Genomic DNA, 62567 nt, shown 5'->3' with positions numbered 1-62567 from the left:
AAGACAGGGCTTCTCCCCACACTTGGTGCAGTTTTAGAGGGATACTTACTGTATGTTGGAGACTGTTCTCCCAAGAAAAACAACAGCATCAGTTGCTTTCTAGCCCTCTATGACATGAGCAAAGGAGGACGTGAGGTGACTGTCCCCTAATCTTAACAAAGTACTTATTTTAATCCAAACCTTGATCTTTCCCTAAACCAAGATCTTTTTGTGGCTAAAACTAACCAAACCTTAACCATAGCGCCATAAAACAGATGTATTTTTCAACAGTATTATGTAATGGTTTGGAATAGCACAGACTAATGATGTCATTCTGCAAATAGGGGTGGTGCATGGTTAACGCCACAAATTACATGAAAGATCGTAGCGTTCCCTGCAGCATTCCCTGCAGCCTTACCCTGCAAGATGTGCACCGACACATATCTGGTATACCTGCGTACACGCATCACTACACCTCTGGTTGGTAGAGGACGAACAAGGTGTTGGCCCTGGCTGACTTTGTTGTGTGCACAGTGATAACTGATCAGGTCTTAGTGGGATGTGTTACTGGCATTACTCATGCTGAAGAGCAGGGTGAAGTTACCGTGCTTTGCTCTGTAGAATATTTTTTTATGACGTACAGCAGTAGTTAGGCATAGCAAAATGTTTCGTTTTGGCACTGCTCCTATGATGAATGCAAAAAAGAAATGAAGCAGTCATTACATTAAGGCCTTTTGATCATTACCCCATGCTTTTGCTTTGTATCTCTGTCAGTGCAGCAGCTACTGTGGTTTTCAGCAGGATGCAGAGGTGGTTGAACTCCCACATAAATGCTTCTTAAGCCAAAGACCACTAAAACATCCAAAAAACATGGGAGTTCTTATTCAGTCACATTTGATCACACAGACAAGGCTAATACTAACACTAATACCAGCAACACTAATATTAGTAAAACTACTCATGCAATCTACTTAATTGAAATAAACAATGGATAGAATACAATAGTTGCACAGGGAATTTGGGGAATGAAACATCAGATTGTGTGCTCTAATAAGTGGATACAAGCTGACATTTAGAAATTACCATTATTTTTATTAATAAACATAAGGCCTACGATCTAAGCTCTTAGGCAGGTGAGTCTTTTAAACTTTAATTGTCAAGGGTCAGTTCACCAAAATTCTCCAAAACCATAAATTCCCACTTACACTACCACTACTGGTATCTAGCTATTAGGGCTGTACCTGAATCAGGATGCTTGGAACTTGCAGCCAATATATCGGCAAAATATATATTTTTCATTTTTATGAATACTGAAGATTATTATTACTGATGCTTTTTCTTTTTTTGACAGGTAGGTCAATTATCATGCCTGCATGTTACTTTATCAGCTTGACATAATGAGTCAGTCCATTGCCAAATGTTGCCAAATGCATAACTAGACTCTACTGTCCGTCATTACGGGTATATATATATATATATATATATATATATATATATATATAGATAGATATATATTTTAATTTGATACCAAGATGAAAAACCATTATTTTCTTCATATACCTCTCACCATGTAAATTTTCTAGACATTATAGGTGGCAGTGAGCATGTGATCATCTTTCCTTAATAGGACATACAGTGTCACGTCAGGCTGGCCAATCAGACACAGTCTTGTCTCTTAAGAGTGGAGAAAGTGTCGAGATTCTTTTCATTCAACATAAAAATTCAAACATGATGACATCTCCAAAGTATGTTTTCTATCTGGCATGCTTGTTCTTGGGGGAAATAGGTGAGTTGTGTTTTGATGGCTCCAGCAGCCCCACTTTTAGTTTATAGCAACTGTTCACGGAAATACTTCTAATATATTTTAATATAATAACTACGTTAAATCTATTCGATTTAATCAATTGTGTATTTACTTTTCTCTCATTTCACTTCAGCTCAGATGACTGATCTGAAATTTTCCTTGTCTGTTCGTCAAGAGAGACGTTTTGTATCAGCCAATGTTGGAGATAATGTGACTCTGCAATGTTTCTATGAAGGTGATGATTCAGCATGGCTTTACTGGTATAAGCAAACTCTGCAACAGAAACCAAGGCTCATCTCTAACATCTATGTGTATGATACAAGAACCACTTTTTATCATGAATTCAAGAACAATCCACGCTTCACAGTGGATACTGAAAATGGTAAAAATCGCTTGACAATCTTTGATTTGCGCATTTCAGACTCAGCTACTTACTACTGCGCAATTAGTTATACATTAGTCTTGACTTTTGCGGAGGGCACTACTGTCAGTGTAAAGGGTTCAGGTTTGAACATCCAAGCTTCGGTGCATCAGTCAGCATCTGAGACCATCCAGCCAGGAGGCTCTGTGACTCTGAACTGTACAGTACACACTGGGACCTGTGATGGAGAACACAGCGTTTACTGGTTCAGAAACTCTGAAGAATCTCATCCAGGACTCATGTACACCCATGGAGGCAGGAATGATCAGTGTGAGAGGAAACCCAACACACAAACACACACCTGTGTCTACAACTTGCCACTGACGAGTCTGAATCTTTCTCATGCTGGGACCTACTACTGTGCTGTTGCTGCATGTGGACACATACTGTTTGGAAACGGGACCAAGCTGGACTTTGAAGGTAAGTAACTTTCGAACAAAGGTTGTCCCATTTGATCAATAGATACTTAGGGTTACTTTCCAATCAAACTTTGTATGAATACAGATAAAAGCTGAAAGCTCTGTTTCTGATGTTTGGCTCTCTGCAGATGAGGTGGATTCTCTTCTCTTGGTGTATTTCTTGAGTGGAGCTTTGACATTCACTATCATCCTAGTTGTTCTGTTGCCTTTCTTAGCATACAAGTTGATCAAGAAAAACAACTGCCAATGTACAGGTAAGTGTTACTCTATCTGATAGCGTGTATTCACTAACTATAACTTTTGAATAAAAGAGTATTTTCTTTGTTTTACAACCAGAGTCTCACGCAAGATTATCAGCTCCTTCCACAATAAATGCAGAGGTGAAATATATCTTAATAATACATGAATTACTATTTAAACATCTTTTCTTTTGCCCAACAACCAATTGTTTTGTAAGTTTTTTTTTTTTTTTTTTTTCTGTCAGGATCAATATCCTAATCCAGTTCTACATATTTTGTTTCCAGGGTTACCAAGACGCAGACAACCTCCATTATGCGGCTTTAAGTGTTAACCTGCCCAACAAATCAAGAAGACAGAGAGATCAAACCATGCGTGAATGTGTGTACTCTAGTGTAAAGCATTAGAAGTGGACATTTCAACTTTTTCAATAAAATTGGATTTGGTGGTATTTCAAGTGTAATGAGGATTTAGATGTAGATTTTGAGATATATTTGTGGTCTGCAGTCAAAAGATGCAGCGCAGTATTCCCAATAATTATATTCGTATTGAATGATTGTGCTCCTCATGATTTACGCCCAATGCCAACATTCAGTACCAATGCAAGATTAAGTGCGCCCTTTATGTTGCGAGTCGGAAAGTACGGTGTGGGAGTTTGCATTGGATGTAACAACATTATCTGGACCCATGGAATTCAACCAAACTGAATCATGTACAGTGTGTGTTTTCATATGTCCATTCTATGTCATTAATGATTAAATAAAGCTAACATATTCATGGGACACTTCTTGTTGATCTTGTTGGATTGATCATGTTGCAGAGCAGGGTGAAGGATCAGGCTTTGCTACCCCACCATTACAAGAGCGTATCCTTCCTAGTTCAACCAGTTCAACCATAATAGAAAATGTTCTCTCAGACCTGTTAAATACTCTGGATATATAATACACCAGAACATAGGAACGTCTCTTGATCAGGACGCATTTGACCTGCAGTACCTAGGCCTCACTATTGTTACAGCTTCACTTGTGCATATTTTTAATTCAACTTTTACCTCTGGATAATTTCCTGTAATATGGAAAACAACTCAGGCAGTTTAATTACACAAAGGTGGTGACGCATATGACCTCAACAACTATCGACCTAAATCCAAGCTTTTCTCTCTGTCTAAAATTGCAGAATCACTGGTCAACTCACAGTAGCCTACATGCCTTTCTGGAAGAAAATACTGTCCGTCATCCACAGAGTTCAGGATACCTATTCATATTACAATAACTGCTTCAACTGCTGTTGTGGATAACATTGTTAACTTGCTTGATAAAAAGCAACATTGTGCTGCACTCTTTGCAGATCTGTCCAAGGCTTTTGATGCTGTTGATCATAATATATATGATGATTTCCATTGGTCTTGATGATTCTGCTTACACCTGGTTCAAATATCTTTCTGGTAAAGTTCAGACTTATATTGTTCTTGTACTATATTGTATTATATTTGGAAACAAAATACTGCGCCATAGTTGCTGAGATATTCAAAAATGTCTGTATAAAGTTGAACCTAACCAAAACCCTGACCACATAACCTTTCCTCTAGTGCTTCCACTACTTGCATTCACCTGAAGTATGAGTAGTGGCGGGCCCACACAAATTTTGCACGGTAACAAAGACTTTGAAATTTCTGTAGCTGTCTCTACCAACTCCGCAGGACTGTAGGTTAGAAACCACCAAGTAAATAATGCAGAATATTCAAGTTTGTCTTCTTGTTTTAATTCTCTAAAAACTAAAAACGCTAACTTTAGCACTGCAACTTAAGAAAACACATGTAAATTAAGAAAACATCTGCATTAATTTGACAACACATGCACAGCATTTAGGAAACACGCTGCAAATACACAAACTTGCTGCAAATACACACAACACAACCAAATACACAAACGTGCTACAAATACACACAACACAACCAAATACACGAATGCACTGCAAATACACAAACAATTTCCATTAGGAGAAATGTGCTGAAGCTTCAGAAACAATGCCAGTTCCAAAAGACAAACAAAAATCCAAAACAAATACAACTGAAATGTCCTTCAAATGAAAAAAAAATAAGTGCAGCAGAAAGCCAAAACAAACACATTAACAGCAAACACGCTGCAAATACAGAAACAATTCAAAATCAAAAACACACAAACCCCAAAAACAAAAGCAACAAAAAAACGCTGCATATCCAGTCTACACAACGGAAGTTCTTCAGGCCTCCAGGGGGAGCGCTAAGTGGAACAGCTTGATTTTCGACCCGAGACAGATAGACCAGATGAGAGAGTGTTTGTTTTGGAAGTGGGAAGGAAAGTTGATTAAAGAGGCGGCATAAAAAGGTAGTTTTCTTTTTTACCTTTGGCTCAAGTCTTTTGCAATATTATAAAAGAGCAACAGGTTTCTGCAGTTAGCGTTAGCGTGTTAGAGACTGACTTCTACAGGAGCTTGCTAGCAACAACATCGTGTCCAGATCTTGCATTGCTAACGATATCCGTAGTGGATACTTTATTGACCAGCAAGGGGACGTTGCATGAGAGGAAGGGGGAGAGAGGACAACTGGAAGTGTTAAAAGGGAGAGGTGCAGAGGGCAAAAAGAAGAGAAGCAGAAAGCAGATGACAAACTAAGTGCAGGTAAATAAAACAGGGAAAGTGTTTATAAGTCTCACTGCCATGTGGCAGAAACTGTTCTTATGGCGTGAGGTTTTGGTCTTGATAGACCTCAACCTCTTACCAGAGGGAAGAGGTTAAAACAGATGGTGTCCAGGGGTCCATAGTCTTTCCTGCACGCCTCCTGGTCCTCGAGGCAAACAGTACCTGAAGAGATGGCAGACTGCAGCTGAAGGTCTTCTCTGCAGACCGAATGATGTGCTGCAGCATGTCCTTGCTGAAAACGTAGTCTCTTTACCTTTTTCCCTCTTTATGTTAGTCAGGGTCAGCATCAGACAGCCCCACAGAAGAGGTTCTGATTCGAAAGTACTTCCATGATGGCTACAGCTATGATGGAATTTTGGATTTCCTGGTAATGACTCAAAATGTTAAATTGAGTCTTTACTCTCTAATGAGTTTCTCATTGTCCAGGCAAAAAAGTTACTCTCCTCTTGCTACTGTACCTGCTGCCATAAGAGAAGAGCAGAAGGGAACAGGCCACACTTCAATTTGGCCCTTTAACAGAGCCACACTCTTTAACATACATGGCCTTGCTGTCATTTTGAATTTCCTTTCTTTGTCTAATCATGCGGCTGCTGCTCAGCCGCCATTTTGAATTTGATTTCTTGCCAACCTCTTCTATGTTGAACTCCAAATCTTTCAACCTACTAACAATTAATGTTCATTTTGGTTATAGTTATTAATTCAATTATTAATCTGAGTTCCAAATTGATAGTTTAATGTATTTTATGAGACTGAATGAATTAACTAGCTATCCTTTTCCCTTGTTTAAGGGTGGTGCCCCTGAGGAGTTTATTCATTAAAGTTATTATTTATGATTATCTTTGATAAGTCTGACAGCCAATTTTAATTGATTGCACCGACACAATTTGGTGCCCCTTTAACCATTGTAAATCCCAACAATAGTGATATCACATTTTATTTTCACATTAATCACCCACTTTAGACAAATTACTAGACGCTCTGTTGGAGAAATTGGCTCTTGGTAATCTGTCCAGATCCTTGAGATACTAGGTCTGACTCTCCTCAGCTGACTGTCAAAATGCTCCCTACTGAGTCAAAAGTAGACCTGGAACCGGTCGCTGTGGAAACGAAGCTCCTTCATAAGCCTGAATTCCCTAAACTGCTCTCTGGACTGGAGGGTCTCATGGCACCCACAGCCTCTTCTCCCTTGCTGCTTCCCTTCCTCTTCCTACTAGTGATAGCGCATGTTTCTCAGCACGGGACATATGCATCTTAGTTGCTTGCAACAACAAAATGACGTAGTCCCACTCGAAGCTTTGAAAACTCTGTCTATTTTGCTTTGTCCTCTGCGACTTCCCCAAACACTTTTGAGCGCAGCGCCAACCGTGTTATGTCGGAAAGGGCCATAACTCAGAATAACTCATTGTAGAATAGTAAGGGACAGAATACTTTAACATTTTTTTTAAAAAGGTAAGCATTTTAACATTCCATTAAAACAAGTCAGTAAAAAGAAGATTATTTGTTAGCCAAAAAGCACATAATTTAAAAGTCAAAAGTATGTCCAACTTTACCCTAAATATTGCTTTTGTTTGACAGGCTTTGCCAGTCTTTTACATTGGAGGTGAATTGACTTTTGATTATGGCACTTAAAGCACCAGAAACATGTGTCCTGTTCACTCAGGGTAATGCAAAGTTAGATAGTTAAATAAAGTATTTAATTATCAAGACTACAGCTTGAAATAATATTAGTTTATATCATTATATGGTATTACTATGGATCATCTGCTCAAAATCATGTATTTGATATCTGTTTGGCATAATGGCAACTAGTCCATTGCTGAATGTTGAGCATGGATATACTCCTATTGTGCATTCATACTAGTGTTTATATTTGATATACAGATCATTTATTTTTCCAGGAAGGCCAGGATAATGTTTTCATGTAATTCTCACCATGTGAGTCTGCTCAAACACCGTGTTGCAGTGAGCATGTGAACATGTTTCCTATATGTTATGCAGTGTTACCAGGTTGGCCAATCAAACACAGTCTTGTCTGTGAAGAGTGGAGAAGCTATTAATATTCTTTCATTCAGCAGAGCAACGTTAACACGATGACATCTCCAAAGTTTGTTTTCTACCTGACATGTTTGTTCTTGGGGAAAATAGGTGAGTTGTGTTTTTATGACTCCAGTTTTTATTTTTTAATATAATGAAAGGTCACTCCTCAAATGTTTTGAATATTTCTAAAGTACTGATTACGCTGAATTCTATCACATAAACGTAACTGTGTATTAGCTTTGTCTCTCATTTCACTTCAGCTCAGATGACTGAACTGCAATTGTCTTCGTCTCAGCGTCAAGCGAGTGGTTTTTTATCAGTTAAAGCAGGAGACAAGTTGACTTTACAATGTTTTTATGAAGGTGAAATTTCAAAAAGGCTTTACTGGTACAAACAAACTCTGGGACAGAAACCAAGAATCGTCTCTACCTTCTATGTGTTTGATGAGAAAGGCACTTTTTATCATGAATTCCAGAAGAATATACGCTTCACATTGGATAGTGGAAATGGTAAGAATCACTTGAGGATCTCGGATTTACGTATTTCAGACTCAGCTACTTACTACTGTGTGAGTAGTGAATCACACACATTTGAATTTGCGGAGGTCATTACTGTCAATGTAAAGGGTTCAGGTTTGAACATCCAAGCTTCGGTCCATCAGTCAGCATCTGAGACCATCCAGCCAGGAGGCTCTGTGACTCTGAACTGTACAGTACACACTGGGACCTGTGATGGAGAACACAGCGTTTACTGGTTCAGAAACTCTGAAGAATCTCATCCAGGACTCATGTACACCCATGGAGGCAGGAATGATCAGTGTGAGAGGAAACCCAACACACAAACACACACCTGTTTCTACAACTTGCCACTGACGAGCCTGAATCTTTCTCATGCTGGGACCTACTACTGTGCTGTTGCTTCATGTGGACACATACTGTTTGGAAACGGGACCAAGCTGGACTTAAGTAACAAGCGTAAGTAACTTTCTAGCAAGGGTTGTCTCATCTGATAAATACATGTTTACTCCTTAATCAAACTTAACATGAACATATAGAAAAAAAGCTGAAAGCTCTGTTTCTGATGTCTGTCTCTCTGCAGATGAGGTGGACTGTTTTGTCGTGGTGTATTTCTTAAGTGGAGCTTTGGCATTCACCGCCATCCTGTTGGTTTTACTGGCCCACAAGATGAACAAGAGAAATATTTTACAATCTACAGGTACACTAACTAACACTGTTTAAATCTGCCTGTGTCCATTGAACATGGCTTTTGAATATAACAGCTTTTTTCTTAATTTTAACAACCAGAGTTTCACGCAAGATTTTCAGCTACCTCCACAACAAACGTTGAGGTAAGATTTTTCTCTTCAAATTACCTGGTGAATTTCCATTCAAACACATTTTTATTGCATTTATTATTAATTATTATTTATTATTATTATTATTTATTTATTATTGTTTTTGTTTTTTGGACATTGTTTTAATTTTTTTCAGGGTCCATATTATGAAATATTTATATATATTTTGTTAACAGGGTTCCAGAGAAGCCGACAACCTCCATTATGCTGCTTTAAGTATTAACCTTCCCAACAGATCAAGAAGACAGAGGAAAAACCCTGAGAATGAATGCGTGTACTCCAGTGTCAAGAAGTAGACATGTTTCATTTTCACTTTTGAAGTAAAACTGCATTTTTTTTTTACTATTCCTTTAAAGGATAATGTAGATTTAGATGTACATCTTGAGATAAATATCTTTTTATATCTTATTTGTGGTCTGCAGTCAAAGGATACGATATCTCTACGCTTCAGTAAGGTTAAGTAATGTGCACATTTAGGGCCCTCTTCTCTTGTCGTTGTTTGTCTGTGGTTTCAAGCAGGATGCCTCCCTATTCTTACCTTGTTGTCTTACTAAGAAACCATCCATCCAAAATCTTATTTTTATTACATAAAAATGTCTTTCTAATCAAACCAGTAGATAAGGTCAGATTCATTGATGCTACACAAGTGACGCATGAACTTTGAGGATCAAGTATGTCATGGACTTTTTTGTTTTGCTCATAGTGGTTTTAACTCACCTCTGTATGTACTTTTGTATATGCATTTTATGTCATTAAAGATCAAATATGTATGAAAGTTACTATGTTACTGTTAAATGTCGCAGTTGGCCCCTGTCTGCATCAATGACTTTGTCCTTGATTGGAACACCTAGAAAGGATACCTGTGACATTTTACATCTGCATCTTCACAGTATAAGTCTGAACTCTAATGCCTTCAACTATGCCTTTACCACGACAGGAGCAAACCAAATCATTGACAATACCCACATCTTCAAACCAGAATTCTCTTTCCGATGGTAGTAGCTGAAAATGGTGTTGGCTTTCTTGTGCTAACAGTGAAAATTGATGAGTTCTTAGTGGGATGTGTTATTGGAATGATCATGTTGCAGAGTAGGGGATGTAGTCAGGCATTGCTTTATAGAGCGTAGAAGGGCACAGTCTAAAACCCTGCACTGGATGAGTGTTTTTCAGTTGTCTGTCGTCTGACTTGAATTTGACACTTACATTTAAAGGTAACCTGTGGAGTTTTTAACCAGTAGTAGCTCTATGGAGCAATGTTTTTACAAGTGGGTCCCCGTTGTGTTTGTATCGTGCATGCAAATGAGAATGCACATGAACACACGAGCATGCGGGTGACGCAATACACATTCTTGAGCCTGGCATTATGCTACTCTGCTGACTGAGAGCTGGCGGTGGTAACGCTAAAAAAAACCCATAGAATTACACCAACATAGGCAAGCACGAAGAAGACTGCAAGCTAGCGACCATGGATGTAAACACTGCACAAATTTAAATATTCAATATTTGCAGATGTTTTATGAGGAAACAAATGCACTCATGTTTGTTAGACCTCAAGGACACACGCAATGCATTTTGGTGAGTAACACTGAATGTAAATAGAACTTTGTTTACAAGAAACTCTACAAGGCACCTTTAATCAATACAGCTGTCTACATGTAACGGCACTTTACATGCATAAGGCTGATACTGACGGTGGACTGCAGCTGCTGCAGACGTGCTGCTTTAGACCTGCTGGTGTAGACCAGGTGTAACAGGAGCAAAGCCTTTATGAGATACAATAGTCATGCATGCTAAATTGTTTTGCCACCATTTTTGCTATGAACATATGCAGAAAATAAATGAAGCGTTCATTACTCTCAGACATGTTAACCTTTTAACCCTTGTACTTTTTGCATTGGATCTCTTTCACTGCAGTGCATTTGTGGTTTTCAGCAGGATGTAAGGGTGTTTGCACTCTCACAAGGATATCCTTTCAGCCAAAGACCAATTAAACACTCAAACAGCAGGGTCCTTGTCAGGTCACATTTATATGATTACAGTGACTCTGTGAGATGAAAATCCTGCTATTTAAAAGTTAAAAGCATGTCCAACTTTATGCCTAGTTCTAGTTATTCATGTAGATATAACTGATTTCACTTGACTTCTGCTGCAAGTCCAGTACAATGGAGGTAAATGAAACTGAATGACTGATGATACAAACACATTCAAAAAAGTCCACTGTGTCGTGTTACTTGTTTATTTTGGATATGAAGATCTTTTTTTTTTAAACTGATATTAATCTAATGCCAAGATGGGGAGCTGCTGTGTTCTTCACATATCTCTCACCATGTGAACCATTTCTAAAAAACAAAACTTGACACTATATGTGGCAGTGAACATTTGATGTTTACTAAATGTTTATTATTCATTATATTCATTATTCATTATTTACTTTTTCAGCTGACGAAACTCATTATGGAGCTAACCAGGATTCATCTTAAATTCTCATGGCATTGTATTTTTGACTGGCCACTACATATTAACTTTCATCATGCCTTGTCCCCATGTAGACATCAGTACATTTTAGATTTCTGTGTACACATACATTGGCTTAAACTGTGTCTGCCACCAACTACCACCAAATTTGGGATTAATGGCAAACCTGCTTTTCCAGCTGAGCAACAGCCAACACCAATAGAAGGTTTCTGTCAACTTCCCAGAGTGTGGAGTGTCTATACTAAAGCCATTCCTGGCCCTCACTCTTGGGTGGACAAGACTTAGACTGTCCATGGTAAACAGTACAGGATTTTCGCCAAAATAGGCTAATTTGAAAAGATTCATCCAACAGCTGTGCTTACTAAACATCACCATGCACTGTTTACCATCTTAGTTTAGAAAACACAAAGTACAGCTGAGTCTTATGGGAATGTCATTAGTTGTGCAGTTATTTGGTCATAAACCAAAGCATTGGACAAATTAACATTTTGACCTGAATGGTGCTAGATGAAAGGTCAGGGGATACAAGTTTTAACAGTTTATACTCATCATCACCATGACTGACTGTACAAAATGTCAATCCATCAAATAGTGGAGATATTTAAATTAAAACTGAAATATCAACCTAATGGTGGCAACAGAGGGAAAGTTGGGGGATTGTTGGATTACCAAAGTCAGTAAAAATATCTAGATGTTGAGATATTTCACAGGATAAGTGGAAACTTTGACCTGCTGATGGTGCTATAGGAAAGGTCAGGGGATCACCAAGTCAATAGAATTCATCCTAAAGTAACCTTTTATATCTGTAGCAAATTTTAGGGCAATCCATCTAATAGTCAGAACCACAAATGTCAACCTCATGGTGGCAAAAGAGGAACAGTCAGAGGATTATCAAAGTAGTAGAGTTCATCCTCTGGGGAACATGAATGCATGTAGAAAAGTTCGTGGCAATCCATCCAATAGTTATCAAGTTATTTCAATCTGGACCAGTGTGGTGGATCGCCTAAACGAACAACAGACAGACATGTCATTGACCGTTTACATTTCACTTCATGCCAGTTTGACACCCACTTACACTTCAACAGATGTTTAAAACATAACAAAAGTTTAACTGGACTGGGAGACCACCAGACATTTACATAAACCTTTCTCAACAGGGGTTATGTGTTTTTATTTTTCCATCTGTTTCTTTTCCTCATCATTGTGATCTCTGTTTGGAGCCGGGAGTTGCTTTCACTTTTCACTCTATTTTCTCCCTTTTCACTGCTGCATTATCACTGAGACCTTGGCCCATAGCAATATGACTTATGGGAGCAACAGTGTTTTTTCTTGACCAACTATATTATATTCAGACTCTTTTTCAGCTGACAAAATCATGGAGCCAATCAGAATTTACATTAAATTCTCATGCCATTGTTTTTTTGACTAGCTAATGCATACTTTCCACATACCTCTGCCACATGTAGACACCAGTACAGTATATTACAGTCATTTGGCAGACGCTTTTGTCCAACATGACTTAGATTTTTGCATACACATACATTGGGAGCTATATGGATTTCAATGTCTCAAGCAGTGTCTGCCACCAGCTACCATCAATTTAGCATTAACGGCAAACCCGCTCTGCCAACTGAGCTACAGCCAAAGCCTATTGAAAGTCTGTCAACTACAAGTGTTGTAGTTGTTCACATTTCTTTCCCATTTTGGATAATATTTCTGACAGCTGTGTGTGATGGTCATCATCAGTATCAACGCACAGAAGGTTTTCAATTTACTTTCAAGCATTTGTATTCAATGTCCAAATTTGATCATGTGACTGATGAGCTGTGATAGCACCTTCCAATGGCAATGTAGTTCAGACAGTTGACATTTTTGAAATCATCTCACTATACTACTGAAGTGGTTACAGTTTGGCCTGTCGACATCCAAGTTACTCTGAGACCAGTTGGCCCTTACCCCCTTGCTTTTTGCTTTCTGTCTCTTTTATTGCAATGAGCTTTGTGGTTTTCGGCAGGATGTAAGTGTGTTTGAACTCTCAGGGCTTTGCATGTAATCAACAATATCTTAAAATCAATTCTAAAAGCAACAGGTAGCCAGTGTAAGGAAGCCAGGGTCGATGTGATGTGATCATATTTCTTCTGAGTCAAAATCTTGGCAGTAGAGTTTTGGATGAGCTGGAGATGGGAGAGGGATTTTTTACTGATGCCAGAGAGCAAGGGATTACGACAAATTATGACAGTATCTATTGATTAAATAGTTTTGATTTCACTTTACTTCTGCCAACACCCAGAGTACAATGGAAGTGAATAATTGTCTTTGGGATGCACAAAAGCATCAAAAATTACTTTAGAAAAACATAACAAAAAAGACAGCAACAAATCTTTCCAGAAAACAATGTCCTGAATATGCCAGATAATAAATATTTAGAAAGTTGAAAAGAATGCACTTAATTACTTGTATGTAAGATTGCCTTTGACTTCACAATGGCACAGATTACAGTCTTAGTTAACTGGATTTTAGCTTAGGAAGAGAGTCAATTGTATCCTCACATGTGGATAAACTACTGAAAATCATAACAATAGGGTTCATTTTAAGTATTTGACAGGTAACTAGCAAATGATCATCCCTGCTTGACTATGTCAAGTCCATTAATGTTGAGCACAATTGTTACTGTCTATGGAGTTTTTTTTCCCCCAGTGATTTCTATTGTAATGCCAAGATGAGATGCTGTTATGTTCTTCATATCTCTCTCCCCATTTGATTTTATTCAAGAAACAAATTGACACTGTAGGTGGATGTGAACATGTGATCATGTTTCCTATAGTGTCACCTCTGATTGGCCAGTCTTGTCTCTTAAGAGTGGAGAGAGCATCGAGATGTTTTTCATTCAACACAGCAGTTTGAACACGACATCTACGATGTTTGCATTCTATCTCACATGTTTGTTCTTGGGGAAAACGGGTGAGTTGTGTTTTTGTGGTTCAAATTTGTATCTTTTAGCGTGTATGGTTCTCATGAAATTGCTTCAAATCATTGTGTGTTGATTGTAATATATTTTCAATTCAAGAAATCAATTAGCAATTTGCATTTGGTTTGTCTCTCATTTCACTTCAGCTTGGACAACTGAACTGAAATTGTCCTCATCTGTGCACCAAGAGAGTGGTTTTGTATCAGCTAATGTTGGAGACAAGGTAACTTTGCGATGTTTTTATGATGGTGATGCTGCAAGGCTTTACTGGTATAAACAAACTCTGGGACAGAAACCGAACCTCATCTCTACCTTCTATAAGTATGAAAGAAATGGCTCTTTTCATGGTGAATTCAAGAAAAATCCACGCTTCACACTGGATACTGAAAATGGTAAAAACCACTTGAAGATCTCAGATTTAAATATTTCAGACTCAGCTACATACTACTGCGCAAGTAGCTATACGTTTATTTTTGAGTTTTCAGAGGGCATTACTGTCAGTGTAAAGGGTTCAGGTTTGAACATCCAAGCTTCGGTCCATCAGTCAGCATCTGAGACCATCCAGCCAGGAGGCTCTGTGACTCTGAACTGTACAGTACACACTGGGACCTGTGATGGAGAACACAGCGTTTACTGGTTCAGGAACTCTGAAGAATCTCATCCAGGACTCATGTACACCCATGGAGGCAAGAATGATCAGTGTGAGAGGAAACCCAACACACAAACACACACCTGTTTCTACAACTTGCCACTGACGAGTCTGAATCTTTCTCATGCTGGGACCTACTACTGTGCTGTTGCTTCATGTGGACACATACTGTTTGGAAACGGGACCAAGCTGGACTTTAAGCGTAAGTAACTTTCTAGCAGAGATCGTCTCATCTGATAAAATGTGATTCTGTTACACCTCATCTTCGATATAAACAGAAGAATAAAAGCTGAAAGCTCTGTAATGTCTCCTGTATCTCTGCAGATGAGGTGGACTCTCTTGTCTTTGTGTATATGTTGAGTGGCGCTTTGGCATTCACCACCATCCTGGTTGTTTTACTGGCTTTCTCAATGTACAAGATCAACAGCTCCCAATCTACAGGTGAGTAGTGCTGTTTGTATATTTAGAAAGCATGGCTTTTAAATTAAATACCATTTCCTGTGTTTTCTGGACAGAGCCTCAAGCAAGATTTTCTGCAAATGAAGAGGTGAGTCTGTTTTGACCAACTGTTGAATTACAATTGAAACACATTTTTATTGTAAAACACATCACTTCTGACAGGTCCACTATTGTGATTTATATTTGGTCAACAGGGTTACCAAGACGACCTACATTATGTTGCTTTAAGGGAAATCAAGGCCAAAGGAACAAGAAGACAGAGGAACAACACTAAGAATGAATGCGTGTATTCCAGCATAAAGCAGTAGACTGGATGTTTCATTTGTACTTTGTGAGTAAGATGAAAATGTATTTTTTTTCAAGGTGTAATGTTGATTACTATTTTATTTATATATATATATATATATACATATAGAGAGAGAGAGATTTAAATCTCCTTTTATATATTCTTTTTGGTCAGGGTTCAAAAGATGTGATCTCTTTAGCCTTTGCTCACATGCATATTTAGCCCCTGCTGTTTTTGTTGTTTCTGTCTGTGTAGTAACAGGATGTCTCCTCAATGTTACTTAGTTTTCTTTCAAATCCTTATAGTGCCTGCTAACTCCATTGTCACAGCCCAGGCTCAGTGAGCTAGACAAAGAGGGAAACCACACAAGATTTAAGACCATTTTAAAGCATCGGTATCAGTATCGTTACAACACTTAGTTGAAATACTACAAAACTTACAACAGGTACAAAAACAAGAGATGGAATAAGACGAGGTGCTATATCAAATGCAGAAAATACAATTTACAAAGAGAGAATGCAGATAATAACATTAAACTTGAGAAGAGGGTAAAATAATTTGATAGAAAAAAAACTCATCCATGAGAACAGATATCTCAAAAAACTTTGGTATGTAAAATATAAAATCTACACAATTATGAAAAAAAAAAAGAATTATGTTAAAATTACACAGACTTAAATACAGTTAGGTGAGGGAGACTACGCGACACAGGTGAAACCAATGACACAGGTGAAAACACTCAAAGCAATCAACGACAGGAAGCAAAAACGACAGGAAGCAAAACTAACCGACACAAGAAAAAAAATGATTACAAAATAACACAGGAAATAACAGGACAAAACCCCCAAACCATGGCAATTACACCTTAGTGGTAGATTTTGGTTTTACTAGATCTCTGCTGCCTCGCCAGTGTAGTGAAAGTGAAGAAAATTTAGTTTGTGGTGCCCACAGCATTAGATGGATTACTTTGACTTTTGGTATAGATATTCATGGTGCCTAGAGGATGGATTCTAATTTACTTTGGTGATTCCCTGACTTTTCTGCTAACACCAACAGCAGGTCACTTATCCAGTGAAATATCTTAACATCTATGTTCACTTTATTAGTACTTTGTGTTTGGTATTAATTAGCAAATGTTGGCAAGCTAAACTAAGATGGGCAATATGGTTGTATCAGCATGCTAGCTTTGTCACTGTGAGCATGTTTGCATGCTAATGTTAGCATTTAGTAAGGGTGCTCCGATCAGGATTTTTGGGGCGGATCACCGATCACTGGAAGCAGCAGTGTCTGTTTGAAGCCTTCTATATATTGTGTTGCATTATTTATTTATTGAACTATTCTTAACAACGTTGTATATTAAGTATCAAAATTAAGAGATGAGAAAGTATCATGAATTGACAACTGTTTATTAATTGGCAGGCAACATGTGCAATATATTCCACTGTCTCTCTTAGAGACACAACTTAAACCATAGCAGCCTACGCTTTATCGGGTGCAGCTTAGAGCTTAACAGATATACAGCTTCCCACATAATGATTATTATTTTAGTGTTTACTCACAAACTACTTTAATTGCTTGCTTTTCCCTTCACTTCTCTTTCCCCCCCCCCCCACACACACACACACGCACACACCTACACTTCTGTCTCTCTGTCTCTTACTGCACACACACCAGCTTACCCCCCCCTTCTGTTTCTCCCTTTATGTGTCTGCTCTGTTCACTTTCTTGGTCACCAATATGTTTTATAAAGTCGCCCAAAAAAAAAAACACAACTCGCATTTTGGATTTTTTCACCCGCGATTCCGTTTTCACAACAGCAGGTGAGGAGGCTTGTTGTTAATGACGTAGCCTATCGAAACGATCGAAACCAACGTGGTACCAAATTACATCTGCACCATCAGGTGTGTTCACTGTTGCTTGACCTGGTCCATGCTTGTAAAATATTCACCATGTCTGCGTCTTCTACCAGTTAACGTTTCTCTCTCTCTCTTTTTGTGTTTCTCTGCAAACACTCACTTGCTGTCCGTCATCTGATCGGCCTTAATAGAGACCACCGATCAAACTTTTTAGTACGAATATCGGCTCATTATGATTGTGGCAGATTGATCGGAGCACCCTTAGTATTTAGCTCTTATTATTATTATTTTATTATTATTGAAGAAAATGTCTTTGGAGATCCATCAACAATTCTTCTTTTAGCTTGCAGGCCCCCTGAGTGGGCAGGTTTGATTGACAGTTGAACTGGCAGGGCCAACAAGACACATTGTAAACAAACTTGTGGCAGAACTGTGGCTTACAAGCCAAAGACAGACAGCATCTTGTCAGTGGTGGTATTGAAGAATGAGGACCACTCCATTAGCATTTAAAGGAGCAGTGTGCAGGAGAAACTACCACGAAACTCTTGGAAAAAAACGTGAAAGGCCCTATCTAGAGCCATTGTTTGGTTTGTCCATTCTGGGCTACTGTAGAAACATGAAGAAACCTGTAGAAACCTCTGTGGAAGAGGACCCGCTCCCTCTGTAGATATAAAGGGCTTATTCTAAGGTAATGAAAACAATTCTTATTTTTAGGTGATTATACACTAATGAAAACATACTTATGAATATTAACCCCATATTCTGCAAATAGAGCCCTGTAAATCTTACACACTGCTCCTTTAAGCCTAATCATATTAACATTTGCAGGTCTGCTTTAGCACTTTGAACAGTCTAGGTATTTTCTCAAAAGAGAACACAGGACATATAATTTACAAAGCACATATTTTATGAGACGGTGTAGTCCCTCATTCGTCCAGGAGTGTTCTATCGTAGAAAAGGTTTCAGTCGTAGTCATCTGGACACTGTTTTCAGAATCAAGACGTTTCGGCTCCCATCCGGAAGTCATTCTCAATATTTTATGTATTATTAAATTCTGACCCTTTACAGCAACACAGATGACATTCTGGATAACATGGTCAATAGCATTGGACGATTATCGTTGATGAATTGTTCAAAATAATAGTGATAAGGTGTATTTATTGTATTCATTCAATTTGTATTCACAAAATCTAGCAAATAATCATTGACCTGTTGTATTCTTAGTGTATTTGACAGATAGTTTCAAAATAATTATAATAATCTAATAATGATCAGTTCATTGCCAAAGGTTTATCATGACTGAACTCCACTGTATGTAGTTATTAGTGTTAACATTATCATGAAACCACATAATGATTTATGAATCAATATCTTATCTCCTTAAGACTGTAACCAAACACACCATGAATTTTTACTACAGTGGCAGTGAACATGTGATCAAGTTTCCTAAATAGGACGTACAGTGTCACTTCTGGTTGGCCAATCAAACACAGTCTTGTCTCTGAAGAGAGGAGAAAAGATTGAGATTCTTTTCATTCAGCACGACAATTTGAACATGATGACATCTCCTAAGTTCGTCTTCTATCTGACATGTTTATTCTTGGGAAAAATGGGTGAGTTTTTTTGATGTGACTGCAGTTTGGATTTTTAAAAGTGTATGGCCACTCCTCATGACATTGCTTCTGATATTTCTTTGTTTTTCATATGTTCATATAGTGCATTTACTTTGTCTCTTCTATCACTTCAGCTCAGATGACTAATCTGAAATTTGTTCGTCAAGAGAGTGGTTTTGTATCGGTCAAAACAGGGGACAACTTGACTTTGCGATGTTTCTATGAAGGTGATGTTGCAGCAAGATTTTACTGGTACAAACAAACTCTGGGACAGAAACCAAGACTCATCTCTACCTTCTATAAGTACGAAAGAAATGGAACTTTTTATGATGAATTCAACAGCAATCCACGCTTCGCACTGGATACTGAAAAAGGTAAAAATCACCTGAAGATAACATATCTGCACGTTTCAGACTCAGCTACATACTACTGTGCGAGTAGTCAATTGTACAAATTCAAATTTGAGGAGGGCACTACTGTCAGTGTAAAGGGTTCAGGTTTGAACATCCAAGCTTCGGTCCATCAGTCAGCATCTGAGACCATCCAGCCAGGAGGCTCTGTGACTCTGAACTGTACAGTACACACTGGGACCTGTGATGGAGAACACAGCGTTTACTGGTTCAGGAACTCTGAAGAATCTCATCCAGGACTCATGTACACCCATGGAGGCAGGAATGATCAGTGTGAGAGGAAACCCAACACACAAACACACACCTGTTTCTACAACTTGCCACTGACGAGTCTGAATCTTTCTCATGCTGGGACCTACTACTGTGCTGTTGCCGCATGTGGACACATACTGTTTGGAAACGGGACCAAGCTGGACTTTGAACGTAAGTAACTTTCTAGCAGGGGTTGTCTTAAGTATAATATGCTCTATTAAAACTCAAGCTTTGTAATGTCTCCTGGTGTCTGTCTCTCTACAGATAAGGGGGACTCTCTTGTCATGGTGTATTTCTTGAGTGTGGCTTTGGCATTCACCACCATCCTGAGTGTTTTACTGGCCTTCTCAATGTGTGTAATCAACACGAGAAACAACTACAAATGTACAGGTACTGTAACTGCTATTCTTTGTAGTTGACGGTGTGTACTCACTAAACATGATATTATAGTAAGGGCACTTTTCATTCTTTTTCAGAGTCTCAAGCAAGATTTTCAGCTCCCTCCCCAACAAATGCAGAGGTATTTTTGGTTTAGATAAACTATCGTGTTACCATTCAAACATTTTCACAGTGCAACCGTTTTTTGGATACAGTTTTAATTTCTCTCTTCTTTTCTATCTTGTGATTTATTGTTTAATATTTTATTATCAGGGTGACCAAAATGAAGAAAACATTCATTACGCAGCTTTAAGGGAACACAAGGTCAACAGATCCAGAAGACAAAAGAACAACACCAAGACTGAATGTGTATACTCAAGTATAAAGCAGTAGAACTGTACATGTTTTGTAAAAAGTTTCCTCATGGTGATCAATAAAGTTTTTCTGATTCTGATTTGTTTGTGTGTACCAAGACTAATAAAGGCTTATTTGTCTTTGTAAGCAAGCCCATATTAGGTCATATTATCAGTATTCTTTCTTGTGACTAGGGAGAAAGAGCAGGTATAGTACTACAAAGCGGAAACATGACCTTCATAACATATGGGAAGCTTGAACGATTAGTCTTTAAGGCAAGCAAAGCTTTAATATCGTCTCAGAGGCCAAACAACCTTCAAGACAGTCACCTTTGTAATCTCGAGTCCACATGTACTGCGTTTTAGACCAACCGAATATTACAGTACATACTTTGACTTTTGCATTAAAAGCTCCTGAGAACATGTTGTCAATGAGCTTCCTGCTATGAAAAATGGGATCTTAGAAAAACAAAATTCTCTGTCTGTGCTGTTTTGTCTGCGCTCTTCTCACTGGTTTGAAGTGGACAGGGCTCTGTTGTTAAAAAAAAAAGAAAAAAAGTTAAGTATTTCTGTCCACCAATAGAAATTTTGCAATATTTGAATCTGATTGCAGTTGGGTTGTTTGCTTTTTTTGCCAAGCCACTGTCAGTCAAATCTGATCCAACCACACCCACACAGTCCTGATCCGCAGATCAGCTGAGTTTTTGAGTGTTAAACTCTTAACAAATAATACCGAATTATGTTTTTGTATGAACTTTAACTTTGATTGTTGTCTATAAATGTTACATTTTTATAAAGAAATACTTTAAATTTGAAACCACATTTCCAGGGGCAGAGTGTGGTTTAATAACTTGCATGAATTTTGGGCAGTAGTAATACATTTGCATGATGAAGGAGCAAAACTTTCTGCCTGTGAGCCTACTATATTTGCTATGCTTTATACACAAAACCTTCTAGCATGTCATGAGGTGGTGTCATCTACTGTATGTGCTGAGAAGAGATAAGGTGCACCCGCACTCCCAACCATCTGTCAGTGTCTATGAACTCAACTCTATGAGCTAAATTCTCTATATAGGTATATATCTGATGAGTTGAGCCTCTAAACTTACACAAATCATAACAGTTAAAAATCCCTATACTTTATTTTGACTTTTCTCATGAAAGTCCAGATGCCAGGGTGGTACTGTAGGAGTGTCTCTGTTAGATGCAAAAAAATCAAACGCAGACCATGGACATCGTTAAAATGACTCTACAGCCATACCATGTATATACTACTACCAAATTTAATGCCAATCAACCCAACAGTTGTTGAGACATTTCAAACAATACCAACATCAACCTCTTGGTGGTGATAGAGCAAAATACAGGGGCTCGCCAAAGTCGTTAGGAGTCATCCTCTGGGGACCGTGAGTGTGTGTACAAAACTTCATGCAAAACTGCACTTCTTGTTTCACACTGCATACATACAGTATATTTTTAGGGTCACAATTCCAGCCAAATGGACCGCCTTCTTCTGTAACAGTCATGGCACTGCACGGGAGTCAGCGAGTTGACTTCTCTCAACTCTAATTATGTAACCACACAAATCACCTGTCAATCACACAAAAAACAGGACACCTGAGGTAGAGCAGTAAACGGTGGCCCTGAGGGCTCAACGCACTGCAACTTAAGAAAACACATGCAAATAGACAAAACACAACCAAATACAGTAACGTGCTGCATGTAGCACACATGACAATGGAAACTGTTTGTGGGAGACACTTAAATTATTGAACTAAACTGACAAACTAAATGCTGCTCATGTGTGGTGAAGTTGGTGAAGATGTTTTCTTAATTTGCTTGTGTTTTGCCTATTTGCATGTGTTTTCTTAAGCTGCAGTGCATTGAGCTCTCCGGGCCACCGTAACAATATTGTATATTTGGACAGTTTTCTCTGTGTGACAAAAAACATTGCAACTGTTTTTAACTAAGCGCTTGAACCTGGAAATAAAGGACAATACAAGCATAAAAAACTACATAGGAGGAAATAAGCTATTTATGATATTTCCAAGAGCTGATGGTAAGACCACCGACACAACTAACACCTATTTTGTTTCTGTAGATTTGGAGAAAGAAAAAAGAGAGTATATAGAGTGAGTATGGCTCATCAGTGAGATCAGCATGAAGGCATGATCTTACATTAGTGATGATGACTATGTTTATTTATAATTTGGTCAGTTTAAAAGGTAATGCCATTGTTGTCAAAGTTACGGAGCATACCTGCCTCCATGTACACCCATGGAGGCAGGAATGATCAGTGTGAGAGGAAACCCAACACACAAACACACACCTGTTTCTACAAAGAGCCTGAATCTTTCTCATGCTGGGACCTACTACTGTGCTGTTGCCTCATGTGGACACATACTGTTTGGAAACGGGACCAAGCTGGACTTTGAGCGTAAGTAACTTTCTAGCAGAAGTTGTTTTATCTGATAAATAGTTATGAATAATTCCTAATCAAACAAACAAAATATGATCGCAGAGTAAAAAACACTGCTGCAAATGTCTCCTAGTTTCTGTCTCTCTGCAGATGAGGAAGAGTCTCTTGTGTTGGTGTATTTCTGGCATGGGGCTTTTGCATTCACCACCATCCTGAGTGTTTTACTGGCTTTCTTAGTGCGCATGATGAACAAGAGAAACAGCTGCCTTTGGACAGGTTAGTGGTACTGTTTCTGTCTATAGCATGTATTCGCTGAACATGGCATCGTAGTAATGGTTTCGTTCTGTTTTTCAGAGTCTCAGGCAAGACATGCAGATTCCTCCAAAACAAATAGAAAGGTATTATCTTCTTAGATGAGCTACTGTATAACCACTCAAACACATTTTTATAGCACAATAGTTTCAATGCACAATGTTTATATTTCTGCCATGTGCCTCATTGTAAAGTACTGTTTCTCATGTCCAGGGTTACCAAAAAGAAGACTATTACATTGCTTTAACAGACATAAAGATCAACAGATCAAGAAGGCAGACAGACGACACCTGGAGTGAATGTGTGTACTTTAGTGTAAAGCAATAGAGCTGGACATCTTTCTCTCTGCAAAATAAGACGTGACCACTTTAGCGTCTCTCTAAAAGTGTCATTTTGCTTTTCCTGAAACATAAACAGTTTTGTAAATATGATTTTACCTCAGAATGATTCATGTAAGGCCTCACCTCTCAGTAATTTCATTAAACAAGCTTTTTCAAAGAGAAAACATAAAGTGCAATGATTTCTGCTATCTCTGTGCCAATAGGTTGCAATAGACTTCTGTGTTTCTGGTGCCATTAGCTACAGTACTGAGGGCTTCCACAATTATAAAGTAAGAAAGTGCTGAACTGAATTCAGTTCACAGCGGAAGATGTACAACCTGTCAAAGCACATTTAACATTTTCATAAAACCAAGCTTTCATCATTGTCTTTACACAAACAGACTACACCTATCAGTAGCTGCAGTAAACATGGTGACTGCGTGTCACACACTCAGCAATACATTTTAATAGTTTCCGTGTGAAAATGGCCCATCAGTAAGATCAATATGGTGTTAAATGGCTGTGGATGTATAGTTGTTTATATTTAGGTGATTTAAAATCTAATGTCAAGTCAAGGAGCCTTTATGTTTGTCATATACATCTCACCAAGTGAGTCTTCTAAAGAACTGAAATTGACACTATATGTGGCAGTGAGCATGTGATCATGTTTCCTTAATAGGACATATAGTGTGACTTCAGGTTGGCCAATCAAACACAGTCTTGTCTGTGAAGAGTGGAGAAAAGATCAAGATTCTTTTCACTCAAGTCAGCAATTCAAACATGATAATAACTCCAACGTTTGTTTTTTATCTGGCATGTTTGTTCTTGGGGAAAATGGGTGAGTTGTGTTTTTTTGCCTCCATTTGTATCTTTTAGAGTGTATGGTCACCTAAGTGTCATTGCTTCTAATAATTTATTCAGTATAACATACTTACTGTCACATTAAATTAATTGTGTATTTGCTCTGTCTCTCCTGTCACTTCAGCTCAGATGACTAATCTGTCCTCATCAGTTCGTCAAGAGAGTGGTTTTGTATCAGCTAATGTTGGTGACAGCGTAACTTTGCGATGTTTCTATGAAGATGACATAGAAGACGTAATATTTTATTGGTATAAGCAAACTCTGGGACAGAAACCAAGACTCATCTCTACCAATGACATGTCTAAAAAAAAGGCTTTTTTTTATGATGAATTCAAGAACAATCCACGCTTCACATTGGATATTGAAAAAGGTAAAAATCACCTGAAGATCTCAGATTTACACATTTCAGACTCAGCTACATACTACTGTGCAAGTAGCTTTTCAGTCAAATTTGAAGTTGAGGGGACTATTGTCAGTGTAAAGGGTTCAGGTTTGAACATCCAAGCTTCGGTCCATCAGTCAGCATCTGAGACCATCCAGCCAGGAGGCTCTGTGACTCTGAACTGTACAGTACACACTGGGACCTGTGATGGAGAACACAGTGTTTACTGGTTCAGAAACTCTGAAGAATCTCATCCAGGACTCATATACACCCATGGAGGCAAGAATGATCAGTGTGAGAGGAAACCCAACACACAAACATACACCTGTTTCTACAACTTGCCATTGAAGAGCCTGAATCTTTCTCATGCTGGGACCTACTACTGTGCTGTTGCCTCATGTGGACACATACTGTTTGGAAACGGGACCAAGCTGGACATTAAGTGTAAGTAAATTCCCAGCAGAAGTTGTTTTATCTGATATATAGTTATGGTTACTCTCTAACTAAACATAAGATGAACACAACGTTTTAAAATATCTCCTCTGTAATGTCTCCGTCTCTGCAGATGAGAAAGACTCTCTTGTCTTGGTGTATTTCTTGATTGGCGCTTTGACATTCACCACCATCCTGAGTGTTTTACTGGCTTTCTCACTGTACATTATGAGTAAGAGAAACAGCGGCCAATGTAGAGGTAAATGGTACTGTTTGTATCTACAGTGTGTAATTGCTGAACATGTCATTATAGAATCACAGCTTTAAAATTGTTTTTCAGAATCTTGCGTGAGATTTTCAGCTTCCTCCGCAACAAATGCAGAGGTATTTTCTGTCTAGATTAACAATTCTATTACCATTTAAATATATTTTATATCCTAACAATTTCTGTTGAATTTGTTTTCATGTCGGTCGTGTACCATATCGTGATTTATTGTTTTATATTTCATTGCTAGGATTACAAAAATGAGGATAATCTCCATTACGCTGCTGTAAGGGTGAACAAGGCCAGCAGATCAAGAAGACAGAGGGACGACACAGAAGATGAATGTGTTTACTCCCGTGTAAAGCAATAAAGCTGGACATATTCCATCTTTGTCTCTGTGTAACAGGACATGAGCCCATTACTGTCTTTTAAAGTGTAATTTGTAATTTGTCTTTTTCAAAAGCAGGAACCATTTTTTCAACATTATTCACAAATTCAATGATGCTGTGTGACGAGCTACTGGGACATATTGAGCAAGAATGTGTGTGTATAATTGTGTTTGCACGCACAGACCATAAATGCTATCTACTAGGGTGGTGAGGACAACATAAACTGACCAGCCAGGATGGTTTATTCATGAATATTATGTTAATTTTCTGCTTGTATGTCTGTTAAGCACATTGTAAACTTATTTTTGAAAAGTGTTATATCACTGAAGGTTCTTCAAAATAAGACGGTGTAGTCCCTCATTCGTCCAGAGTGTTCTATCGTAGAAAAGGTTTCAGTCGTAGTCATCTGGACACTGTTTTCAGAATCAAGATGTTTCGGCTCCCATCCGGAAGTCATTCTCAATTGTGAAAAAAATGGGACCGGAACTCAGAAAACCTTTTCTACGATCACTGAAGGTTATTATATATACACATTTATAGATTAGCCTGCAAAAAATCTGAGGTTGGGTCACAACATTTTTAAAGAAATGAGCCAGTACTCATTACATTAAGGGATTAAAGAGGAGGTTAATGAAAAGTACTTAACAGTTTTAGTTCTCTTAATCACTGAGCCATCGAACCGTATAACTACTGAACATACAACTGGGCGTAACAGAGCATAGCAGAGTACACGGGACTGTGTTGCTTTTCTGAATGTATCTGTATTTATTTGGTTCATTGACTTTTATTGATGTGATGTGCTTCCCCCTGTTTGAATGTGGTAGCCACATGCTAAGCTGATGTTAGTGACGTTCACACAGACACAGGGTCTTGCATGCAACTATCCTGTTTACTAACCTGGCACCGTTTATCCTACACAGTTCACACATACACTTCAATTTGGCCCTTTAACAGAGCCACACTCTTTTCAAACATGGCCTAGCCGCCATTTTGAATTTCCTTTCTTTGTCTAACCATGCAGCTGATGCTCAGCCACCATTTTGAATTAGATTTCTTTTGTTTGATGCCATTTTGGACCCAAACAGACATTTTGGATCACAAACACACAGCCACACACACCCTTTTGTTCTTTAGCTTAGTGCATTGTTAGACTTCATAATGTGTCTTTGCTTTAATTGAATTATTAATCAGAATTCCAAATTGATTGTGTAGTGTATTTTATGAGACTGAATCAATTAATTTGCTATCCTTTTCCCTTGTTTAAGGGTGGTGCCCCCCGCAGACTTTATTCATTAAAGTTATTATTAATGATTATCTTTGATAATTCTGATAATCAAGCCATAATCAATTGATTGCACCTACACAATTCAGTCCCCCTTTAACCACTGTAAATCCCAGCAGTACATACATTGACTTCTGCATGTAAAGCTCCTGAGAACATGTTGTCAATCAGCTTGAGCAGTGAAAAATGGGATCTTAGATAAACACAATATTTTCTGTCTGTGCTGTTTTGTCTGCGCTCTTCTCACTGGTTTGAAGTGGACAGGGCTCAGGTTGGAAAAAAAATATGTTACGTATTTCTGTCTACTAATTAGAATTTTGCAATATTTGAATCTGAATCTGATGGCAGTTGGGTTGTTTGCTATTTGGCTAAGCCACTGTCAGTCAAATCTGATCAAACCACACCCACACAGTTTTTGAGAGTTAAACTCTTAACAAATTCCAATGAGCCAAACTCACATATAGAGTGAGTATGGCTCATCAGTGAGATCAGCATGAAGGCATGATCTTACATTAGTAAGGATGACTATGTTTTTTTATATGTTGGTCATTTTAAAAGGTACTGCCATTGTTGACAAAGTTGAGGAGCCATTATTTTTTTCATATACTTCTCACCATGCCACACTATATGTGGCAGTGAACATGTGATCATGTTTCCTTTTTCTGACAAATAGTGTCACTTCAGGTTGGCCAGTCAAACACAGTCTTGTCTGTGAAGAGTGGAGAAAAGATCAAGATTCTTTTCACTCAAGTCAGCAATTTGAACATGATGACATCTCCAACGTTTGTTTTCTGTCTGGCATGTTTGTTCTTGGGGAAAATGGGTGAGTTGTGTTTTTTTGCCTCCATTTGTTTCTTCTGTGTGTTTCTTCTCTTCAGTGTATGGTCACCTAAGTGTCATTACTTCTAATCATTTATTCAGTATAATATACTTACTGTCACATTAAATTAATTGTGTTTTTGCTCTGTCTCTCCTGTCACTTCAGCTCAGATGACTAATCTGTCGTCATCAGTTCGTCAAGAGAGTGGTTTTGTATCAGCTAAAGTTGGTTAGGTGACGTGGTAACAAGATATTCCTGGTATAAGGAAACTCTGGGACAGAAACCAAGACTTATCTCTACCTTCTACATGTTTGAAAAAAAAAAAATGACAATCCATGCTTCACATTTGATAGTGAAAATGGTAAAAACCACCTGAAGTTCTCAGATTTACACATTTCAGACTCAGCCGCTTACTACTGCGCAAGTAGCTTTTTTGTAACAACTGAATTGCCAGTGTAAAGGGTTCAGGTTTGCTGCTGCTCTAGTCCTCACTAAGACCAAAAAAGTGGATCACATCACTCCAGTTCTGAGGTCTTTACACTGGCTACCTGTCAAATAAGTGATTTTAATACAGCTGTTGGTATATAAAGCACTGAATGGTTTAGGGCCAAAATACATTTCTGATCTTGTGCTACATTATGAACCATCCAGACCTCTCTGGGGACTGGTCTGTCCCCAGAGTTAAAACTAAACATGGAAAAGCAGCATTCAGTATTAATGCACCTTATATCTAGAACAAACTCCCAGAAAACTGCAGGTCTGCTGCAAGTGTACTGTGCACAAACGCTGAAAATGGCGTGCACCCAAAAAACAAAACAAAAACTAATTTATAAAACTGTACGCACGCACACCTGCAGGCAACTTTTCCTTTATAAATCACAGTCCACCTGGAAATGTGCACATGTGGATCAGCCTCATATCCCACCCTCTTCACACCCACATTCAACCATAAATGTCAATTCAAAGCACTACATGAATATTGATCTATATAAATGAGCCTGCTTACGATGAATCATACCAACAACAACCAAGAGGAAGACGAAAAAATGAATTTTTCTGCCACAGAAATCGAGGTTCTTGTGAGGTGGAGGTTAGAAAGCACATATTGTTTGATGGCCACAGCAGCAGGGTCACAAACAAAAGAAAATGCAGCGAGTTGAACATAATTATAACATTCCCAAAAGGGGCTTCAGACAGAAAGTTAAAAATTATATATCGTTGATCATATGAAACACACACCTGTCGGCTAATTCTCGCTGGTAACAGACAGTTGCCAGAAACCCCAGAGTGGTTAGTAGCCTACTTGTATTTCTGGGATGGTGCGGTTCCGTCGGGTTGGTCTGTCTAATGCTGGACCCAGTTCAGCACATAGATCCAAGGGCATGGCTCTAGGGAATCTAAATTGGCATAGGCCTATTAGCCATCATCATGGGCCAGGAAATCATCTTTTTAATGTCGGTTTTGATATGCTTGGCCTGCATTATGATTACTGATAATGAGGGTACGGAGTGTAACGATTGTGCGTTAGCTGGCACTGGCTTTATTTCTAGACGTATGCTAATTTGTACAGTCCATAGGTGCAGGTGGTGAAGTTGTGCCAGGTGAGTCGAGGTAAGAAGGCAGAGTGTGTGCGCGCCACGGTGTCTCCAGTGCGCTCTGTGCGCCTGACAGCACAGTCGTTTTCACTGCTGCGATTTTACACACAAAAACTATATAACAGCTAAAATTATAAATGGTGATATATGCACAGTATTCTAATATATTAACAAAAACTACAGGAATCTTACAGGAATTCTACAACCAATGATGTCCCCCTCTAGGTGTAGGAGTTATGGGGATATGTGAGTTGCCCTACTAGAGAGGAGAGGACACTGGACCTGCTGTATGCTAATGTTAAGGACACACAGGCCAAGGCATCAGTGACCCTGGTTTCTATCCAGGGGGTCAGTGTGGATATTGTTGAGGACTACAAGTACACTACATATGGACAATAAACTGGACTGGGCTAAGAACAACCAAGCTCTTTACAGGAAGGGCCAGAGCAGAAACCAAGACCCATCTCTACCAATGACATGTCTAAGGGCATTTTTTATGATAAATATAAGAACAATCCACGCTTCACACTGGATATTGAAAAAGGTAAAAATCACCTGAAGATCTCAGATTTACACATTTCAGACTCAGCTACATACTACTGTGCAAGTAGCTTTTCAGTCAAATTTGAAGTTGAGGGGACTATTGTCAGTGTAAAGGGTTCAGGTTTGAACATCCAAGCTTCGGTCCATCAGTCAGCATCTGAGACCATCCAGCCAGGAGGCTCTGTGACTCTGAACTGTACAGTACACACTGGGACCTGTGATGGAGAACACAGTGTTTACTGGTTCAGAAACTCTGAAGAATCTCATCCAGGACTCATGTACACCCATGGAGGCAGGAATGATCAGTGTGAGAGGAAACCCAACACACAAACACACACCTGTTTCTACAACTTGCCACTGACGAGCCTGAATCTTTCTCATGCTGGGACCTACTACTGTGCTGTTGCCTCATGTGGACACATACTGTTTGGAAACGGGACCAAGCTGGACTTTAAGTGTAAGTAACTTTCCAGAAGAAGTTGTTTTATCTGATATATAGTTATGGTTACTCTCTAACTAAACTTAAGATGAACATAACGTTTAAAAAAAATCTCCTCTGTAATGTCTTCGTCTCTGCAGATGAGAAAGACTCTCTTGTCTTGGTGTCTTTCTTAATTGGCGCTTTGACATTCACCACCATCCTGAGTGTTTTACTGGCTTTCTCACTGTACATTATGAGTAAGAGAAACAGCGGCCAATGTAGAGGTAAATGGTACTGTTTGTATCTACAGTGTGTAATTACTGAACATGTCATTATAGAATCACAGCTTTAAAATTGTTTTTCAGAATCTTGCGTGAGATTTTCAGCTTCCTCCACAACAAATGCAGAGGTATTTTCTGTCTAGATTAACAATTCTATTACCATTTAAATATGTTTAATATCATAACAATTTCTGTTGAATTTGTTTTAATTTCTGTTGTGTACCATATTATTTACTGTTTTATATTTCATTGCTAGGATTACAAAAATGAGGATAATCTCCATTACGCTGCTGTAAGGGTGAACAAGGCCAGCAGATCAAGAAGACAGAGGGACGACACAGAAGATGAATGTGTTTACTCCCGTGTAAAGCAATAAAGCTGGACATATTCCATCTTTGTCTCTGTGTAACAGGACATGAGCCCATTACTGTCTTTTAATGTGTAATTTGTAATTAGTCTTTTTCAAAAGCAGGAACCGTTTTTTCAACATTATTCACAAATTCAATGATGCTGTGTGACGAGCTACTGGGACATATTGAGCAAGAATGTGTGTGTATAATTGTGTTTGCACGCACAGACCATAAATGCTATCTACTAGGGTGGTGAGGACAACATAAACTGACCAGCCAGGATGGTTTATTCATGAATATTATGTTAATTTTCTGCTTGTATGTCTGTTAAGCACATTGTAAACTTGTTTTTGAAAAGAGTTATATCACTGAAGGTTATTATATATACACATTTATAGATTAGCTTGCAAAAAATCTGAGGTGGGATCACAAAATTTTTAAAGAAATGAGCCAGTGTATTAGTCATTACATTAAGGGATTAAAGAGGAGGTCAATGAAAAGTACTTAACAGTTTGAGTTCTCTTAATCAGTGAGCCATCAAACCGTATAATTACTGAACATACAACTGAGTTTAACATAGCATAGCAGAGTACAAGGGACTGTATTGCTTTTCTGAATGTATCTGTATTTATTTGGTTCATTGACTTTTATTGATGTGATGTGCTTCCCCCTGTTTGAATGTGGTAGCCACATGCTAAGCTGATGTTAGTGACGTTCACACAGACACAGGGTCTTGCATGCAACTATCCTGTTTACTAACCTGGCACCGTTTATCCTACACAGTTCACACATACACTTCAATTTGGCCCTTTAACAGAGCCACACTCTTTTCAAACATGGCCTACCCGCCATTTTGAATTTCCTTTCTTTGTCTAACCATGCAGCTGCTGCTCAGCCACCATTTTGAATTCAATTTCTTTTGTTTGATGCCATTTTGGACCCAAACAGCCATTTTGGATCACACACAGCCACACACACCCTTTTGTTCTTTAGCTTAGTGCATTGTTAGACTTCATAATGTGTTTTTGCTTTTATTATCTTTTAATATATGCTTGTGTATCATTATGCTGGTTTCTTTAATGTTGCACAAGAGTGAATACTTTGCCAACCTCTTCTATGTTGAACTCCAAATCCTTCAACCTACTAGCTATTAATGGTAATTTTACTTATTTAATTATTAATCAGAGTTCCAAACTGATAGTGTAGATTATTTTGAGACTGAATCAATTAATTTGCTATCCTTTTCCCTTGTTTAAGGGTGGTGCCCACCGCAGACTTTATTCATTAGTTATTATTTATGATTATCTTTGATAATTCTGATAGCCACAATCAATTGATTGCACCTACACAATTCGGTCCCCCTTTAACCACTGTAAATCCCAACAGTAGATACATTGACTTCTGCATGTAAAGCTCCTGAGAACATGTTGTCAATCAGCTTGAGCAGTGAAAAATGGGATCTTAGATAAACACAATATTTTCTGTCTGTGCTGTTTTGTCTGTAATTTTGTCTTCTCACTGTTTTGAAGTGGACAGGGCTCAGTTAGAAAAAAAAGATGTTACGTATTTATGTCTACTAATTAGAATTTTGCAATATTTGAATCTGAATCTGATGGCAGTTAGGTTGTTTGCTTTTTTTGCCAAGCCACTGTCAGTCAAATCTGATCCAACCACACCCACACAGTCCTGATCCGCAGATCAGCTGAGTTTTTGAGTGTTAAACTCTTAACAAATAATACCGAATTATGTTTTTTTTATGAACTTTAACTTTGATTGTTGTCTATAAATGTTATATTTTTATAAAGAAATACTTTAAATTTGAAACCACATTTCCAGGGGCTTTCAGTGTGGTTTAATAACTTGCATGAATTTTGTGCAGTAGTAATACATTTGCATGATGAATGAGCAAAACTTTCTGCCTGTGAGCCTACTATATTTGCTATGCTTTATACACAAAACCTTATAGCATGTCATGAGGTTGTGTCATCTACTGTATGTGCTGAGAAGAGATAAGGTGCACCCCCACCCCCAACCATCTGCCAGTGTCTATGAACTCAACTCTATGGGCTAAATTCTCTATATAGGTATATACCTGATGAGTTGAGCCTCTAAACTTACACAAATCATAACAGTTAAAAAAACCCTATACTTTATTTTGACTTTTCTCATGAAAGTCCAGATGCCAGGGTGGTACTGTAGGAGTGTCTCTGTTAGATGCAATAAAATCAGACCCAGACCATGGACATCGTTAAAATAACTCTACAGCCATACCATGTATGTACTACTACCAAATTTCGTGCCATTCAACCAAATAGTTGTTGAGACATTTCAAACAATACCAACATCAACCTCTTGGTGGTGATAGAGCAAAATACAGGGGCTTCCCAAAGTCGTAAAGAGTCATCCTCTGGGGACCATGAGTGTGTGTACAAAACACCATGGCAATCCAGCGTATATTTGTTGAGATATAACACTCTGGACACCTTACAGTGTAGTTGAGTGATGACTTTCATGACATGATAAATACGTTAGAGATGACGAGAACAAGAATTGCAGAGCAAGTGGCAATAACAACCGATGCCTGGACGTCATTTGCAACCAATTACTACATGACAATCACAACACACCACATCTCTCTGGCTGGGAGTTAAAGATGGGGTATGCGATTCTAATCCAATACACATCTTTTTGTCAAATTCAGCAAGTATCTCCTCACGGTATGCTAGCTGTCCGTTCTTTGTCTGCGCTGAAAAAGAAGTCCGGTGTTTAGACACAGCCCTGGAAATACGTTGTTTTTGGTTGTTTTCCAGTTTGCTTGTCCAGTTGGATGTGCTGACGTGCTGCAGTGGGCCTAATTTCTGGTCACCGGTGTTTGTGTGTTACTAGTAACACATATTTGCGTACGTTTAAACGTACACTAGTTCTGCTCAAACTCTCATAGCACTCTCCGTCTTTTAACGACTTTTTCGCTAATCCCACACGCTATTTGTTTTTGCTAGCTACCGTTCTTTAGCTTAGCAGCTAGCAATGGCTTCTCTCTCTTCCTCTCACTTTCCTGCTCTCTCCTGCACGGTGTGTCAAATGTTTAGCTATTCCTCTGCCTCCTTTAGTGATAATGGTACATGTAATAAATGTAGTTTATTTGGAGCATTGGAGGCGAGGCTTAGTGAATTGGAAACGCAGTTCCGCACCATGGGAACTCAGTCATTAGCTCAATCAATTAGTTAGCCAGCCCCCAGTAGCCTGTACGGACCAACCAGAGGTAGCTCCTGTTAGCCAAAACCAGGGAGGCTGGGTGACTCCCTTTCCATCTGTATGCATTTTTATCCCATAACTGCATGTTACTAACTCAACATCTTCTCTCTCCCGTAGTTCTGTGCTTTCTCATTTCTCTCCTCTCTCCTTCTGTCGCTTTCAGCAGCTATTTCTACCTCCAGAGCTGCAGAGACTGGATCTGTGGTTGTGGGCCACTTGCTGCCCCTGTGTTCCTCCTTGACAACTGCTACTGCAGTTGTTGTTATTGGTTCTGTTACTATTACTGTCATTATTATTCCTATAACTGTCATTCCTATTATTATTAATTTATTAATAGTAATGTTACCACTACCACTTCATTATTACTATTTTAAAATTGTAGGTGGTATTTGCATTGTGCACCCCCCCCCCCCTCAAAACCTCCCTCTCTGTCTCTCTCTCAAAAACCTCTCTCTCTTTGTTTTTTCTTGCCACAGTCGCCAAGTGCTTGCTCATGGTGGGATTTGTTGGGTCTCTGTAAATAATATTATAAAGAGTATAGTCTAGACCTGTTCTATAGGAAAAGTGCAATGAGATAACTTCTGTTATGAATTGGCACTATATAAATAAAATTGAAATGAATTGGAAACTGGATGTAAACAAAATGGCTCGGACCAAGCCACACAATTCCAGCCACGATATCTGTGCCAGGAAACGTTAAATTACTCCTACGTGAGAAACAGCAGCAACTGGCTTTGCCTTCCCACAAGCTCATTGAAGATGTGTCCACCCGATGGAACAGCTCTCATGACATTCTAGAACGCTTTTTGCAGCAGCAAACTGTGGATTTTGCCACATTCATGTCAAGGGAGCTCAGAAAAGTGGAGGAGGTGAACACTCTTAATGAGAATGACATCTGTACTGCTGAAGACATAGTCAAGATGATGGCACCTGTCAAAGTTGTGACCACTATCATGTGTGAGGACGAGCAACCCACAATCTCAGTAATTGCCCCCCTCAAAGCAAATCCAATGAAGACATAGCAAACCTTAACGTGGGAATTAACAGTGAGGAAAATATATCTGGGCGGTGGGTCCTTCGTTCTCCAATGCGACTGATGCTCACAGAGTCTTATAGCGTTCGGTCAGGTCAATATTGGAGTGAATGGACGGCCCAGAGCATTTCCTCTGAGTGTTTAATATTGCCGCAGATGGTTTTACATTGGAGTTTAATTGAAAGCCTGGTGCGTCTCATACAGACACTAAATGGTACCATGTGCATCTGTATGAGACGCCAAGGGGCGTGACAAAATGTCGGTATATGACGACCTGGGAATGAGAAAGGGTTGGTTTGGCTCATCAGTGAGATCAGCATTAAGGCACAATCTTACATTAGTGATGATGACTATGGTTCAAAACATTTTGTTCATTTTAAAGCTACTGCCATTGTTGACAAAGTTGAGAAGCCATTATGTTCTTCATATACTTCTCAACATGCAAAGATTCTCAAGAACCAAATTTGACACTATAGGTGGCAGTGAACATGTGATCATGTTTCCTTAATAGGACATACAGTGTCACTTCAGGTTGGCCAACCAAACACAGTCTTGTCTGTGAAGAGTGGAGAAAAGATCAAGATTTTTTTTTTCTCTCAGTCACAATGATATCTCCAAAGTTTGTTTTCTATCTGACATGTTCATTCTTGAGGAAAATACGCTTCGCCAGTTGAATGCTTTTAATGTGAACTAGCAGCAGTAGAAAATGTTGGATTCAGCAGGTATCCGGACCTGCAGAGTCTAGATCTATGACTGCGGGCCTCCTCCTGCTACCATGTTCCTGCTTGACAACCACACTACAGTTATTATTATTAGTTTTATTACTATTCTTAGCATTATTATTCATATCATCATTATTACTATTATTGTTTTATTAATATAACCACCACAATTACATTATTATTATTTTAAAATCCTATCTGGAATTTGCATTATGTCACTGTATGCTCTCTCTCTCTCTCTCTCTCTGTCTCTCTCTCTACCCAACACAGCAGCGGCAGATGGCCGCCAACCCTGAATCTGGTTCTGCACGAGTTTTCTGACCATTAAATGAAGGTTTTTTCTTGCCACTGTTGCCAAAGTGCTTGCTGTTGGCGACAGTTACAAATGGTAATGCTGGTTTACATGCATGCATCATTTCCTATGAATACCTTGTAAATATGCAGGTAATTTGAATCCAGTTTGAGAATGGGGGACCCTACCATTAGCAATGAACTACTATACAAAGTTAATTACAGAAGGTAAATTCACTGAATGGCCATTGCAGAAAAAATGCTGACCAAAATAGTATCAAAAAAAAAATTGATTTAAGGAAAATGTTGAGAATTATAACTGAGGATTAAAGAGGAGGTTAATACTGTAAGTAACCACCAGTAGTCCCCTCCATCACTGAATACCTATTGCATAAGCAGCATTTTCAAATAACAGTTTTTTGTTATCCTTGTCCTCATCCTTATATTCCTTTCCTGTACTGTTAAAGAAAGCAAATATTAACCAAACTCATCAGTGAGGTCAGTATGGTGTTGAATGGGTGAGGCTGTATGGTCTTTTCTATTTTAAATCCATTTCCAAGTCGAGGAGCCTTTATGTTCATCATATACCTCTCATCAAGTGAGTCTTCTAAAGAACCAAAAATGACACTATAGGTTGCAGTGAGCATGTGATCATGTTTCCTTAATAGGACATACAGTGTCACTTCAGGTTGGCCAATCAAACACAGTCTTGTCTGTGAAGAGTGGAGAAAAGATCAAGATTCTTTTCACTCAAGTCAGCAATTTGAACATGATGACATCTCCAACGTTTGTTTTCTATCTGACATGTTTGTTCTTGGGGAAAATGGGTGAGTTGTGTTTTTTTTGCCTCCATTTGTATCTTTTAGAGTGTATGGTCACTCAAGTGTCATTTCTTCTTATCATTTATAAAGTATAATTTACTTACTGTCACATTAAATTAATTGTGTATTTGCTTTGTCTCTCCTATCACTTCAGCTCAGATGACTAATCTGATCTCATCAGTTCGTCAAGAGAGTGGTTTTGTATCAGTTAATATTGGTGACAGCGTAACTTTGCAATGTTTCTATGAAGGTGACGTGGTAGCAAGATTTTCCTGGTATAAGCAAACTCTGGGACAGAAACCAAGACTCATCTCTACCTTCTACATGTCTAAAAAAAAAGGCACATTTTATGATGAATTCAAGAACAATCCACGCTTCACATTGGATATTGAAAAAGGTAAAAATCACTTGAAAATCTCAGATTTACACATTTCAGACTCAGCTACATACTACTGTGCAAGTAGCTTTTCACAAATATTTGAATTTGCGGAGGGCATTACTGTCAGTGTAAAGGGTTCAGGTTTGAACATCCAAGCTTCGGTCCATCAGTCAGCATCTGAGACCATCCAGCCAGGAAGCTCTGAGACTCTGAACTGTACAGTACACACTAGGACCTGTGATGGAGAACACAGTGTTTACTGGTTCAGAAACTCTGAAGAATCTCATCCAGGACTCATGTACACCCATGGAGGAAAGAATGATCAGTGTGAGAGGAAACCCAACACACAAACACACACCTGTTTCTACAACTTGCCACTGACGAGTCTGAATCTTTCTCATGCTGGGACCTACTACTGTGCTGTTGCCTCATGTGGACACATACTGTTTGGAAACAGGGCCAAGCTGGACATTAAGTGTAAGTAACTTTCTAGAAGAAGTTGTTTTATCTGATTTATAGTTATGGTTACTCTCTAACTAAACTTAAGATGAACATAACGTTTAAAAAAAATCTCCTCTGTAATGTCTTCGTCTCTGCAGATGAGAAAGACTCTCTTGTCTTGGTGTATTTCTTAATTGGCGCTTTGACATTCACCACCATCCTGAGTGTTTTACTGGCTTTCTCACTGTACATTATGAGTAAGAGAAACAGCGGCCAATGTAGAGGTAAATGGTACTGTTTGTATCTACAGTGTGTAATTACTGAACATGTCATTATAGAATCACAGCTTTAAAATTGTTTTTCAGAATCTTGCGTGAGATTTTCAGCTTCCTCCACAACAAATGCAGAGGTATTTTCTGTCTAGATTAATAATTCTATTACCATTTAAATATATATTTTATATCCTAACAATTTCTGTTGAATTTGTTTTCATGTCTGTCGTGTACCATATCGTGATTTATTGTTTTATATTTCATTGCTAGGATTACAAAAATGAGGATAATCTCCATTACGCTGCTGTAAGGGTGAACAAGGCCAGCAGATCAAGAAGAGGGACGACACAGAAGTTGGATGTGTGTACTCCCGTGTAAAGCAATAAAGCTGGACATATTCCATCTTTGTCTCTGTGTAATAGGACATGAGCCCATTACTGTCTTTTAAAGTGTAATTTGTAATTTGTCTTTTTCAAAAGCAGGAATCGTTTTTTCAACATTATTTCACCCAAAACTGTTTAGTGTAAACAGTGCCGCTGCTAGCCATTTTGGTGCCCTAAGCATAATTCCTTTATTATTCGCCCGCGCGAACAACCGGAACGGACCATCCGGCGCGGGGGGGGGGGCACTAGACTACAGCAATTATTAAATATCTTTCTTGTTCCCCCTTTTTTGTTACATATACATAGCTAAAATGTGCCTAATATTTCTATAGGCTAATGAAATAATACCGGCATTTAAAAAAAAAAATTCATTAGGCTATTTTTGGTGCCCCTCAGCACTTGGTGCCCTACGCACAGTGCGTGATGCGCGTGGTGGGAGCGGCGGCGCTGAGTGTAAAGCTTTACTTTGTATTAAACTAACTAACTAAAGAAGCTCTAACAATGGCAATATATGAAGTACATGATTTCCACTTTCTCTGTGCAAATGGGTTGCAATGACTTTACATCTTTTTTTTTTTTTCTGGTGCTGTTAGCTACTTGCTACTTGGGGAAAAACATTAAATTGTTGATGATCTGTACGAATTCAATGATCACAGTGGAGTGAGTTATTAAAATGCACTGTGACTCTGCTCTATTGACTTATCAGTAATCCAGGATATTGTTCTTTGATTGTTCTTTGTTGATGAAAACTGGATTAATCCAGTGAGTCGTGCTGAATGGATACGACTCCAAACCATCTGAGACGTAATATATGAATCCATTTTGAACTCTACTCCACAGATTGCAAAATGTTGGATAAAGGTGAGGCTTTTTGCTGCCTTTGTAAAATGCAACTGCCTTAGAGGTAAAATTACCACAACTACTCATCTGAATCACCTGTGACCTTATCATTTAGTGTGGCAGTGGAGACATGCAAATGAACAGACCATCATTTATTCTACAGCGTAGTTTAAGATTAGGCTATGAGGGCTGCATTTCGAATGATTTTTAAAAATTGATTTGTTTTTAAAGTGACAGCTAATGCAAATGCATATGTAGAATCATCTCAGACAGCGATCACAGCTATCAGTACTTGTAGTAATTGTGTTGATTGAGTGTTTCAAACCCAAACTCTTTTCTATAGTTTCCATGTTCGACAGTGTAATGTTAAATGTCTCTATGGTTGTGTCCTGTGCATATGTAGGAACATCTAAATGATTTCTCATTGTGTGTGTGTGCTTTCAAGCAGAGTGTTTCCACAGAGTGAAACAACAGATTTTATAGTAGATTAGAATTTGAATTAGAATTAATTAGATTTTTGGGATCAAACTAATACACTTTGCTCCAATTCAATGATGCTGTGTGACGAGCTACTGGGACATATTGAGCAAGAATGTGTGTGTACAATTGTGTTTGCACGCACAAACCATGAATGCTATCTACCAGGGTGGTGAGGACATCATAAACTGACAAGCCAGGATGGTTTATTCGTGACTATTAGGATAATTTTCTGCTTGTATGTCTGCTAAGAAACATTGTAAACTTGTTTTTGAAAAGTGCTAAATCACTGAAAGTTATTATATATATACACATTTATAGATTAGCCTGAACAAAATCTGGGTTGGGATCAAAATATTTTTAAAGAAATGAGCCAGTCAATACATTAAGGGATTAAAGAGGAGGTTAAAATGAAAAGTACTTAATAGTTTTAGTTCACTTAATCACTGAGCCATCGAACCGTATAACTACACGGGACTGTATTGCTTTTCTGAATGTATCTGTATTTATTTGGTTCATTGACTTTTATTGATGTGATGTGCTTCCGCCTGTTAGAATGTGGTAGCCACATGCTAAGCTGATGTCAGTGACTTCACACAGACACAGGGTCTTGCATGCAACTATCCTGTTTACTAACCTGGCACCATTTATCCTACATAGTTCACACATACACTTCAATTTGGCCCTTTAACAGAGCCACACTCTTTTCATACATGGCCTAGCCGCCATTTTGAATTTCCTTTCTTTGTCTAACCATGCAGCTGCTGCTCAGCCACCCTTTTGAATTAGATTTCTTTTGTTTGATGCCATTTTGGACCCAAACAGCCATTTTGGATCACGAACACACAGACACACACACCCTTTTGTTCCTTAGCTTAGTGCATTATTAGACTTCATAATGTGTTTTTTCTATTATTATATTTTAATAAATGCTTGTGTTTATTTATGCTGGTTTCTTTCATTTTGCACATGAGTGAATAATTTGCCAACCTCTTCTATGTTGAACTCCAAATCCTTCAACCTACTAGCTATTAATGGTAATTTTAGTTATTAATTGAATTATTAATCAGAGTTCCAAACTAATACTGTAGTGTATTTTATGAGACTGAATCAATTAATTTGCTATCCTATTCCCTTGTTTAAGGGTGGTGCCCCCCGCAGACTTTATTCATTAAAGTTATTATTTATGATTATCTTTGATAATTCTGATAGCCACAATCAATTGATTGCACCTACACAATTTGGTGCCCCTTTAACCATTGTAAATCCCAGCAGTACATACATTGACTGCTGCATGTAAAGCTCCTGAGAACATGTTGTCAATCAGCTTCCTACAATGAAAAATGGGATCTTAGATAAACACAATATTTTCTGTCTGTGCTTTTTTTGTCTGCGCTCTTCTCACTGGTTTGAAGTGGACAGGGCTCCGTGGGTAAAATGTCCACTAATCAGAATTTTGCTATATTTGAATCTGAATCTGATGGCAGTCAGGTTGTTAATTTGGCCAAGCCACTGTCAGTCAAATCTGATCAAACCACACCCACACAGTGCTGATCAGGAGATCAGCTGAGTTTTTGAGTGTTAAACTCCTAACAAATAATACCGAATTATGTTTTTTTATGAACTTTTTATGAATGGCAATCCAGCGAATATTTGTTGAGATATAACACTCTGGATACCTTACACTGGAGTTGATTGGTGGCTTTCATGACATGATAAATACGTTAGAGATGACGAGAACAAGAATTGCAGAGCAAGTGGCAATAACAACCGATGCCTGGACATCATGTGCAACTGATTACTATGTGACAATCACAACGCTCCACATCTCTCCAGGCTGGGAGTTAAAAATGGGGTATGCGATTCTAATCCAATACGCGTCTCTTTGTCAAATTCTGCAAATATCTCTTCACGGTACGCTAGCTGTCCATTCTTTGTGTCCGCTGAAAAACAACTGTGGTGTTTGTACACAGCCCTGGCTCTGTAAATACTAAAGTCACTGAAGTTAATGTCGAGTCAGTGTGTACATATGCAAAGCCAATGTCAGACTCCGTAGTCTTCTCTGGGTCTTGTGTCCAGCAAACGATGTGGGCTTTGTAGATTATTGGCAGACTTTTTGGAGAAGACCTGGTCTTTATAAGGAGAGACGGCATTCATCTCACTTTGGATGGAGCAGCTCTCATATCTAGAAATCTGACCAAGTTCATTAGTTGACCTAAACCATGACAACAGAGTTGAGACCAGGAAGCAGAGTTGCATTCCTACACGCTTCTCTGCGGTTCCAGAGCAGTTACCCACCCAAAACTCTTTAGAATCAGAAATACTTTATTTATCCACAAAGGGAAACTCTTTAGTGACAGTGTCTGGCCCCTCGACCACTTAAATTATTAAAACCAAAAGTTAACAGAAGAGGAATTATACATAAAAACCTAAACAAAAACGCTGAAATAGCGCAACAAAATAGGACAATTAAATGTGGACTCTTAAACATCAGATCTCTGTCATCAAATTGACCATCTTTTTGATAGTGCTGCACGCTCACTGCGAACGACACTCGATTCTATCGTCGTTCTAAAAAGAAGACAATAACACTAAGAAGGTTAGCTCCATGGTATAACCTCCAAACCCACAAATTAAAGCAAACATCGCCAAAACTTGAAAGGAAATGGCATTCCAACAACCTGGAAGAATCTTATTTAGTCTGGCAAGATGGTCTTGGAACATATAGGAAGGCCCTCCGTAATGCCAGAGCAGCCTACTACTACTCATCATTAATAAAGGAAAATAAAAACAACCCCAGGTTTCTTTTCAGCACTGTAGCCAGACTGACAGAGAATCACAGCTCTATTGAGCCATGTATTCCTATAGTCTTCAGTAGGAATGACTTCATGAGCTTCTTTAATAATAAAATTTTAACTATTAGAGAAAAAAATTCATCACGTCCTGCCCTCAACTAGTACCAGTTTATCTTCAAACACAGGAACTTTAAAAACAACTGTAAAACCTGATATACATTTTGACTGCTTTGCTCCTATCGACCTTCATCAGCTAACTTCGACGATTAATTAATCTAAGCCATCGAACTGTCTCTTAGACCCCATTCCAACAAGGCTGCTTAAAGACATTTTAGCCAACTATAGACTTATATCTAACCTTCCCTTTCTCTCTAAGATCCTTGAGAAAGCAGTCGCCAGTCAGTTGTGTGACTTTCTGAATAACAATAGTTTATTTGAGGATTTTCAGTCAGGATTTAGAGTGCATCATAGCACAGAGAAAGCACTGATGAAAATTACAAATGACCTTTTAATTGCATCAGACAATGGACTTGTCTCTGTACTTGTTCTGTTAGATCTTAGAGCTGCATTCGACACCATTGATCATCACATCCTAGTTAGTCACAGAGTTCCACAAGGTTCCTTGCTTGGACCGATTCTATTCACCTTATATATGCTTCCCTTAGGCAATATTATTAGGAAACACTCCATAAACTTTCATTGTTATGCGGATGATACCCAATTATATCGATCAAGCCAGATGAAACTATCAGTTAGCAAAACTTAGACATAAAAACCTGGATGACCTGCAATTTTCTGATGTTACACTCAAAACTGAAGTTTTTGTACTTGGCCCCAAACACCTCAGAGACACATTATCTAAAGACATAGTTGCTCTAGATGGCATTGCCCTGGACTCTAGCACCACCGTAAGGAACCTCAGAGTTATCTTTGATCAGGATTTATCCTTTAACTGCCACATGAAACAAACTTCAAGGACTGCCTTCTTTCACCTACACAACATTGCAAAAATCAGGCACATCCTGTCTCAAAATGATGCTGAAAAACTAGTCCATGCATTTGTTACTTCTAGGTTGGACTATTGCAATTCCTTATTATCAGGCTGCCTGAAAAAGTCCCTTAAGAGTCTCCATTTAATCCAGAATGCTGCGGGACGTGCACTGACAAGAACTAGGAAAAGAGATCATCTTTCTCCAATATTAGCCTCTCTGCACTGGCTCCCTGTAAAATCCAGAATAGAATTTAAAGTCCTTCTCCTCACCTACAAAGCTCTTAATGGTCAGGCACCATCGCATCTTAAAGAGCTCATAATACCGTATTACCCGACTAGAACACTGCACTCCTAGAATGCAGGGTTACTTGTGGTTCCTAGAGTCTCAAAAAGTAGAACGGGAGCCAGAGCCTTCAGTTATCAAGCTCCTCTCTTGTGGAATCAGATCCCAGTTTTGGGGTCAGGAGGCAGACACCATATCCATATTTAAGAGTAGGCTTAAGACTTGACTCTTTGATAAAGCTTATAGGTTAGGGATGGCTTGGATGAGTCCTGAACCATCCCTTAGCTATGCTGCTATAGGCCTACACTGCTGGGAGACTTCCCATGATGCACCTCTTTCCTATCTCCTCCTCTCCCTCTCCATCTGTATGCATTTTTATCCCATTACTGCATGTTACTAACTCAACATCTTCTCTCTCCCGTAGTTCTGTGCTTTCTCGTTTCTCTCCTCTCTCCTTCTGTTGCTTTCAGCAGGTATTTATACCTCCGGAGCTGCAGAGACTGGATCTGTGGTTGTGGGCCACTTGCTGCCCCTGTGTTCCTGCTCGACAACTGCTACTGCAGTTATTTGTATTGGCTATGTTACTAATTCTGTCATTATTATTCCTATAACTGCCAATCCTACTATTATTAATTTATTAACATTAATGTTACCACTACCATTGCATTATTACTATTTTAAAATTCTAAGTGGTATTTGCATTGTGCTTCCTTCTCCCCCCAAACCTCTCTCCCTCTCTCTCTCTCTCTCTCTCTACCTCTATCTCTCTCTCAAAACGTAACATGGCAGCGGCAGATGGCCACCCACCATTGAGTCTGGTTCTGTCCAAGGTTTCTGCCTGTTAGTTAGTTTTTTCTTGCCACTGTCGCCTGTGCTTGCTAATGGTGGGATTTGTTGGGTCTCTGTAAATAATATTATAAAGAGTACGGTCTAGACCTGTTCTATAGGAAAAGTGCAATGAATTGGCACTATATAAATAACATTTTAGAATGCTTTTTGCAGCAGCAAACTGTGGATTTTGCCACATTCATGTCAAGGGAGCTCAGAAAAGTGGAGGAGGTGAACACTCTTAATGAGAATGTCATCTGCACCGCTGAAGACATAATCAAGATGATGGCACCTGTCAAAGTTGTGACCACTATCATGTGTGAGAACGAGTAGCCCACAATCTCAGTAATTGCCCCGCTCAAAGCAAATCCGATGAAGACACAGCAAACCTTAACATGGGAATTAACAGTGAGGAAAATATATCTGGGCGGTGTGTCCTCGGTTCTCCAATGGGACTGATGCTCACAGTGTCTTATAGCATCATGGTCAGGTCAATATTGAAGTGAATGGACGGCCCGGAGCATTTCCTCTGAGTGTTTAATATTGCCGCAGATGGTTTTACATTGGAGTTTAATTGAAAGCCTGGTACGTCTCATACAGTCACTAAATGGTACCACATGCATCTATATGAGACGCCAAGGGGCGTGACAAAATGTCAGTATATGACGACCTGGGAATGAGAACGGGTTGGTTTTGGCTCATCAGTGAGATCAGCATTAAGGCAGAATCTTACATTAGTGATGATGACTATGGTTCAAAACATTTTGTTCAGTTTAAAGCTACTGCCATTGTTGACAAAGTTGAGAAGCCATTATGTTCTTCATATACTTCTCAACATGCAAAGATTCTCAAGAACCAAATTTGACACTATAGGTGGCAGTGAACATGTGATCATGTTTCCTTAATAGGACATACAGTGTCACTTCAGGTTGGCCAACCAAACACAGTCTTGTCTGTGAAGAGTGGAGAAAAGATCAAGATTTTTTTTCTCTCAGTCACAATGATATCTCCAAAATTTGTTTTCTATCTGACATGTTCGTTCTTGAGGAAAATACGCTTCGCCAGTTGAATGCTTTTAATGTGAACTAGCAGCAGTAAGAAATGTTGGATTCAGCAGGTCTCCGGACCTGCAGAGTCTAGATCTATGACTGCGGGCCTCCTCCTGCTATCATGTTCCTGCTTGACAACCACACCACAATTATTATTATTATTAGTCTTATTACTATTATTATCATTATTATTCATATCATTATAACTATTATTGTTTTATTAATATTACCACCACCATTACATTATTATTATTTTAAAATCCTATCTGGAATTTGCATTATGTCACTGTATGCTCTCTCTCTCTCTCTCTCTCTCTCTCTCTCTCTCTCTCTCTCTCTCTCTCTCTCTCTCTACCCAACACAGCAGCGGCAGATGGAAGCCCACCCTGAGTCTGGTTCTGTTCGAGGTTTCTGACCATTAAAAGAAGGTTTTTCCTTGCCACTATGGCTAAAGTGCTTGCTCTTGGTGACAGTTACAAATGGTAATGCTGGAGTACATGCATGCATCATTTCCCATGAATACCTTGTAAATATGCAGGTAATTTGAGTCCAGCATGAGAATGGGGGACCCTGCCATTAGCAACAAACTACTATACAGAGTTAATTACAGAAGGTAAATACACTGAATGGCCATGACTGAAAAAATGATGACCAAAATAGTATCAAAAAAGTTATAGTATAAAGAAAATTTTTAGATTCATGACTGAGGATTAAAGAGGAGTTTAATACTGTAAGTAAGCACCAGTAGTCCCCTCCATCACTGAATACCTATTGCATAAGCAGCATTTTCAAATAACAGTTTTTTGTTATCCTTGTTCTCATCCTTATGTTCCTTTCTTTACTGTTAAAAGTGTGGATGTATAGTTGTTTATATTTTGGTGATTTTAAATCTAATGTTAAGTCGAGGAGCCTTTATATTCTTCATATACCTCTCACCAAGTGAGTCTTCTTAAGAACCAAAATTGACACTATATGTGGCAGTGAGCATGTGATCATGTTTCCTTAATAGGACATACAGTGTCACTTCAGGTTGGCCAATCAAACACAGTCTTGTCTGTGAAGAGTGGAGAAAAGATCAAGATTCTTTTCACTCAAGTCAGAAATTCAAACATGATGACATCTCCAACGTTTGTTTTCTATCTGACATGTTTGTTCTTGGGGAAAATGGGTGAGTTGTGTTTTTTTGCCTCCATTTGTATCTTTTAGAGTGTATGGTCATTCTAAGTGTCATTGCTTGCTAATCATTTTTTCAGTATAATATACTTACTGTTCCATTAAATTAATTGTGTATTTGCTTTGTCTCTCCTGTCACTTCAGCTCAGATGACTAATCTGTTCTCATCAGTTCGTCAAGAGAGTGGTTTTGTATCAGCTAATGTTGGTGAAAGCTTAACTTTGCGATGTTTCTATGAAGATGACATGGTAGCAAGATATTCCTGGTACAAGCAAACTCTGGGACAGAAACCAAGACTCATCTCTACCTTCTACATGTTTGATAAAAATGGCAAATTTTATGATGAATGCGAGAATAATCCACGCTTCACATTGGATACTGAAAAAGGTAAAAATCACTTGAAAATCTCAGATTTACATATATCAGACTCAGCTACATACTACTGCGCAAGTAGCTTTTCAGAAATATTTGAATTTGCAGAGGGCATTACTGTCAGTGTAAAGGGTTCAGGTTTGAACATCCAAGCTTCGGTCCATCAGTCAGCATCTGTGACCATCCAGCCAGGAGGCTCTGTGACTCTGAACTGTACAGTACACACTGGGACCTGTGATGGAGAACACAGTGTTTACTGGTTCAGGAACTCTGAAGAATCTCATCCAGGACTCATGTACACCCATGGAGGCAGGAATGATCAGTGTGAGAGGAAACCCAACACACAAACACACACCTGTTTCTACAACTTGCCACTGACGAGCCTGAATCTTTCTCATGCTGAGACCAACTACTGTGCTGTTGCCTCATGTGGACACATACTGTTTGGAAACAGGGCCAAGCTGGACATTAAGTGTAAGTAACTTTCTAGCAGAAGTTGTTTTATCTGATTTATAGTTATGGTTACTCTCTAACTAAACATAAGATGAACACAATGTTTTAAAAAAATCTCCTTTGTAATGTCTCCTTCTCTGCAGATGAGAAAGACTCTCTTGTCTTGGTGTATTTCTTGATTGGCGCTTTGACATTCACCACCATCCTGAGTGTTTTACTGGCTTTCTCACTGTACATTATGAGTAAGAGAAACAGCGGCCAATGTAGAGGTAAATGGTACTGTTTGTATCTACAGTGTGTAATTGCTGAACATGTCATTATAGAATCACAGCTTTAAAATTGTTTTTCAGAATCTTGCGTGAGATTTTCAGCTCCCTCCGCAACAAATGCAGAGGTATTTTTTGTCTAGATTAATAATTCTATTACCATTTAAATATATATTTTATATCCTAACAATTTCTGTTGAATTTGTTTTCATGTCATTGCTAGGATTACAAAAATGAAGATAATCTCCATTACGCTGCTGTAAGGGTGAACAAGGCCAGCAGATCAAGAAGACAGAGGGACGACACAGAAGATGAATGTGTGTACTCCCGTGTAAAGCAATAAAGCTGGACATATTCCATCTTTGTCTCTGTGTAACAGGACATGAGCCCATTACTGTCTTTTAATGTGTAATTTGTAATTTGATTTTTTTATAAGCAGGAATCGTTTTTTCAACATAATTTCATCTAAAACTGTTTAGTGTAAAGCTTTACTTTGTAATAAACTAACTAACTAAAGAAGCTCTAACAATGGCAATATATGAAGTACATGATTTCCACTTTCTCTGTGCAAATGGGTTGCAATGACCTTACATCTTTTGTTCTTTTCTGTTGCTGTTAGCTACTTGCTACTTATCATGGGGAAAAACATTAAATTGTTGATGATCTGTCCAAATTCAATAATCACAGCATATAAGTGCAACAGGGCATGCCTTGTACTACAGTGGAGTGAGTTATTAAAATCCGCTGTGACTCTGCTCTATTGACTTATCAGTAATCTAGGATATTGTTCTTTGTTGATGAAAAATGGTGTAAACCAGTGAGTCGTGCTGAATGGATACGACTCCAAACCATCTGAGACATAATATATGAATCCATTTTGAACTCTACTCCACAGATTGCAAAATGTTGGATAAAGGTGAGGCTTTTTGCTGCCTTTGTAAAATGCAACTGCCTTAGAGGTAAAATTACCACAACTACTCATCTGAATCACCTGTGACCTTATCATTTAGTGTGGCAGTGGAGACATGCAAATGAACAGACCATCATTTATTCTACAGCGTAGTTTAAGATTAGGCTATGAGGGCTGCAGTGCAAACGATTTTTAAAAAGTGATTTGTTTTTCAAGTGACAGCTAATGCAAATGCATACGTAGAGTCATCTCAGACAGCGATCACAGCTATCAGTACTTGTAGTAATTGTGTTGATTGAGTGTTTGAAACCCAAACTCTTTTCTATAGTTTCCATGTTCGACAGTGTAATGATGTCTCTATGGTTGTGTCCTGTGCATATGTAGGATCATCTAAACAATTTCTCATTGTGTGTGTGTGCTTTCAAGCAGAGTGTTTCCACAGAGTGAAACAACAGATTTTATAGTAGATTAGAATTAGAATTTGAATTAATTAGATTTTTGGGATCAAACTAATACACTTTGCTCCAATTCAATGATGCTGTGTGATGAGCTACTGGGACATATTGAGCAAGAATGTGTGTGTATAATTGTGTTTGCACGTACAAACCATAAATGCTATCTACTAGGGTGGTGAGGACAACATAAACTGACAAGCCAGGATGGTTTATTCATGAATATTAAGATCATTTTCTGCTTTTATGACTTTTAAGCACAATGTACGGGACTGTATTGCTTTTCTGAATGTATCTGTATTTATTTGGTTCATTGACTTTTATTGATGTGATGTGCTTCCCCCTGTTTGAATTTGGTAGCCACATGCTAAGCTGATGTTAGTGACGTTCACACAGACACAGGGTCTTGCATGCAACTATCCTGTTTACTAACCTGGCACTGTTTATCCTACACAGTTCACACATACACTTCAATTTGGCCCTTTAACAGAGCCACACTCTTTTCATACATGGCCTAGCCGCCATTTTGAATTTCCTTTCTTTGTCGAACCATGCATCTGCTGCTCAGCCACCATTTTGAATTCAATTTCTTTTGTTTGATGCCATTTTGGACCCAAACAGCCATTTTGGATCACACACAGCCACACACACCTTTTTGTTCTTTAGCTTAGTGCATTGTTAGAATTCATAATATGTTTTTGCTTTTATTATATTTTAATAAATGCTTGTGTATCATTATGCTGGTTTCTTTAATTTTTCTCAAGAGTGAATAATTTGCCAACCTCTTCTATGTTGAACTCCAAATCCTTCAACCTAATAGCTATTAATGGTAATTTTAATTATGCATTTAATTATTAATCAGAATACCAAATTGATACTGTAGTGTGTTTTATGAGACTGAATCAATTAATTTGCTATCCTTTTCCCTTGTTTAAGGGTGGTGCCCCCCGCAGACTTTATTCATTAAAGTTATTATTTATGATTATCTTTGATAATTCTGATAGCCACAATCAATTTATTGCACCTACACAATTTGGTCCCCCTTTAACCATTGTAAATCCCAACAGTACATACATTGACTTCTGCATGTAAAGCTCCTGAAAACATGTTGTTAAACAGCTTCCTACTATGAAAAATGGGATCTTAGATAAACACAACATTTTCTGTCTGTGCTGTTTTGTGGGCTCAGTTGGGAAAAAAATATGTCACATATTTCTGTCCACCAATCACAATTTTGCAAAATTTGGATCATAATCTGATGGCAGTTGGGTTGCCATCAGATTATTTTGCCAAGAAACTGTCAGTCAAATCTGATCAAACCACACCCACACAGTCCTGATCTGCAGATCAGCTGAGTGAAAAGATCGAGATTCTTTTCTCTCAAGTCAGCAATTCAAACATGAATTCATGGTGACAGCGTAACTTTGCAATGTTTCTATGAAGATGACGTGGTAGCAAGATTTTCCTGATATAAGCAAACTCTCGGACAGAAATCAAGACTCATCTCTACCTTCTACATGAAATGACAATCCATGCTTCACATTGGATACTGAAAATGGTAAAAACCACTTGAAGATCTCAGCATTACTCATTTCAGAATCAGCTTTTTTGTAACAATTGAATTGGCAGAGGGCATTACTGTCAGTGTAAAGGGTTCAGGTTCAGGTTTGAACATCCAAGCTTTGGTCCATCAGTCAGCATCTGAGACCATCCAGCCAGGAGGCTCTGTGACTCTGAACTGTACAGTACACACTGGGACCTGTGATGGAGAACACAGTGTTTACTGGTTCAGAAACTCTGAAGAATCTCATCCAGGACTCATGTACACCCATGGAGGCAGGAATGATCAGTGTGAGAGGAAACTCAACACAAACCCGCACCTGTGTTCATGGGCACCTGGTTATGTTTTAAAATGGGGGAGCAAACTTGAAAAGAAATATTATCATAACAATATTATGATGGGGGCTGGGGGTCCTCCCCCAGATAACCAAAAAGTAATTTAAAACAAATTCTCTGCATATACACCGCCTAACCTGAGTTATGGTAACAACAGAGGATCATTTCCAAAATATAAAATAATTCCATAATTTTATATAGGCCCTATCCAATCTTACAGTTACATGAATAATAATGACACATCTAGAGATTGTGTGTTCCTCGCTTTATTGAATATAACTGCATGGCTCATAAAATTACCATTTGAGCCAGTTGTGGTGAAGCAGGGTTGGATGGAAAACATCCTGGACCTCTAATAAAGGATTGGGAAACATTATTCTAGGTTAGTCATCACACAGGGGATGTAGTGGTAAAAAAAAAAGTTGATTAAACTATAAATGTCTGCTGGCTAAACTGTCCAATGGTAAAGGTAATGGTAAACTCATGAAAAGGTGAGTAAACCCTGTTGCATTTGAAAAAGGTGGGTAAACTGTGTGTATTTGTATTTACTCTCCACTACATCCCAAATAATAAAATCAACAGGGCTAATGCAAAATATTAAGAGCAGACTTTGATTTGGCTCCCATTTCCCATTTCTACAACTGATGATGGCCCCCTCCTCTAGGTGTAGGTGTTATGGGGATAAGAATTAGTGAACTCAGGAGCAGACACAGACAAGAGGCCAGGTAGCATATTTAAAGTATTTGGAAAAAACTCAGCGAATGGTGATGCAGGGGAAGCAGGAGACTGGAGTAGAGTAGTTCAGGAGGCAGTGGAAGGAACAGAGGCTGAAATCAGAGCTGGCAAGACTGCGAGGAGACGGAGAACAGTTTATAACAGGTAAAAACGGAAGGTGATAGCAAAAAATACAAGCTCAACGGCTTGATTCAGAGATGCAGTGCAGCTGGGAGGTTCCACCCTGACTTCGGCACACCTGCACACAATCACTCAAACACACACACACACACACAGGAGGAGGGGAAGGGAGAGAGAGAGAGGCATCAGTTAGGGAACTGAAGAGGACGTCCGAGGGGCAGGTAGTAGGTGAGTTAACAGTAACCAATGAGGCTGATATCAGTGAGATACAATTACAAACAGCAATGCTGGAATACATGCATGCATCATTTCCCATGAATACCTTCTACATATGCAGGTAATTTGAATCCGGCGTGGGAATGGCAGATTACACCATTAGCAATGAAAACTACTATACAGAGTTAATTACAGAAGATAAATACACTGAATGGCCATTACAGAAAAATGCTGTACAAAAACAGTATAAAAAAGAGTTAAATTTAATGAAACTGTTGAGAATTATACATTTAAGGGATTAAAGAGGAGATTAATACTGTAAGTAACCACCAGTAGTCACCTCCATCACTGAGCCACATATTGGATAACCAGCATTTTTAAACAAGAGTATTTTGTTATCTTTGTCCTTAATTATTATTCATATGACAGTTTTTACTATTATTGTTTCATTAATATTACCACCACCATTACATTTTTATTATTTTAAAATCCTATGTGGAATTTGCATTATGTTACTGTATGCTCTCTCTCTCTCTCTCTCTCTCTCTCTCTACCCAACACAGCAGCGGCAGATGGCCGCCCACCCTGAGTCTGGTTCTGGTCGAGGTTTCTGACCCTTAAAAGAAGGTTTTTTCTTGCCACTGTTGGCAAAGTGCTTGCTCTTGGTGACAGTTACAAATGGTAATGCTGGATTACATGCATGCGTCATTTCCCATGAATACCTTGTAAATATGCAGGTAATTTGAATCCAGCATGAGAATGGGGGAACCTGCCATTAGCAACAAACTACTATACAGAGTTAATTACAGAAGGTAAATACACTGAATGGCCATTACAGGAAAAATGCTGACTAAAACACTATCAAGAAAGAATTTGATTTAAGGAAAATGTTAATAATTGGATATTGGATAACCAATTTGTTTTCAAACAAGAGTTTTTTGTTATCCTTGTCCTCATCCTTATGTCCCTTTCCTGTACTGTTAAAGAAAGCAAATATTAACCAAACATGTAAAGTGAAAATGGCCCATCAGTGAGATCAGTGTGGTGTTAAATGGGTGTGGATGTATAGTTGTTTATATTTAGGTGATTTTAAATCTAATGTCAAGTCAAAGAGCCTTTATGTTCTTCATATACCTGTCACCAAGTGAGTCTTCAAAAGAACTGAAATTGACACTATATGTGGCAGTGAGCATGTGATCATGTTTCCTTAATAGGTCATATAGTGTCACTTCAGGTTGGCCAATCAAACACAGTCTTGTCTGTGAAGAGTGGAGAAAAGATCAAGATTCTTTTCACTCAAGTCAGCAATTTGACCATGATGACATCTCCAACGTTTGTTTTCTATCTGACATATTTGTTCTTGGGGAAAATGGGTGAGTTGTTTTTTTTTTGCCTCCATTTGTATCTATTTGGTCACTCTAAGTGTCATTGCTTCTAATCATTTATTCAGTATAACATACTTACTGTCACATTGAATTAATTGTGTATTTGCTCTGTCTCTCCTATCACTTCAGCTCAGATGACTGATCTGTCCTCATCGGTTCTTCAAGAGAGTGGTTTTGTATCAGCTAATATTGGTGATAGCATAACTTTGCTATGTTTCTATGAAGATGGCGTAGAAGATGTAATATTTTATTGGTATAAGCAAACTCTGGGACAGAAACCAAGACTCATCTCTACCAATGACATGTCTAATAAAAAAGGCATTTTTTATGATGAATTCAAGAACAATCCACGCTTCACATTGGATACTGAAAAAGGTAAAAATCACTTGAAGATCTCAGATTTACACATTTCAGACTCAGCTACATACTACTGTGCAAGTAGCTTTTCAGTCAAATTTGAAGTTGAGGGGACTATTGTCAGTGTAAAGGGTTCAGGTTTGAACATCCAAGCTTCGGTCCATCAGTCAGCATCTGAGACCATCCAGCCAGGAGGCTCTGTGACTCTGAACTGTACAGTACACACTGGGACCTGTGATGGAGAACACAGTGTTTACTGGTTCAGGAACTCTGAAGAATCTCATCCAGGACTCATGTACACCCATGGAGGCAGGAATGATCAGTGTGAGAGGAAACTCAACACACAAACACACACCTGTTTCTACAACTTGCCATTGAAGAGTCTGAATCTTTCTCATGCTGGGACCTACTACTGTGCTGTTGCCTCATGTGGACACATACTGTTTGGAAATGGGACCAAGCTGGACTTTGAACGTAAGTAACTTTCTAGCAGAAGTTGTTTTATCTGATAAATAGTTATGGTTACTCTCTAACTAAACATTTGATGAACACAAAGTTTTAAAAAAATCTCCTCTGTAATGTCTCCGTCTCTGCAGATGAGAAAGACTCTCTTGTCTTGGTGTATTTCTTGATTGGCGCTTTGACATTCACTACCATCCTGAGTGTTTTACTGGCTTTCTCACTGTACATTATGAGTAAGAGAAACAACGGCCAATGTAGAGGTAAATGGTACTGTTTGTATCTACAGTGTGTAATTGCTGAACGTGTCATTATAGAATCACAGCTTTAAAATTGTTTTTCAGAGTCTTTCGTGAGATTTTCTGCTTCCTCCACAACAAATGCAGAGGTATTTTCTGTCTAGATTAACAATTCTATTACCATTTAAATATATATTTTATATCCTAACAATTTCTGTTGAATTTGTTTCTCATTTCTGTCGAGTACCATATTGTTATTTACTCTTTTATATTTCATTGCTAGGATTACAATAATGAGGATAATCTCCATTACGCTGCTCTAAGGGTAAACAAGGCCAGCAGATCAAGAAAACAGAGGGACGACACAGAAGATGAATGTGTGTACTCCCGTGTAAAGCAATAAAGCTGGACATATTCCATCTTTGTCTCTGTGTAACAGGACATGAGCCCATTACTGTCTTTTAAAGTGTAATTTGTAATTTGTCTTTTTCAAAAGCAGGAACCGTTTTTTCAACATTATTCTCAAATTCAATGATGCTATTTTCTAGGGTGGTGAGGACAACATAAACTGACAAGCCAGGATGGTTTATTCGTGAATATTAAGATAATGTTCTGCTTGTTTGTCTGTTAAGCACATTGTAAACTTGTTTTTGAAAAGTGCTATATCACTGATGGTTATTATATATACACGTTTATAGATTAGCCTGCAAAAAATCTGAGGTGGGATCACAACATTTTTAAAGAAATGAGCCAGTGTATTACTCATTACATTAAGGGATTAAAGAAGAGGTTAGTGAAAAGTACTTAACAGTTTGAGTTCTCTTAATCACTGAGCCATCGAACCGTATAACTACTGAACATACAACTGGGCGTAACAGAGCATAGCAGAGTACACGGGACTGTATTGCTTTTCTGAATGTATCTGTATTTATTTGGTTCATTGAGTTTAATTGATGTGATGTGCTTCCCCCTGTTTGAATTTGGTAGCCACATGCTAAGCTGATGTCAGTGACTTCACACAGACACAGGGTCTTGCATGCAACTATCCTGTTTACTAACCTGGCACCGTTTATCCTACACAGTTCACACATACACTTCAATTTGGCCCTTTAACAGAGCCACACTCTTTTCAAACATGGCCTAGCCGCCATTTTGAATTTCCTTTCTTTGTCTAACCATGCATTCACTGCTCAGCTGCCATTTTGAATTAGATTTCTTTTGTTTGATGCCATTTTGGACCCAAACAGCCATTTTGGATCACACACACAGACACACACACCGTTTTGTTCTTTAGCTTAGTGCATTGTTAGACTTCATTATGTGTTTTTGCTTTTATTATCTTTTAATAAATGCTTGTGTATAATTATGCTGGTTTCTTTCATTTTGCACAAGAGTGAATAATTTGCCATGCTCTTCTATGCTGAACTCCAAATCCTTCATTAAATTAAGTATTAATCAGAGTTCCAAACTGATAGTGTAGTGTATTTTATGAGACTGAATCAATTAATTTGCTATCCTTTTCCCTTCTTGAATCCTTTCCAGTTTGCTTGTCCAGTTAGATGTGCTGACGTGCTGCAGTAGGCGTATTATCTCATTTCTGGTCACCGGTGTTTGTGTGTTATTAGTAGCGCATATTTGGGTACATTTAAACGTACACTAGTTCTGCTCAAGCACTCATAGCACTCTCCTTCTTTTAACGACTTTCTCGTTAATCCCACACGCTATTTGTTTTTGCTAGCTACCGTTCTTTAGCTTAGCACCTAGCAACAGCTTCTCTCTCTTCCTCTCACTTTACTGCTCTCTCCTACATGGTGTGTCAAATGTTTAGCTATTCCTCTGCCTCCTTTAGTGATAATGGTACATGAAATACATGTAGTTTATTTGTAGCATTGGAGGCGAGGATAAGTGAATTGGAAACGCGGTTCCACACCATGGGAACTCAATCATTAGCTGCTGTAGTTAGCCAGACCCCAGTAGCCGGTGCGGACTGACCAGAGGTAGCTCCTGGTATCCGAAACCAGGGAGGCTGGGTGACTATTCAAAGGGAGCATAACCCTAAGCCGAAGCCCACGGTTAAACCACCGAAGCTGTTCACATTTCCCGCTGAGAAACCAACTCTGAATATTGGCAGGTCCATTTTGAGAAACGTGAAGTTAACAACACCAGCGACCATAGTCAAATGTATTCCTGGGGCCAGAGCAGGCGACGTTGAATCCTATTTAAAACTGCTGGCTAAGGATAAACGTAAATACAGTAAGATTGTTATTCATGTTGGCGGTAATGACTACCGATTACGCCAATCGGAGGTCACTAAAGTTAATGTCAAGTCGGTGTGTACATATGCAAAGACAATTTTCTCTGGGCCCCTGCCAAACCTGACCAGTGATGACATGTTTAGCCGCATGTCTTCATTCCGCCACTGGCTGTCGAGGTAGTGTCCAGCAAACGATGTGGGCTTTGTACATAATTGGTGGACTTGAGAAGACCTGGTCTCATTGGGTAAGACGGCATTCATCCCACTTTGGATGGAGCAGCTCTCATATCTAGAAATCATTAATAGTTCTTTAGTGGACCTAAACCATGACAACTCACAGATGAGACCAGGAAGCAGAGTTGCAGTCCTACACGCTTCTCTGCGGTTCCAGAGCAGTTACCCACCCAAAACTCCTTAGTGACAGTGTCTGCCCCTCGACCACTTAAATTAATTAAACCAAAAGTTAACAGAAGAGGAGTTATACATAAAAATCTAAACAAAAACGCTGAAATAGTACAACAAAATAGGAGAATTAAATGTGGACTCTTAAACATCAGATCTCTGTTATCAAAAGCTGTACTTGTGAACAATTTAAAACAGATAAAGTAATTATTGTAGGTGATTTCAATATTCATGTGGACGTTGAAAATGATAGCCTTAATACTGCGTTTATCTCATTATTGTATTCTATTGGCTTTTGTCGGAGTGTACATAAACCCACTCACTGTTTTAACCACACCCTCGAACTTGTTCTGGAATATGGCATTGAAATTGAACATTTAATAGTCTTTACACAGAATCCTTCATTATCGGACCATTATTTAATAACTTTTATACTCCTACTACTGGACTACACGCCATTAGGCAAAAACTCCTACTCTAGATGTCTACCTGATAGTGCTGTAGCTAAATTTAAGGAAGAAATACCATCTGTATTTAATTCAGTGCTATGTCTCAATATAACAGACGACTCCTATTTCAACCCCTCCCAAATTGACCATCTTGTTGATAGTGCTGCAAGCTCACTGCGAACGACACTCGATTCTATCGTCCCTCTTGGTATAACCCCCAAACCCGCAAATTTAAGCAAACATCGCGAAAACTTGAAAGGAAATGGCGTTCCAACAACCTGGAAGAATCTCGTTTAGTCTGGCAAGAACTTATATGCTTAGAACATATAGGAAGGCCCTCCGTAATGCCAGAGCAGCCTCCTACTCATCATTAATAGAGGAAAATAAAAACAACCACAGGTTTCTTTTCAGCACTGTAGCCAGGCTGACAGAGAATCACAGCTCTATTGAGCCATGTATTCCAAAGCCTTCAGTAGTAACAACTTCATGAGCTTCTTTAATAATAAAATTAAAACTATAAGAGGAAAAATTCATCATGTCCTGCCCTCAACCAGTTCCGATTTATCTTCAAACACAGGAATCTTAGAAACAACTATAAAACCTGATATATGTTTTGACTCCTTTGCTCCTATCAACCTTCTTCAACTAACTTTGACGATTAATTAATCAAAGCCATTGACCTGTCTCTTAGACCCCATTCCAATGAGGCTGCTTAAAGACATTTTACCCTTAGTTAGCACTTATTTACTGGATATGATCAATCTGTCTTTATTAACAGGCAATGTACCACAATCCTTAAAAGTAGCTGTAATTAAACGTCTTCTTAAAAAGCCCACTCTTGATCCAGGGGTTTCAGCCAACTACAGACCTATATCTAACCATCCCTTTCTCTCTAAGATCCTTGAGAAAGCAGTCGCCAATCAGTTGTGTGGCTTTCTGAATAACAATAGTTTATTTGAGGATTTTCAGTCAAGATTTAGAGTGCATCATAGCACAGAGACAGCACTGATGAAAATTACAAATTACCTTTTAATTGCATCAGACAATTGACTTGTTTTTGTACTTGTCCTGTTAGATCTTAGTGCTGCATTTGACACTATTGGCCAACACATCCTATTACAGAGACTGGAACATTCAATTGGCATTAAAGGAACCGCACTAAGCTGGTTTAAATCCTGTCAGATCGATCTCAGTTTGTACATGTTAACAGTGAATCCCCCGTTAGTTTCACAAGGGTCTATGCTTGAAACAATTCTATTCACCTTATATATGTTTCCCTTAGGCAATTTTATTAGGAAACACTCCATAAACTTCCATTGTTATGCAGATGATGCCCAATTAAATCTATCGATCAAGCCAGATGAGACTAACCAGTTAACTAAACTTCAAGCATGCCTTAAGGACATAAAAACCTGGATGACCTGCAATTTTCTGATGTTAAACTCAAAACTGAAGTTATTGTACTTGGCCCCAAACACCTCCGAGACACATTATCTAAAGACACAGTTTCTCTAGATGGCATTGTACTCTAGCACCACCGTAAGGAACCTCAGAGTTATCTTTGATCAGGATTTATCCTTTAACTCCCACAAGAAATAAACTTCAAGGACTGCCTTTTTTCACCTATGCAACATTGCAAAAATAAGGCAGCCCTGCTGCGCCACTCCTGCCATACCGGAGTGGCGCCTGGGAACTCGGGCGGACGGCCCGGAGCTTGGACCCGGGTGGAGCTGGTCACCTCGGGCGGACGGCCCAGAGCTTGGACCCGGGCAAAGGCTGGTCACCTCGGGGAGGTGACGGCGAAGGCTGGGACACTCTGGAGACGGGACAGCAGGGCTGGAAATGGGCGGCTGGGCCTCCGGGCTGGAAACGGGTGGCTGGGCCTCGGAACTGGAGGCTGGCGGCGGCTGGGCCTCGGAACTGGAGGCTGGTATGAGGAGTCCTAGATATGAATGTGGTCGGACACTGAATGAGGTGAGTTGTGTGCTTTTATGCATGTTGTGATTGGGACTGATGTGGAGCAGGAGTGTGATTGGGAGTAGGTGTATGTGATTACTGGCTGGTGAGGCCTGGCATTACTGTGACAGACCTGCTCTATAGGAAATGTGTAATGAGATAACTTCTGTTATGAATTGGTGGTAAATAAATATAATATTGAATTGAACTGAATTGGAAATTGGAAATAAACAAAATGGCTCGGACCGAGCCACACAATTCCAGCCACGATTTGTGTGCCAGATAACATTAAATTACTTGGCCACGGACATTCAGCTTACTTTCTAGTTTGCCAAGATATGCTGTGTCATGTCTTACAGAGGAGAGTATTCAATGAATCATACACAGGGAAAAATATAGGAGTTTATTGAAAGAAGCATGTGTTGACTGGAACATTGCTGATAAAGAACCAGCCCTGGGAACTGATAATGCCAGAAACATGATTGTAGCTGAAGTGGAAGCAGAGATGACCCCTCACCTCAGGTGCTTTGCTTACACATTAAATCTGGCCTCACAGAAAGCCTTTCAAGTGGACACTGCTCCAAAGTTGCTGGGAAGAGTGAGGAGGGTGGTTGGGTTTTTACATTGCAACATAAGGAGAGCTGTAATCCTACGGGAGAAAAAGCAGCAACTGGCTTTGCCTTCCCACAAGCTCATTCAAGATGTTTCCACTTGAAGGGACAGCTCCCATGACATTCTAGAACGCTTTTTGCAGCAACAAACTGGTTTTTGCCACACTCATGTCAAGAGAGCTCAGAAAAAGGGAGGAGGTGAACACTCTTAATGAGAATTACATCTGCACCGCTGAAGACATAGTCAAAAAGATGGCACCTGTCAAAGTTGTGACCGCTATCGTGTGTGAGGACGAGCAGCCCACAATCTCAGTAATTGCCCCCCTCAAAGCAAATCCGATGAAGACACAGCAAACCTTAACGTGGGAATTAACAGTGAGGAAAATACTTCTGGGCGGTGGGTCCTTGGTTCTCCGATGGGACTGATGCTCACAGCGTCTTATAGCGCCACGGTCAGGTTAATATTGGAGTGAATGGACGGCCTGGGACAGTTCCTCTGAACATCTAATACTGTCGCAGATGGTTTTACATTGGAGTTTAATTGAAAACCTGATACGTCTCATACAGATGCTAAAGAGTACCACATGCATTTGTATGAGATGCCAAGGGGCGTGACAAAAAGTCAGTATATGACGACCTGGGAATGAGAACGGGTTGATTTGGCTCATCAGTGAGATCAGCATTAAGGCACAATCTTACATTAGTGATGATGACTATGGTTAAAAACATTTTGGTCATTTTAAAGCTACTGTCATTGTTGACAAAGTTGAGAAGCCATTATGTTCTTCATATACATCTCACCATGCAAAGATTCTCAAGAACCAAATTTGACACTATAGGTGACAGTGAACATGTGATCACGTTTCCTTAATAGGACATAGAGTGTCACTTCAGGTTGGCCAACCAAACACAGTCTTGTCTGTGAAGAGTGGAGAAAAGATCAAGATTTTTTTTTCTCTCAGTCACAATGACATCTCCAAAGTTTGTTTTCTATCTGACATGTTCGTTCTTGAGGAAAATACGCTTCGCCAGTTGAATGCTTTTAATGTGAACTAGCAGCAGTAAGAAATGTTGGATTCAGCAGGGATCCGGACCTGCAGAGTCAGGATCTATGACTGCGGGCCTCCAACTGCTCCCATGTTCCTGCTTGACAACCACACTACAATTATTATTTTTAGTCTTTTTACTATTATTATCATTATTATTCATATCATATTTTTTTTTACTATTATTGTTTTATTAATATTAATATTACTACCATTACATAATTATTATTTTAAATTCCTATGTGGAATTTGCATTATGTTACTGTATGCTCTCTCTCTCTCTCTCTCTCTCTCTCTACCCAACACAGCAGCGGCAGATGGCCGCCCACCCTGAGTCTGATTCTGCTCGAGGTTTCTGATCCTTAAAAGAAGGTTTTTCCTTGCCACTGTTGCCAAAGTGCTTGCTCTTGGTGACAGTTACAAATGGTAATGCTGGATTACATGCATGCGTCATTTCCCATGAATACATTGTAAATATACAGGTAATTTGAATCCAGCATGAGAATGGGGGACCCTGCCATTACCAATTAACTAGAATACAGAGTTAATTACAGAAGGTAAATACACTGAATGACAATTACAGAAAAAATGCTGACCAAAATAGTATCAAAAAATAATTTGATTTAAGGAAAATGTTGAGAATTATAACTGAGGA

At 38.8% G+C, this 62567-nt stretch overlaps 8 protein-coding genes, 1 pseudogene and 1 gene segment (V, D, J or C); all 10 read left to right on the top strand.

Moving 5' to 3' along the window:
• Positions 1–1706: 1706 nt before the first annotated feature.
• On the top strand, positions 1707–3642 carry LOC122869849. Its single transcript, XM_044183192.1, has 5 exons — positions 1707–1765; positions 1917–2624; positions 2752–2877; positions 2960–3003; positions 3148–3642. The coding sequence occupies exons 1-5, from the start codon at positions 1708–1710 to the stop codon at positions 3265–3267; spliced, it is 1056 nt and encodes a 351-aa protein (XP_044039127.1). The 5' UTR covers position 1707; the 3' UTR covers positions 3268–3642.
• A 3750-nt stretch (positions 3643–7392) lies between these two features.
• On the top strand, positions 7393–9642 carry LOC122869843. The gene is made up of 5 exons (XM_044183187.1): positions 7393–7684; positions 7837–8550; positions 8675–8791; positions 8881–8924; positions 9107–9642. The coding sequence occupies exons 1-5, from the start codon at positions 7630–7632 to the stop codon at positions 9224–9226; spliced, it is 1050 nt and encodes a 349-aa protein (XP_044039122.1). The 5' UTR covers positions 7393–7629; the 3' UTR covers positions 9227–9642.
• A 4665-nt stretch (positions 9643–14307) lies between these two features.
• On the top strand, positions 14308–19177 carry LOC122869847. The gene is made up of 6 exons (XM_044183190.1): positions 14308–14366; positions 14520–15224; positions 15347–15463; positions 15538–15569; positions 15676–15812; positions 19044–19177. Exons 1-5 carry the CDS (start codon positions 14324–14326, stop codon positions 15787–15789), a joined length of 1011 nt encoding a protein of 336 aa, XP_044039125.1. The 5' UTR covers positions 14308–14323; the 3' UTR covers positions 15790–15812; positions 19044–19177.
• On the top strand, positions 19144–20718 carry LOC122869844. Its single transcript, XM_044183188.1, has 5 exons — positions 19144–19236; positions 19371–20069; positions 20163–20288; positions 20375–20418; positions 20550–20718. Exons 1-5 carry the CDS (start codon positions 19179–19181, stop codon positions 20667–20669), a joined length of 1047 nt encoding a protein of 348 aa, XP_044039123.1. The 5' UTR covers positions 19144–19178; the 3' UTR covers positions 20670–20718.
• Positions 20719–24424: 3706 nt separating this feature from the next.
• On the top strand, positions 24425–26398 carry LOC122869842. 2 transcript variants are annotated; one of them, XM_044183185.1, is made up of 5 exons: positions 24425–24518; positions 24666–25367; positions 25489–25614; positions 25696–25739; positions 25871–26398. In XM_044183185.1, exons 1-5 carry the CDS (start codon positions 24461–24463, stop codon positions 25988–25990), a joined length of 1050 nt encoding a protein of 349 aa, XP_044039120.1. In that variant the 5' UTR covers positions 24425–24460; the 3' UTR covers positions 25991–26398. The 2 variants fall into 2 exon arrangements, with proteins under 2 accessions (XP_044039120.1, XP_044039121.1); XM_044183186.1 differs by lacking the exon at positions 25696–25739 and having other exon boundaries at positions 25871–25996.
• A 1642-nt stretch (positions 26399–28040) lies between these two features.
• LOC122869848 lies at positions 28041–32158 on the top strand (annotated as a pseudogene).
• Positions 32159–37307: 5149 nt separating this feature from the next.
• LOC122869845 lies at positions 37308–41077 on the top strand. Its single transcript, XM_044183189.1, has 5 exons — positions 37308–37429; positions 37578–38279; positions 38402–38527; positions 38609–38652; positions 38786–41077. Exons 1-5 carry the CDS (start codon positions 37372–37374, stop codon positions 38891–38893), a joined length of 1038 nt encoding a protein of 345 aa, XP_044039124.1. The 5' UTR covers positions 37308–37371; the 3' UTR covers positions 38894–41077.
• A 6146-nt stretch (positions 41078–47223) lies between these two features.
• Positions 47224–50525, top strand: LOC122869841. 2 transcript variants are annotated; one of them, XM_044183183.1, is made up of 5 exons: positions 47224–47329; positions 47479–48180; positions 48303–48428; positions 48510–48553; positions 48649–50525. In XM_044183183.1, exons 1-5 carry the CDS (start codon positions 47272–47274, stop codon positions 48766–48768), a joined length of 1050 nt encoding a protein of 349 aa, XP_044039118.1. In that variant the 5' UTR covers positions 47224–47271; the 3' UTR covers positions 48769–50525. The 2 variants fall into 2 exon arrangements, with proteins under 2 accessions (XP_044039118.1, XP_044039119.1); XM_044183184.1 differs by lacking the exon at positions 48510–48553.
• Positions 49329–52884, top strand: LOC122870670. The segment is given in 3 exon segments: positions 49329–49341; positions 51417–51686; positions 52805–52884. Coding segments are annotated over 3 exon segments (363 nt in total).
• A 433-nt stretch (positions 52885–53317) lies between these two features.
• Positions 53318–56554, top strand: LOC122869840. Its single transcript, XM_044183182.1, has 6 exons — positions 53318–53435; positions 53969–54127; positions 54269–54970; positions 55093–55218; positions 55300–55343; positions 55478–56554. Exons 2-6 carry the CDS (start codon positions 54070–54072, stop codon positions 55595–55597), a joined length of 1050 nt encoding a protein of 349 aa, XP_044039117.1. The 5' UTR covers positions 53318–53435; positions 53969–54069; the 3' UTR covers positions 55598–56554.
• Positions 56555–62567: the final 6013 nt, after the last annotated feature.

This window comes from Siniperca chuatsi, linkage group LG22 (genome assembly GCF_020085105.1).
Source record: "Siniperca chuatsi isolate FFG_IHB_CAS linkage group LG22, ASM2008510v1, whole genome shotgun sequence".
NCBI lineage: Eukaryota > Metazoa > Chordata > Actinopteri > Centrarchiformes > Sinipercidae > Siniperca > Siniperca chuatsi.
The sequence above is the reverse complement of the archived record's forward strand: the minus strand, read 5'-3'. Positions and strand labels throughout refer to the sequence as shown.

Coding starts and splice junctions, on each gene's coding strand:
- LOC122869849 (XM_044183192.1), top strand. CDS start 1,708: ATGATGACATCTCCAAAGTATGTTTTCTATCTGGCATGCTTGTTCTTG. Junction 1,766..1,916: donor CTTGTTCTTGGGGGAAATAG/GTGAGTTGTGTT, acceptor ATTTCACTTCAG/CTCAGATGACTGATCTGAAA. Junction 2,878..2,959: donor AAACAACTGCCAATGTACAG/GTAAGTGTTACT, acceptor TTTTACAACCAG/AGTCTCACGCAAGATTATCA.
- LOC122869843 (XM_044183187.1), top strand. CDS start 7,630: ATGACATCTCCAAAGTTTGTTTTCTACCTGACATGTTTGTTCTTGGGG. Junction 8,551..8,674: donor GCTGGACTTAAGTAACAAGC/GTAAGTAACTTT, acceptor GTCTCTCTGCAG/ATGAGGTGGACTGTTTTGTC. Junction 8,925..9,106: donor CCTCCACAACAAACGTTGAG/GTAAGATTTTTC, acceptor TTTTGTTAACAG/GGTTCCAGAGAAGCCGACAA.
- LOC122869847 (XM_044183190.1), top strand. CDS start 14,324: ATGTTTGCATTCTATCTCACATGTTTGTTCTTGGGGAAAACGG. Junction 15,225..15,346: donor GACCAAGCTGGACTTTAAGC/GTAAGTAACTTT, acceptor GTATCTCTGCAG/ATGAGGTGGACTCTCTTGTC. Junction 15,464..15,537: donor CAACAGCTCCCAATCTACAG/GTGAGTAGTGCT, acceptor TTTTCTGGACAG/AGCCTCAAGCAAGATTTTCT.
- LOC122869844 (XM_044183188.1), top strand. CDS start 19,179: ATGATGACATCTCCTAAGTTCGTCTTCTATCTGACATGTTTATTCTTG. Junction 20,289..20,374: donor AAACAACTACAAATGTACAG/GTACTGTAACTG, acceptor ATTCTTTTTCAG/AGTCTCAAGCAAGATTTTCA. Junction 20,419..20,549: donor CCTCCCCAACAAATGCAGAG/GTATTTTTGGTT, acceptor TTTTATTATCAG/GGTGACCAAAATGAAGAAAA.
- LOC122869842 (XM_044183185.1), top strand. CDS start 24,461: ATGATAATAACTCCAACGTTTGTTTTTTATCTGGCATGTTTGTTCTTG. Junction 24,519..24,665: donor TTTGTTCTTGGGGAAAATGG/GTGAGTTGTGTT, acceptor CTGTCACTTCAG/CTCAGATGACTAATCTGTCC. Junction 25,740..25,870: donor CCTCCGCAACAAATGCAGAG/GTATTTTCTGTC, acceptor TTTCATTGCTAG/GATTACAAAAATGAGGATAA.
- LOC122869845 (XM_044183189.1), top strand. CDS start 37,372: ATGATGACATCTCCAACGTTTGTTTTCTATCTGACATGTTTGTTCTTG. Junction 38,280..38,401: donor GGCCAAGCTGGACATTAAGT/GTAAGTAACTTT, acceptor TCGTCTCTGCAG/ATGAGAAAGACTCTCTTGTC. Junction 38,528..38,608: donor AAACAGCGGCCAATGTAGAG/GTAAATGGTACT, acceptor ATTGTTTTTCAG/AATCTTGCGTGAGATTTTCA.
- LOC122869841 (XM_044183183.1), top strand. CDS start 47,272: ATGATGACATCTCCAACGTTTGTTTTCTATCTGACATGTTTGTTCTTG. Junction 47,330..47,478: donor TTTGTTCTTGGGGAAAATGG/GTGAGTTGTGTT, acceptor CTGTCACTTCAG/CTCAGATGACTAATCTGTTC. Junction 48,181..48,302: donor GGCCAAGCTGGACATTAAGT/GTAAGTAACTTT, acceptor CCTTCTCTGCAG/ATGAGAAAGACTCTCTTGTC.
- LOC122869840 (XM_044183182.1), top strand. CDS start 54,070: ATGATGACATCTCCAACGTTTGTTTTCTATCTGACATATTTGTTCTTG. Junction 54,971..55,092: donor GACCAAGCTGGACTTTGAAC/GTAAGTAACTTT, acceptor CCGTCTCTGCAG/ATGAGAAAGACTCTCTTGTC. Junction 55,344..55,477: donor CCTCCACAACAAATGCAGAG/GTATTTTCTGTC, acceptor TTTCATTGCTAG/GATTACAATAATGAGGATAA.